At 43.3% G+C, this 51991-nt stretch overlaps 5 protein-coding genes across 5 annotated transcripts; 2 read left to right on the top strand and 3 right to left on the bottom strand.

Moving 5' to 3' along the window:
• Window positions 1-480: 480 nt before the first annotated feature.
• Window positions 481-3349, top strand: LOC311139355 (lymphocyte activation gene 3 protein-like; the record flags this gene model as incomplete). The annotated part of the gene is made up of 8 exons (XM_084174227.1): window positions 481-526; window positions 685-817; window positions 1100-1308; window positions 1529-1789; window positions 1935-2240; window positions 2429-2686; window positions 3015-3136; window positions 3239-3349. 8 exons carry the CDS (start codon window positions 481-483, stop codon window positions 3347-3349), a joined length of 1446 nt encoding a protein of 481 aa, XP_084030353.1.
• Window positions 3350-3596: 247 nt separating this feature from the next.
• On the bottom strand, window positions 3597-18877 carry LOC311139141 (uncharacterized protein). Its single transcript, XM_084174030.1, has 15 exons — window positions 18813-18877; window positions 14526-14739; window positions 14175-14309; window positions 11803-11940; window positions 11531-11626; window positions 11221-11271; window positions 10338-10487; window positions 10069-10179; window positions 8515-8664; window positions 8076-8213; window positions 7825-7944; window positions 7400-7532; window positions 7114-7229; window positions 5265-6886; window positions 3597-4766 (listed from the first exon to the last, which is right to left on the bottom strand). The coding sequence occupies exons 1-15, from the start codon at window positions 18830-18832 to the stop codon at window positions 4556-4558; spliced, it is 3405 nt and encodes a 1134-aa protein (XP_084030156.1). The 5' UTR covers window positions 18833-18877; the 3' UTR covers window positions 3597-4555.
• Window positions 18878-19784: 907 nt separating this feature from the next.
• Window positions 19785-29500, bottom strand: LOC311140409 (tumor necrosis factor receptor superfamily member 1A-like). The gene is made up of 10 exons (XM_084175450.1): window positions 29355-29500; window positions 28736-28850; window positions 28262-28409; window positions 25044-25172; window positions 24690-24839; window positions 24395-24473; window positions 23808-23872; window positions 23423-23604; window positions 23000-23123; window positions 19785-21503 (listed from the first exon to the last, which is right to left on the bottom strand). Exons 2-10 carry the CDS (start codon window positions 28799-28801, stop codon window positions 21214-21216), a joined length of 1233 nt encoding a protein of 410 aa, XP_084031576.1. The 5' UTR covers window positions 28802-28850; window positions 29355-29500; the 3' UTR covers window positions 19785-21213.
• A 6114-nt stretch (window positions 29501-35614) lies between these two features.
• Window positions 35615-38644, top strand: LOC311139140 (uncharacterized protein; the record flags this gene model as incomplete). Its single annotated transcript, XM_084174029.1, has 6 exons — window positions 35615-35685; window positions 36637-36781; window positions 36861-36992; window positions 37893-38138; window positions 38318-38434; window positions 38532-38644. The coding sequence occupies exons 2-6, from the start codon at window positions 36637-36639 to the stop codon at window positions 38642-38644; spliced, it is 753 nt and encodes a 250-aa protein (XP_084030155.1). The 5' UTR covers window positions 35615-35685.
• A 1106-nt stretch (window positions 38645-39750) lies between these two features.
• On the bottom strand, window positions 39751-47818 carry LOC311139353 (tumor necrosis factor receptor superfamily member 5-like; the record flags this gene model as incomplete). The annotated part of the gene is made up of 10 exons (XM_084174225.1): window positions 39751-40110; window positions 40368-40491; window positions 40635-40654; window positions 41166-41282; window positions 41389-41447; window positions 41779-41863; window positions 42023-42172; window positions 45085-45195; window positions 47569-47623; window positions 47750-47818. The coding sequence occupies 10 exons, from the start codon at window positions 47816-47818 to the stop codon at window positions 39842-39844; spliced, it is 1059 nt and encodes a 352-aa protein (XP_084030351.1). The 3' UTR covers window positions 39751-39841.
• Between the last annotated feature and the right edge of the window lie 4173 nt (window positions 47819-51991).

Here is a 51991-nt window from a genome sequence, read left to right as displayed (position 1 = left end):
GGAGAGAGAGAGAGAGAGGGGGAGGGAGAGAGAGAAGGGAGAGAGAGGGGGGAGAGAGAGAGAAAGAGAAAGAGAGAGAGAGAGGGGGGAGGGAGAGAGAGAAGGGAGAGAGAGAGGGGGGAGAGAGAGAGAGAGGGGGAGGGAGAGAGAGAATCCGTGGGAGGGAGCATGTAGGCTTCCCTGTTTGTGTGGCTGTCTGACAGTTTCCATGTTGCGTCAGTGAGATTGACACAAACCGCATCAAAGATCGCCTCGTTGCTCATGTCACATGACTAGGAGAGGGACTACCTGCTTAGACACCTCCCTCTTCCCACCACTCACACCTACATGCCTTTATATACCCAGCCCCAATTGACAGAAACACACACAACAACAGAGAGATCAAAGAGAGACAGAGGGAGAAAATACTAAGCTAGGTTTGCAACAAAAAGCTCTTAATCAAAACTTCAGCAGGAAGGAAACAAGAGGAAAGAAGAGACCATGTGGCAGTTTCTCCTCCTCTTGGGAACGTCACTGTTAGTGACAGGTAAGATCTTACAGATGATCTGTAGTCATAGTTTTTTTAATGAAAATGTGTTGCAATTTAAACCGATTTAAATCAATGTTATGACATGCTTTGATGTGTACTTATGGATGGAGGATTGGGTTTGTGTGTGTATTCATACAGTATGTGTGTTGGTTCAGGGGGTCGGTGTCAGTGTCTGTCTGAGTATACTGAGATGTTCGTAGAGGCAGGGTCCCAGGCAGTGTTACCCTGCGTGTGTCGCCCTCCCTCCCCCTCTGCAGCCATCGTCCTCTGGAGCCAGGACCTTCACGGGTACGACTGCCTTTCTCTCCGTCCATGTCTTTCACGCTCTCCTTCTCTCTGTCCATCTCTCTCATCCTCTCTTTCGCTGTCTACCTCTGTGACTCCAATATCCTCACAGGTTCCCTTTTCATCTTTCTCTGTTCTGGTTTTTCTTTCTCTTGATCTCTTAATGTCGTTTTCTGTATCGAACGTGTTCTACAGGAGAGCATAGCATGCATTGCCATTCATCTGTATGTCTGTACAATACAAGTGTCATGTTTCAAACTTAACATTTCTTCATCTTTCTCTCAGGACGGTATGGAGAAAGGGAAAGAATGGACTGGAGCACTGGGGAATAGGAGCTGCCCAGCGTGTTCGATGCCCCCATTCAGAGGTTGGAGCTGGAGACTACAGCCTGTACATAAAGGAAGTGAGGGAGAAGGACGGTGGAAAATACACCTGCACGGTGCAGGATGGCAAGGAAATCATCTCTAAGAGGATCCTCCTCAGGGTCATCAAAGGTAAGGAGCTAAAATAACAGTAACTTATATGAAATACTGTGTGGACAATTAAATTAACTTGAATTTTAGTGATATTTACTGTAATTTTAAAGTGATATTTACATGTTCTAATAACAAGGTATAACTATATTTATCTGCTATTTATGATAGTCACACATATCATAATGTGAATATGGTTAACATCTCACTGCTCTTACTTACCCATTTCTTTCTTTCACAGTATCCATCTCCCCACCTGCTCCAGTGGAGGGCAACAAAATGACGATAACTTGCAGTGTCACTCCATGGCCACAGGAGGCGACAGTGAGCTGGAAGCACAACGAGAAGCCAGTTTACCCTGAAAGTGCAGATTATGTCCTTTCAAAGACCCAGGCGGGTGTTTTGGAGAGCAAAGCATCTGCAAGCATGATGGGTAACTGGAGCTGTGTAATGCATAAAAGGAGGAAACAAGGGAAGGCCACCACAGCCCTGACAGTGAGAGGTGAGGGCTCAGACACAGTGATGTCATGTTTGGAAAGAATAAAACCTTCAAATGCAGCTGATATATTGAAGTTTAAGTTTCCTTTCTCCCTTCTCTCCTATCCATTGCCTTCCCCGTCTCTCCCCCCATCTCTTCTTTCGCTCAGGTATCGTTAACCCCTCCAGTGCCAGTGCCAAGGTGTATGCTGAGGTGGGGTCTGCTGTCACCCTCCCCTGTGTGTTCTCCACTGGACTCACCCCATCAGACCCAGCCTGGGAGAGACTGGACACCTCTGGCTCTGCTCTCCCACTCCCTCCCTCCTTCAACCTGTCCTCCCTGCCATCCATCCCTCCCTGGGACAGGTCTGTGGGTGTGGGGGAAGTGGGGCAGGGGGACGGGGGCAGGTACAGGTGCTCAGGGACAGTGGAGGGGCACCGGGTGACCAGGGAGATGCAGCTGGTGACTGCCCAAGGTGAGCCAGGCATAGAAAATAGATGATGATATTGTAGCAGTCTCCTCATTTGAATGCCTAATGTGAGTTGCACTGGTCTGCTAAATGGCTAAAATGTAAGGTAAATGTTTGAGATGAGATGGGCAAATGGTGCTTTAGAATTAGCACTCACAATGCTAATGATGCTCCTGTGTGTTCTCTCTACTCAGTGCTCAGCAACTCACCGTCTACCCAGAAGGCCCCAGTCACACTGACCTGTCACCTCAGCGACGCCAGCGAGGTCATTGAATACGAGTGGGTCCGGGTGACCTATGACCTCAATGGCACCCAATCAGAGAGCTCCGTCCAAAAAGGGAGGGTCCTGGGGATCAACAGAGTGACAGACAGGAACTCTGGCGAATGGGCTTGTCGATTCCACGGGAAACAAGGAGCTTTGGGGAGTGTGACATACCACGTACATTTGATGAGTAAGTCCTATCTGCTTACTTTGATTTCCTGTCTATTTGCATGGATCTAGGAGGATGTAGATACAATTAAAATGCAACAAATATCAGCAAGATGTTAAACATTTGTCATAATTAGACACAGGGGTGGCAAGTAGCCTAGCAGTTAAGAGCGTTGGGCCAGTAACCGAAAGGTCGCTCGTTCGAGCAGACTAGGTGAAAAATCTGTCGATGTGCCTTTGAGAAAGGCACTCAACTCTAATTGCTCCTGTAAGTTGCTCTGGATAAGAACGTCTGCTACATTACTCAAATATAAACTAAAATGTATCCTTGTTCTGTCTTGGTTGATCAGGTGGTCTGATGGGAGATAATGAGACAGGTTCTTCCAGTAATGTTGCCGTGGTAGCCGGCCTGGGTTTCTTCCTCTTGGTGCTGCTGTTGGTCTTGGTGCAGATGTACAGGAACTATCGGAGGGTACGTTCAACTAAAGCTGTGTGTGTTTTCCTTAAATCCACGTAGACATGGAAAATACATTTTTAAAGGGTTTATATAATACTTATTTAATCTCATCTACAGCGCAAACTGATCCTGCAGTACCCTGCCTTGGAGACCATTGTTCACACCATCGCTAACGAGAGAGAGGACAGAGAGAGGAACAGAGTGAAAGAAGACGAGATCTCCAAATAAAGGAGACTCTGCAATATGACATTTGAAAACATTTGACATGTCTAGTATCAGTTGGGAGATTATGTGGTATTTGTACATATTAATTCAGTGCAGACAATTGTAGCAGTTGCTTTCCTACTTTGACAAAAAAAGTGATATTTTATTTGAAATGTTATTGATTTTGTATATGTATGCCTTATTTTTCACTACCAGCACCATAACCACCTATTTGACTTTTGTAATATAATGAATCACTGAGAATAAAATTATCTAAACACTTTATTGGTTTAAATCTCTCTTTATTACAATATATCAGTCTGAATCTCCCAAATGGGTCACAATACCAAATATGCAGTTACTCTTATAAATTAACAACTCAAATTAAGTTCAAACGAACGTGTCATTCTATATATATACAGCATTTCAGTTAACTGACACACCATCAGAAAGTACACTTGTATAAGACAGTATAGGCGTCTACATATGTAGGATCTTAATAATGCTGCAGCAACAGGATTTGAACATTTAGTCCATAATGTTGCTTGAGCTGGCCAAAAGTAGGCTACATGAAAAGTGCAATACTGTTAATATAACCGTGTGTTACTGTGGGTTTTCAGTTAATTTATGTAAATCACGAAGATCATCTGTATTTCCTGCGATGCAGGAAAATTCTCAGCAACAAAAGTGATCAAATTAAGATCCTACATCTGTAGTGCTAACAACATTATGTAGGAATTATGCAGGTTGAAGACAATTATTCTGCTGTTCACTCAGACTCATAATCACAAACTCAAAATCACTCAAACATTCCATGCAACAAACTGAAATGTCTGCATCTCTATCAAACAGCATTTGGTGGCAATCAGCTCACTCAATCAACATCTTGCTCTGGATCACGTTGTTGTTATATGTCTACACCGACATCTGTAGTGCTAACAACATTATGTAGGAATTATGCAGGTTGAAGACAATTATTCTGCTGTTCACTCAGACTCATAATCACAAACTCAAAATCACTCAAACATTCCATGCAACAAACTGAAATGTCTGCATCTCTATCAAACAGCATTTGGTGGCAATCAGCTCACTCAATCAACATCTTGCTCTGGATCACGTTGTTGTTATATGTCTACACCGACATAATGAAAATCTCAAATGACATATAATTCCCCATAAAGTGCAGATAAAGGCTTGGAGAATGAAGGGCTCTCTGTAGCCTATGCAGAACTACACCTGACTAATAATCCCGTCCTCCTGCGTGTCGATTCGCTGAAAGTCTCTCAAGGTCAAAGTTTGGCTGAGCCCCACCTCAGTCGCTTCCCACCACTCCTCATCAACCCCAACGCCACTGTCCTCTGGGGTCAGCTGATCGAGGACCTCATCGGCGTCAAAGCACCAGCCTGGCCAATCAACGCTGGCGCCATCAGGGAAGGCGCATCTAGAAGAGAGAGGGGAAAAAAAGCTTTTACAATGAATATAAACTTGTTGGATTGCAAATAGCTTAGTCACCAGATTTGTTTCTGCTTCAGTCTACTTCCTTGTTGTTCACTGGAATGTTTGGCATAACATTAACAAAGTAGTTGGCTAAAGTGGAAACCAATCTGGTGATCAGGCTAGATTGGTTATGATGACATGGTTGTCATGACATGTAAGATGTTTATGGGTGACATGTCATGGTTATGACAGTAAATGCAACTTGCAAGAATAACGATTTGAACATAGAGTGATCCTACACTACTTGGTAATCAGCCCAGTAGGTAGAGTGATAAAATAACCCAGAATGAAACTGTTCCATAGTAACAGAACACACTGGCCATCAGCCACCCACACCTATCTGATTGAGTCATTTCAATAGATGAATCTTCAAACTGATCACGCATACTTTGAAAACGTTTTTTTTCTTTTATTTCCAACTGAGTTTTGACGTAAAACTCACCTGTTCTTCTCCTCCTCCTCATCTCCGTCCACCCTCTCCTCTATCCATCCCTGACTGACACTGGGGGCCCGGCGTCTGACCTGCTCCACCTCTTCCCACTCAGTCTCTCTATCCCCTTCACTGGGCGACTGGGACGGAGTGGTGGAGAAAGACGGAGAAGGAGGAAGATCCCATGTTCTGAAGGTTGGAGATTTCCCCTTTTCCTCTCTTTTCCCTCTGTCCTTCCTTCTCTCATTGGCCCGGTTTAAAATGCCCTCCAGAAGGGAGGGGTGTAAGTATGGATCCAACCCAGGAGGGGGAGAGGGAGCTATTCGCACGTTGGAGGGCTTGGTTGAGGTCAGAAGAGAACTATGCCCTCCTTGGAGGATGATATCTGGCATGGACGCGCTCCTCTGTGTCCTCAACTTGGGCCTTTTTGGGGTGTTTTCTTTTTCTTTAGGGATGTCTTTGGGCAGCTCTGGCTCAGAGAAAGCGTGGGGCTCTGGGGAGAACACGCTCTCTGCAGGCATGTCCCAGAACATCTCTCCGTTCATCTTCAAGGACCCCAGCTTGAGCACCAGGTGAGAGTCAGAGCTCTGTTCGGAGGAACCTGAGTTGTGTTGGTAGGAACCTCTGAGTTTCTGGTTGCAGTCTGAGTCAGAGTTGGAGGAAGAGTTTGTGTGTGGCGCAGACTGGGCCATCACGGAGCTGTCAAACCCACTTTGTGACATCTGAGGGGCAGCAGTCTGCTCAGTGTTTATTGGCCTTCTCCTGTGTAACCGTGGCGAATTCAACTTCCGAGAAAACCTCCATGATTCCGCTAAAGCCTGCTCCTCTCCTGATTGGGTGAGCCACGAGTTTCTACTGGCTCCCTGCTCCACTGACTGGGGGGCAGAATTCCTCTGTGTGGATGTGGCTCGTCCTCCCTGTGAGAGAAATCCATGGGATTCCATCTGACTAATGGTGATAGAAACTTTTGGATTGTTTCCCCTGCATGGAGAAAGTGGGAAAGTGCTGGATTGGTGTCGTGGGTAGTCTATGTCGTAGTCGATGTCAGGATATCCGCCTAGCAACAGGTTGTGTGGCCCCTTGGGTTTGGGTTGAGGTTGGAAGGTTTCTGTTGCCTCTCGGGGTAGAGAGTTAGACTGTCTGGAATGGGTCCAGGTCACCCTTCGTTCTTTAATCCCCCTGGACTCAATCCCCTCCTCCCATTGGTTGATGTCTCCAACCTCTCTCACCCCTGCCTCTGACATTATAACCCCATCCATGACCCTGCCACCTCCTTGTCCCTTTTTCATTAGCCCGCCTTCGAATGATTGGTTATGAATGTCACTGAGCTTGCGTGGTTGTCCCGGCAACATTGCATCTTTATAGTCCACTGGTTCCTGAGTTTGTTGTTGCGCCTCCATTGCTATGGACACCAATGTCCCATTCACTGATTGGATGAGGAGTTCCTCAACAGGTTTCACCTGCAAAGAGGAAGTGATCTCTGCTTCTGATTGGTCAGGAGGCTGATCTACTGATTCCTCATTGGTCATCTTGTGCTCTGTAGGGGGTGTGGCCTGTTCCTGTAGCTGTAGGTCTCTCTGTTTGGTCTGCAGTCGTCTGATGGCCTCTGTCTCTCTCAGGCCCTGCAGTGTTTCCTGTCAATGAATGGAAGAAAGAAAGAGGGATAAGAGGAGAGCATCGACAGCATCGATATCCCTGTATGTTAACCACAATGTACATTGTACATCTAATCATTAATTCAGTGATTATTTCAGTGCCTTGTTGAATACCAAAGAGACTAAAAGGTAACTACAATAAATCATGTCAATACCATTTCAGTCAATACCCTGCAAGTAGCAGAATGTATTTTCTGTCTGTTTACCTGTGCCTCGTGGATGGTGAAGACCCATGTAGAGCAGCTCTCTGGGCTGGACGTGGAGAAGGTGTAGACATTCGCCGCACAGCCCAGAACACTCACCTCTACCACCACAAACGAACCTGGGAGATGGAGAGAAGAGGGAGGAAGAGAGGGAGAGAGCAAGGGAGAGATAAAGAAAGAGAGAACCGTCATTTAAAACTCTACAACCGGTCTCTGTAGCAAGAGACAGAGCAACGTTTCATCTTTCCACTTATAGGATATGTACTGTATGGTCAATGACTGTACTCACAGCCATCTTTGAGTGCGACACAGCAAGTTCTGTCCAGGGCCAGTGGGGGGCGCACTACCTTCAGTCTCTCTGCCTTCTTCTGGACCTTGGTCACCAGCAGCACGTCAGAGAAGAGCAGGGCTATCACCTCCAACTTCACCACACAACAGTCGCAACAAGCCCACAGAAACATGACATCTATATTTTACATTTTAGCCATTTAGCAGATGCTCTTATCCAAAGCAACTTACAGTTAGTGCATTCATCTTAAGATAGCTAGGTGAGACAACCACATATCACAGTCTTAGTAAGCACATTTTTCCTCAATAAAGTAGTTATCATCAAAGTCTGTGCTAATGAGATGATAATATTGGGAAGAATCCTCTACATGGAAGTCAACTTTTCATGGGAACACAGTTAATAAGAGATTCTGTCACTCAACGTACCTTGTGATCCTTCCTTCCTCTGATCTTCAGGGTCTCCTCCAGTAGCAGCTTGCGTATGACCCCAGGACCCACCCCTCTGACGGGACACGTCAAATCAAAACTGCAGAACTCTCTGACATGCTGTGGATGACATCAACATTGAATACTCACTGTCTGCATCACACATTACAGTATCTATATCATTTTTTAAGGTTGGTATAGTTTCCTATCCTGTACTCTGTTCCTAGAAAGCTTTTTCTTCTCTCTTTCACCTTGTCGATTTCCTCGTTCATCCCCTCTATTATGTCGTATCCCTCTATCTTCTGGGCGGAGAGAGAGAGGGCCAGCTCCTCATCCTTAAGCCTCAAGTTGTCATTGATGCTGTCCAGAAACCCATTAACACAGGCCAACTGGAGGAGAGAAAGGGGAGAGGGATAGGGAGAGATAGAAAGAGAGATTGAGAAAGAAAAGAGAGAGTGAGTGAGTGAGAGAGAGAGAGAAACAGAGAGAGGGAGAGAGTATGTGTGTGTGAGACAGAGAGATTTCCTTAATTTGCCTTTTCGTCTATTACTAGTAGAGGCAATTAGCAATCAGTTAGCAAGAAAATGGCGCTGGAACACACAACTGTCCTTTTCTAATGAACATGAACAGCCTCAGGTCTGGCAAACTGAATTAAAAGGCATTGATTTAAAAGGCTAGCTCTTCACTTACCATGCCCCTGAGTGTGTGCTGTGTGTGGGGAGCCTGGGTGGTCTTGAGGACAGCCTTCAGCAGCAGGGGGTACTTGGTGATCCTCTGGATGGGTTTGGCCTGCATGTCTCCCAGACGCATCCGCTCACACTGGGGGTGTGTCTCCACCCACTATGGACACACGGAGAAAAACATTCATTTGTGTCTTCTACTAGAGTCTCTAGACATTATACCCAAAGTTATGGCATTGGTATAACTCATGTTAATACAGTATTGTGTATGAAAAAATATTGTTACATAGTACTGGACAAATTCAAAGGCTTGCAAAACTCATAATGGAGATTCTTTGAACAAGCCGTAAAAGTGCTTCGACAGCAAAAAACAGCCAAAGACATGTTCTAATCTTTAAATTGACAATGTGCAGGCTAGGCTCTCTGAGTCATTAGGACAGGGTGTTGATGTAACAAGTGTTTGGCCTTCAGGATATTACCAATAACAGAATGCCTGGATATGGTGATAGCCAAAACTACTAGAGCATGATCAATAACAGAAGAAGTTCTGCGGCTGCTATGACTCAGTACACTGATGTTCCAGACTGTGTTACCGTAATGAAGGGCAGTTTGGAGAACCGTGTGTGTGATGCTGAGTGACTTTAGGGGGAGAGTGATAGGGTGTGCATGCCATGTAAACAAGAAGTGGGCTTGTGTATGAAGCGGTGTGTGTGTGTGTTTCTGTCTCCCATTCCATGTACCATAATGCTGCTATTGGCAAGGACATTCTCACCTTTACTGTTAAGGCGAGTTCTACCCACAAAAATACAATCTAGCTCTCTGGTACCCTGCAAACCATGATCCCTTCTGTGTTTTACACCCTGAGGTAAATGTAAAGGAGTCTGTTGCACATGTTATTGGTTTCCGTTCATACTGAGACTTGTAAATTACTAGACATGACTGCCTTGTTGACCTGGTAGCTACGGAGGTGAGACAGGTGGACTCACCAACCGAACACATACACAAACATTCTCTTGTCAGAGAAGCCTGGTTTTATGTTGATGATAATGTGTTTTTCTTGTATGCCGAATAAGCCAGATATTGTTTTTGTGGGGGAGGTCAGAGGGAGGTGCTGATTTTGGAGGTGGGCTGCTCATTTGACTGCTACATGGAGCAGTCCTTTTCTGATAAGCTGCTTAAATAACAGCCCCTCGTGTCACGCCTGAACAGCCTCGTATCAGTGCATGCTTGCTGTGGTGATATTGGGAAGCTTCTGCCATGTTCACAGGCTGACATGACAGTACCTGGCCTTCAGATAGCAGGCCTACATAAGACAAAGCTGATAGCGAGGTACTGCTCTGTGTCAGCAGTCATGGGCAGCCTTGCTGTGTGGAGAAGAAGGTGCTATCTGTTTCCAAAGGTGAAGTCGCTCTGGATAAGAGCGTCTGCTAAATGACGTAAATGTAAAATGTAAATGTGTCCAGATATCCCTGTCCTGAAATGTATGAATTTTGATTTGTGGATTCAAATAAAGTATAAAAAATGTGTGTTTGTGTGTGTGTGTGCGTGTGTGTGTTTAACTCACCATTAAGTAGGTGTGGAAGTGCAGGTTGGTGTCTATCTGTGTGCTTGTAAACTCCACTGTGCGCTCCTCCTTCCAACAGTAATGCAGATAGGTGGAGAAACGCTCAGGGAACTACAGACAGAGGGTGGGGATGGGATTAGACAAGGATTGCTGTAAACAAACCCGTGTTTCTATTCCTTCCTTTCACCCCCGTCTGACCCTTATACTTTTCATCCCATACGTGACCCTGATACGAGCCTACTAGATCTGATTGACAGTCAGCACTGTACCTGTAGGCATCCCGCCTCTAACCCCAGGGGGTCAAAGGGCTTCCCTGTCCTGCGGACTTCCTGTAACATGGGATACATCACTTCCTGCCAGAAGAGCCGGTGGGCGCTGAGGATGGAGGGAAGGTTGGAGAAGAGCTGCTCAGGTGTCACCTGCGGAAGAGAGGGAAAGGAAAAAGAGGGTAATGATACTGCTTTCTTGATTTTGAACCTAGAATCTACCCCACACCTCTAGGATTTGTTGGAAGTGTCAGTGTCATTTTGTGTTGAAGTTTGTGTGTGTCTAAAGTCAATACAAATATATGATAGCTGTAGACATTTTTGTATTTAATAAAAAAAGATTAAGGGGGTAATTGTTTGATAAAGCTGCAGTGTCTAGCTGTAGAACTCTGCAGAACTCACACCCCCACATTCTCAGATACTTTCCACATTCTCAGCGGAATTACCTAACATTCTGTTATTGAGCTGAATGTTCCATCTGCACTGGTGTGTTCTGTGTCAGTTAGAGCAGATGTTCTCAGTGTGTTAGTATGTCAGCTCAGCAGTATGTACAGTATGTATGTACAATATGTACAGTATGTATGTACAGTATGTTGTACTACAGCAGTCGGTTTCAACTAGGCCCAAGGGCCTCTCCTTGAATGGTATACTGGTTTTCAATTCAACCAAAGGTCAAAGTCATTCATAAAAACACACACACCTGATCCCAGTCAGATCATGCAAGATCCAGCTCAAAAGCACATTCTTAGTTCATTGCAACACATCTATTTGAGTGGTCAGCCGGCATACACAGAAAGGCCCAAAGAGCAGCAAGAGAGGGAGTTCTAGAGAAAATGTTACCAACAGAAAACCCAGTGAATGAGAACCCAGCTCAATTTAGACTGACCTCTAAGAGGAATCCATGCTGGTGCAGGTTGGTTAGAGCTCCAACCACCAACTGAGAAACACAATGACAGAAACAAACACGGGCATTGAAAAATGAAATTGCAATAAAATATGCTATACAGATAACAGTTACTCTTATCATATTTCTATTATGAATAGCCACTGGTTGTTATGGACACATCACTGAAAGACATTGATAAGTTTGCAGTAATGAGAGTAATGAGAGCAGGGTGTCTGTCTGTCTGTCTGTCTGTCTGTCTGTCTGTCTGTCTGTCTGTCTGTCTGTCTGTCTGTCTGTCTGTCTGTCTTACGTCAGTGACAATAGTGAGCTTGTTGATGTAGGTGAGCTCAGTGTGGACCAACTCCCACAGCGCCTCCTGTTGGTGCCTCTGGGTCTTACACATAATCTGATCAGAGAAAGGTAGGGGGGGGGGGAGAGAGAGAGAGAGAGAGAGGAAGGAAGGAAGGAAGGGAGAGAGGGGGTGGGAGAAAGAGATATGTTGTAAAAGGTAGGGAGGGATCATTCATATTAACTAGATTATATGCCCATGACTTGCATTTATCAGTAGGTAAATCTGGTTACCGAGTGATTGTGTACTATGTCAGTCCAGTTGTTCTCCAGTGTGGCTCCTGTCCCCTCCTCCCCCCAGCTCCAGTTCAGACACACTGGTACTGGGAATGCCTCCAGAGCCTGCTTCAGAGCATCCAACTGCCCTGAGCCCTGACAGAGAGAAAGAGAGAGAGGGAGAGGGAGTGTGTGAGAGAGGGAGAGAGAGCAATAGAGATATATATATACACACACACACACACATACAGTCCCAGTCAAAGGTTTGGACACCTACTCATTCCAGGGTTTTTCTTTATTTTTACTATTTTCTACATTGTAGAATAATAGTGAAGACATCAAAACTATGAAATAACACATGGAATCATGTAGTAACCAAAAAAGTGTTAAAAACATCAAAATATATATGCTATTTGATATTCTTCAAAGTAGCCACCCTTTGCCTTGATGACAGCTTTGCACACTCTTGGCATTCTCTCAACCAGCTTCACGAGGAAGTCACCTGGAACGCATTTAAATTAACAGGTGGGCCTTGTTAAAAGTTAATTTGTGGAATTTCTTTCCTTCTTAATGCGTTTGAGCCAATCAGTTGTGTTGTGACAAGGTAGATAGCCCTATTTGGTAAAAGACCAAGTCCATATTATGGCAAGAACAGCTCAAATAACCAAAGAGAAACGACAGTCCATCATTACTTTCAGACATGAAGGTCAGTCAATACAGAACATTTCAAGAACTTTTAAAGTTTCTTCAAGTGCAATCGCAAAAACCATCAAGCGCTATGATGAAACTGGCTCTCACGAGGACCGCCACAGAAATGGAAGACCCAGAGCTACCTTTGCTGCAGAGGACAAGTTCATTAGAGTTACAAGCCTCAGAAATTGCAGCCCAAATAAATGCTTCACAGAGTTCAAGTCACAGACACATCTCAACATCAACTGTTCAGAGGGGACTGTGTGAATCAGGCCTTCATGGTCGAATTGCTGCAAAGAAACCACGACTAAAGGACACCAATAAGAAGAAGAGACCTGCTTGGGCCAAGAAACACGCGCAATGGAAATTTGTCCTTTGGTCTGGAGTCCAAATTGGAGATTTTTGGTTCCAACCGTCGTGTCTTTGTGAGACGCGGTGTGGGTGAATAGATGATCGCCACATGTCTAGTTCCCACCGTAAAGCATGGAGCAGGAGGTGTTATGTTGTGGGGGTGCTTTGCTGGTGACACTGTCTGTGATTTATTTAGAATTCAAGGCACACTTAACCAGCATGGCTACCACAGCATTCTGCAGCGATACTCCATCCCATCTGGTTTAGGCTTAGTGGGACTATCATTTGTTTTTCAACAGGACAATGACCCAACACACCTCCAGGCTGTGTAAGGGCTATTTTACCAAGAAGGAGAGTGATGGAGTGCTGCATCAGATGACCTGGCCTCCACAATCCCCCGACCTCAACCCAATTGACATGGTTTGGGATGAGTCGGATGGCAGAGTGAAGGAAAAGCAGCCAACAAGTGCTCAGCATATGTGGGAACTCCTTCAAGACTGTTGGAAAAGCATTCCAGTTGAAGCTGGTTGAGAGAATGCCAAGAGTGTGCAAAGCTGTCATCAAGGCACAAGTGTGCCATTTGAAGAATCTCAAATATAAAATATATTTTGATTTGTTTAACACTTTTTTGGTTACTACATGATTCCATATGTGTTATTTCATAGTTTTGATGTCTTCACTATTATTATACAATGTAGAGAATAGTCAAAATAAAGAAAAATCCTTGAATGAGTAGGTGTGTCCAAACTTTTGACTGGTACTGTATTTATAGTATTTACACACACACACATATATATATATATATATACACATACATACATACATATATATATATATATATATACACATACATACATACATATATATATATATATATATACATATATATATATATATATACACACATATATATATATATACATATATATATACACATACATATATACACATACATATATATATATATGTATGTGTGTATATATATATATATATATATATATATATATACACACACATACATATATATATATATATATACACACATACATATATATATATATATATATATATATATATATATACATATATATATATATATATATATATATATATATATATATATATATATATATATATATATATATATATATATTCCACCAGAGTTATCATCAAATTTCGTTAGAAATGGGCCCATAGCAGATATGCTTGAGTGAACAATTTGAGTGTGCATTTGCGGAATTCCTATTTTCAGTAAGTATGTGGGCAGTGGCAGTGCATGTCTGTGCATGTGCGTGTCAGGGTGTATTCATGTGTGTAGAGGACGAGTTAAGTGCGTGGGAGAAAAGTACCTCAGGCATGGGGCTCTTTTCTGTCGCTCCCTGGCTGAACAGGACCTGTCTCAGTGCTGCTCGGGGTTTGAAACTTCCAGACGCTCCCTTACTCACCGTGCTATAGTCTGCCACCACTTTCTGCTTCAGCTTCCTCTGAAAATGACAGAGAATAATGTCAATATACAGTATGTGTCTGCTGTGGTAGCCTGAATATTAGGAAGTCCACATAGCCTTCTGGTAGGCTGGGTGAAGTTTCTACCATTTGGCTTCAGGATGTAGATTAAGTGTCATGGGGGGCTCAAGTTTAGGGTTGATTTCGAACTGGTCCTCCTGCATCTACAAATAGAAGCTGAAGTTCATAGCCCTCACCTGGTATCCCACAGTATTTAATCTGTGTTTGTCTGCTGACACCCTGTGGTTGGTAGCTGTCTCTGCAGCCAGAGTTTCTCCATCTGTCACCACCTCTCTCTCCATCTCCCTCTCCCCCTCTCCTCCATTCCTCTGCTGCTCCACTGTTTCCTCTGGCTGAGTCACATCACTTCCCCCTCCTTCGTTGAAAGGGGTTGCTGCTTTTGAGGAAAGGCTGAAGAGATAAATCAGCATAAACACAGTGTTGGCCTAATGCTTGGGGCTTACAGAGAGAGAGAGAGAGAGTTTTGAGTTTGTATAAAACCTTTATTTTATACTCAAGTGTTAACATAAATAATGGCACACTGCCTTTTCAGAAATGAAACAACAAATGTCATTCCTAAATAAAAAATGAAAATAAAAATGAAAATAAATTAAATAAAAATACAAGAAAACACATACATTCAACTCATTTCATCAACAAAAAATAGTTTCCCCTCCTCCACAAAACAAACCGCTCCTTCGTAGGCCCACTTCTCCTCAAACAATGGGAGATCTTTTACAGCCGAGAATAACTCAAAATCCACTTTTATTCTCGCTTTCACTAATCCTTTAAAAACACATCTTACATCCTGCCCATATCCCATTTCTATCTTATGTTTCCTACTCAGGAAACAGTTGACATTTTCTTTTCTGTTGCTTACTATATTGAAACCCCAAAATATGAAAATCTCCCCTACAGCTATAAACAGACTCCAGCATTTCCAAGAGAGGTTTTATCCTCTCACACTCCATAAAACAACATTTTTTCTCTTATATTACAAAAAGGACATCCATCTCCAACATCCGAGTTAATAACAGATACAAAAGCATTAACTGCAATGATACCATGCAAAACCCTCCATTGCATATCCCCAGTACCCTTTTGTAACGGTGGCTTGTTCAGTGCTCTCCATGCTGGCTTTACCTTGTCATCAATGCCCAATTTTACCCTCCATGGAGTGTCTTTTCTATTTTTCAATGTATCTTTATTCAACACCTTGACACACCCCTTATATAAGTCTTTCCCATTCACCTCATCCAAACCCACCTCTTCCAACCCTCTCAAATCCAGTAATAACGCCTTTCTTTCTGACTCTGGGATATTGGGTATAATCCCTAGTCTTGGAAATGAGACGTTTTCATCTTGTGACTATTCAGCATACCCCACTCTTCTGCTGACAGAGCCTTCCTGCAGCTTCCCAGCAGTTGTCCGACAATCCTTTCCAACCTCACCCCCAAATGTTCAGCCACCCATCTTCCATCCATTAAAGCGGGCCCAGCCATGGCCATTAACTGTTTTAAGGTGATGATTTTGCCCTTCACCAGAATCTCAGAGAAATGTGGAACAGCTGCAGTTGTACAATCCAGTCTTGCCCCATACACCAGAGGTTCCTCCAACAGCCAATGCACTGACTCCGCTGAAGTTCGTCTGGACACCTTCATTATGCTCCACACCCTAAGAAGGACTCTATAAAACGGAGGTACTCCCTCCCTAGAAATCTGGCTACTATCAACCAAAAATAAAGCCTTCTTTAAACCTAATCCCCCAACCTGCTGTAAAACAAGACCTGCCAACCCTCTCCAAACCACATTTTCCGGTCCATAAAGCAACCTTTGAATAAACTGAAACCGGAAAGCAGCAGCCCTATTAGCAAGAGCTGAACCCAAACGCCTCAAAAGTGTGCCATAAGTATTGATGTTCAACTCGGTCAAATGCCTTTTCCTGATCAATTGAAATTAGACCAGCATCCAACCCAATAGCCCTAGAGACGTCCAAAAAACACGAATCAGAGAAATGTTATCCCCCATCTGCCTGCCAGGAACACAGTAGGAATGGTCTGTATGTATGATTTGCCCCATCACCTCCCTCAGCCTGTTGGACAAAGCTTTTGACAGGATCTTATAATCAGTGCACAATAAAGTCACCGGCCTCCAGTTCTTCACCTCCCTAGGGTCACCCTTTTTGGGCAGTAGGGTGAGGACAGCCCTTCTGCAGCTTATTGGTAGTAACCCTCCGGTTAAACTATCATTAACTACTGCTAGCCAATCCTCTCCCAACATAGCCCAAAAAGACTTTAAAAAGTCCACGGGAAGCCCATCAATGCCTGGTGCCCTTCCATTTTCCATGCCTTTTAATGCAGTGTATATGGTTGCTCTAGCTCCACCTGAGCTTCTGCAGCCACCTGTGGGAGCCCATCAAGGAACTGCTGTGTCACTGTTTTATCCTCTTTGTACTCACACTTGTAGAGCTCAGCATAGAACTCTACTGCCATCTTTCTAATTTCACTAGGGTTAGTGAGCTCCTGTCCATTCTTTTTCTCTAAACCAAAGAAAATGTTTGAGGAGGCATCCATTTCAGAGATTCCCTGAAACTTACTTCTCACCAATGCCCCCTGTGCTCTGATACCTAGCAGGTCTGCCAATGCAGCTTTTTTCCTCTTGAGGGCCTGAGTATGGCCTCGATCTCCTGTGGTCTCAACCAACGTCATGAGTTCCACTATTTCAGTCTCTAGGGCTTTCATTGATCTGGTGATATCCTTGGTGACATTCCTCGTGTATTGATTACAGAATTGTTGAAATGAATATTCCCTATATCCCACCACTGTTGAAGGGATACAAAACTGGCCTTTTGAGACCTCCACCTCTCCCAGATAAAACTAAAACATTTCCTGAAGTGAGCATCACTCAATAAAGTTATATTAAAATGCCAGTATGCGCTTTTGGGTTTTACATCATTAATGAACACCACCTCTGTTATTAAACAATGATCAGAAAATCCCACTGGGATTATCACACTTGATTTACAGACCTGAGCTTGATGCTCAAAACAATAAAACCTATCTAACCTGGCCATAGAGATGATGTTCTCTCTCACATGCGCCCAGGTGTACTGTCTCGTGCCTCCATGTTGACTCCGCCAAATATCACACGGTACATGTGTTACAATGAGGTGTTTTTAAAAAGTCCTTGAGGCTATATGAGGTTCTTTGTGATTTATATCTAAATCACTGACTGTGCAGTTAAAATCCCCAGCAATAAATAAATCATCTTCATTATTACATTTCTCAATGGTATTTGATAATGTCTCTAAAAAACATACCCTCTTAACTGCCACCACTGGGGTATATACATTTATCAGACACATAGTGATGTTTTCATACCTTGCTCTAACTTTTAATAACCTCCCCTCAACTACCTCTTCAACCTCTCAACCCCCCCCCACCCCCCCTTTCTGCCTCAGTCAACCTGGGCTCCCGAGTGGCGCAGTGGTCTAAGGCACTGCATCTCAGTGCTTGAGGCGTCACTACAGACCCCCTGGTTCGATTCCAGCCTGTATCACAACCGGCCGTGATAACAGAGATAACAGGAATAACATAAGTGAGACAATGTGAAGAACACTAGACAATCTGACACGGGTAGAGTCACACAGGGCTCTCAGCTTTAGTTACAGTGTGATGAAGGTGAAACCTCAAAAACAACTTCACCTTACACAAATTCACACATATCTGACCCTCACTCAAATACACCAACTACAGTATGTCCTCCAAGGGCTTTGGGTTACACAGCAAAAATGCACATTTTGTTCCCAGCCATACATCCATCACACCAAAGAAATCAACATACAGTAACCTGGAGCAGGGCTTCCCAAACTCAGTCCTGGGGCCCCTCCCTGGGTGCACGTTTTGGTTTTTGCCCTAGCACAATACAGCTGATTCAAATAACCAACTCATCATCAGTTTTGTAGTACTAGGGCAAAAACCAAAACGTGCATCCAGGGGGGGCCCAGGACCGACTTTGGGAAACCCCGATCTTAAAAGCAGTGAATAATGCACACACTGCATACTTTCAGAGAGCATAAATAGTCTCTCTCTCACACACACACACAATCCACGCCACTGTGCCGAACATCAAAACACCTGCTCCATGACATCAGTGATTTACGTTAACCACCTGTTTACATTCACTACATCTCACTAGTAAAAATCCATTAATACTGGTGACTTCAAGTATCATTGAAACACAAATCGTCTATTTGGGTTGACACCAGGCCAACACACATCAGCCATGTTGGTCTGTGTTGGTTCTGAGGGGAACCTCAAATCAACACACAGCATAAACTAACACATTACAACACAGTAGAAGTATACTGATTATTATACAAAGAAGAAACTTTAGATTGTCAAGGCATTGATTGAGGGTAATAGTCAAAGATAGTGTCTTCACAAGTCTACTCATATGGTAATAAATTAAAGTAAAATTAGCTACCTGGGTTTGGTTGGATCCATCTTGATTCAGACAGTCATCTTACGTTTCTGTTGGCTTTCTCACTCTTTCTCTCTTTGATTCGGTCCCTCCCTATCCTGCCTCCTGCCCACTCTAACTGGCCTGACAAGAACAACTGGATTCCTAAGATAACTAGTCTGTGCTAGGGCCTGGTTAATGTGTAGCAGTGGTGTTTGGTATGAGGGTGGCGCTGATTGATTTCTGACTAGATGGTCTGTGTTGTTTCATGTCAATTCCTGATATCGATCATTCTGTGGTAATAGCTCTACAGGAAGTGATCATGTCCTCTAAAACCCTGTCTGAGGAGTCTACCTAGAGCGAGGTGAAGAGCTCCGCCTATAAAGGTTATAAAACAGAGTTACAGAATGGCAGTTGACTGAGGAACGAGGTGATTGAAAAAGAGGATAAATGTAAAATGACAGACAGATCAACAGACATGTAGAGAGGACGTGTGAAGGGAAGTGGAAAAGGTTAGAGGGGATGTGGCCACAGGTGAACAAAGAGAGGGAGTGAGAGAGAGAGGACAGGGAAACGATAAAAAGACTGAAAGACAGAGGGAGTGTGGGAAGCATAATTTAATAAGTTAATGCAATGTAGAGGAATGCAGAGAACCTACCATAGGTTATACACACCATTACACACACACAGACCACACAGCCAGACACGCAATTAATGAGCAAGAAAACAAAGCTATACATAATGTATGCTCCAGTCATACATTGAACAGAATAGTAGCTAACACTGCCATAATGTGGTCCTCTGTAGCTCAACTGGTAGAGCACGGCGCTTGTAACGCCAAGGTAGTGGGTTCGATCCCCGGGACCACCCATACACAAAAATGTATGCACGCATGACTGTAAGTCGCTTTGGATAAAAGCGTCTGCTAAATGGCATATTATATTATTATTATTATATTATATTATATATTATATATAATAACAACTGCATAGCCGGTCATTTTTACAAGGGAATTTTTTATTTAAAAATATATACAATTGATCAACTTTGCTCATACCTTAAATCAAACCAATCAATGCCCGCATATACTGTATGTGATTTGAGAATAAAAATAGTTTGTCTTTAGTAAAATCACCAGTAACAATTAAATGTAAAAAAGTGCTGTAACATATCATACAATCCAATACATTGCGTTTCACTGTTACTTCTGCACCTGACATTAAACACTAGAAACGTAAGTGCTATCTATCTATCCATCTATACCTAGTTTCCATGTTTAATCTCCCAGAGAACAGTCAGCCCTGCAGAGTGAGACCTCTGACTAAATTATCCTGAATAATGGCAGCATGATGATGGGGCTTTAAGGAATGTCAATAACTCAGGGATAACACCTGCAGAAGACCTGTCTATGCCCTAACAGTACTGACAGATAACTATTACTGTACGGATATAAGAATCAATCACTTTTGGTGATCAAAAACCATGGCACAGAGACAACCTGGATGGATGTGATTGAATAGTACAGTGAATATGGTATAGTCAGAAGAAATAGGACAGATTGATACATCCCTAACCTATTATGTAAAACATGTGTAAAAATGTGTATATCAAGACAGTAGTAAAAGACAGCAAAACTACAGTAGTTTGATTTTCACGCCCAAGCAGCAACTTATCAAATATACAGCACCCTCCTATGCAGATTGAATTACCATATACAAACCACTACAAAATACTTTAAATATGACATATGCTAATATCTTCTTGATATGTTTGTGTTCGATTAATGCAAGATAGAGACAGGGAAGCTAAAAGCTATACGGATTCCGTAATTGCTCCTGTAATACATACAGGAGCAATTATGGTTAAGTGCCTTGCTCAAGGGCACATCAACCATTTTTTCACCTTATCAGCTCAGGGATTCGAACCAGCAACCTTTCAGTTACTGGCTACCTGCCACCACTTAATACTCAGTAATATAGTACTGTAATACTATAGATGGGCGTTACATGTGTATTACCCTAATTACAACGTTTAACTCAATTGTTAGTGTGGTTCTCATACCTGTGTGTGACACATTACCAGTTTGCCTGTTTACAAACAGCACTGTCTAAAACTGCTTTTTATATTATACTTAGGAAATATTGTGAAAGCATGGAAACATGGTCAGATCTGGACCAGGTGGAACAACTACCATATTGCTTAAACTGTACCAAATCTATTCTCTCAGGTCTACACAAGTAAGGACAAGGGGATGCGTCTGACCTTCTCTACCCCCATTAGCACTTCCCCCATCTCTCGCTCTCCTAGTTATCCAATACATATGATGAATAGACTTGGTCCCGCTCTGTTTCTCTTTTGATAAGACATAGAGAAGTGAAACCTGGGTCCCCTACTTGGTCTATACAGTCTGCATCTCTCTCTCTCTCTACTGATCCCCATACTTGGTCTCCAGCTCCTCTGCAGTCCCTCCCAGGTCCATGTCTCTCAGCTTATCCAGCAGGTCGTGCAGTAGAGGGCGTGCTAGCACCCCTCCCCCTCCCTGCGCCCTTCCCTTAGCCCAGACACTCAGCATCTGGTACTGGGCTTCCTTAGTGTCACGGAGGTGGTCATTCTCAGCCCGCTCTATCACTATGTCACTCACACCCAGCGAACGCACCAGCTCCTTCACACGACGCGGGGAGACTTGGTCCAACACCGAGTAGATCAACTCAGAGACTGGAGGGAGAAAGGAACAGAGAGAGGTGATAGGAGGGGAGAGAGATTAAAATAGAGTTCAATATACACTACATGTATGTGGACACCCCTTCAAATTAGTGGATTTGTCTATTTCAGCCACACCGGTTGCTGACGGTGTATAAAAAAAAAAAAATTCGGCCACACAGCCATGTAATCTCCATAGACAAACATTGGCAGTAGAATGGCCCGTACTGAAGAGCTCAGTGACCACCTGGCACCGTCATAGGATGCCACCTTTCCAACAAGTCAGTTCGTCAAATTTCTGCCCTGCTAGAGCTGCCCAGGTCAACTGTAAGTGCTGTTATTGTGAAGTGGAAACGTCTAGGAGCAACAATGGCTCAGCCGCGAAGTGATAGGCCACACAAGCTCACAGAACGGGACCGCCGAGTGCTGAAGCGCGTAAAAACAGTCTGTCGTCAGCTGCAACACTCACTACCGAGTTCCAAACTGCCTCTGGAAGCAACGTCAGCACAAGAACTGTTCGTCGGGAGCTTCATGAAATGGGTTTCCATGGCCGAGCAGCCGCACACAAGCCTAAGATCACCATGTGCAATGCCAAGCGTCGGCTGGAGTGGTGTAAAGCTCTCCGCCATTGGACTCTGGAGCAGTGGAAACGCGTTCTCTGGAGTGATGAATCACGCTTCACTATCTGGCAGTCCGACGGACGAATCTGGGTTTGTTGGACGCTACTTGCCCGAAGGAATAGTGCCAACTGTAAGGTATGGTGGAGGAATAATGGTCTGGGGCTGTTTTTCATGGGTCGGTCTTGGCCCCTTAGTTCCAGTGAAGGGAAATCTTAAAGCTACAACATACAATGACATTCTACACGATTCTGTGTTTCCAACTTTGTGGCAACGGTTTGGGGAAGGCCCTTTCCTGTTTCAGCATGACAATGACCCCGTGCACAAAGCGAGGTCCATACAGAAATGGTTTGTCTAGATCAGTGTGGAAGAACTTGACTGGCCTGCACAGAACCCTGATCTCAACCCCATTGAACACCTTTGGGAGGAATTGGAACGCCGACTGCAAGCCAGGCCTAATTGCCCAACATCAGTGCCCAACGTCACTAATGCTTGTGGCTGAATGGAAGCAAGTCCCCGCAGCAATGTCCCAACATCTAGTGGAAAACCTTTCCAGAAGATTGGAGGCTGTTATAGCAGCAAAGGAGGGACCAACTCTAGTGGAATGAGATGTTCGATGAGCAGCTGTCCACATACTTTTGGCCATGTAGTGTATATAAAAAGAATGTTCACGTTTCAACACACACATACATACACCTTTGTTTTCATGAATTGTCAGGACTTTTTGGGGAGCAAAAATGTATTTCCATTCAAAATCCTAACCCTTAACCAAACCTAAACCCAACCCTTAAAAAAATCCTCACTTTTCTTGTTTTCCTACCTTGTCAGGACATTCTAGTCCTGATAAGTTAGGGAAACATGTGCACCCACACGTTCATATGCACATGCACTTACTCTTGATCTCCTTGGGGACACAGTCTGGTAGCTTGCTGAGGGGCTCCTGTTCACACTCACACACTGGGCTACATGAAGGGATACTCTGGTTGAGAATGTTCTCTGGGTCCTCTTGGATCAGCATCTACAATCACAGAAAATGGAAAACATCAGAATTCTACTATATAGAACTGCATCCGCTACCAGTACATCCTAAACCAGGGGGCACAGCACAATCAATATAGGAAATCCTATTGGTTTGCTCCCTGGCACTATGGTGCAAACAGTCTATAAATGCTCTTGGGTGTTCAAAACAGTAGTTGAAATGGTATCTATTTTTTCTCCATAAAACCCTTTAAAGGTTTTTATCAGATTGGGTTTGTCCAGTCAGGTGAAATGTGAGATGTCAGGGGTCAAAGGTGAGAGGTCAGAGATGTGTCTCACCCGAGTAGACTTCTCAGAGCCCTGAGAGGTGATCTCAGCAGAGGGGAAGGAGCTCGACCCCTTCAGTTTCCATCGGACCACTAGTACGCCCATGATAACCACCACCACCAGTAGCACCACACAAACACAGCCAAACACAGCCAACAGGTAGGTAGACCAAACACCCCATCCAGTGTCTTGGGCTGGATAGGGGGAAGACATGCAGAGTGAGAGGATGAATACATGCTGCAGCCCTTATGGCAAATGTGAAAAGGCCACTAAAGAAATAGTCTAGTTCCAATATATTTAAGCATAACAAAAAAAAGTTTCAAAGTATATTGTGACCCACTAAATAAACAAACTATGTTTCTAGCCTGAACCCAGCCACAAAGTATAAGAAACTCACGTTTTGCATTGGGATTGGGATGTGTGCTTGAAGCACACTCCTGCTGGCAGTCAGCTGATATACAACTGGAGAGAAGATACACACAGGAAATGGTATGTTATTGAAGAGGAAGTGGCCTGTTTGTGAAGAGGAAATGATTAGTGTTGAATCATGTGAAGAACCAGTCAGGCCTTCCTGTTGCAGCATACCCCCCTCTGGAAAGACAGAACACTGAAAGAGACAGTTACCAGCGCTTTATCAGTGGTCACCTGCCTAAGGTCTTGATAAGCAGTAGATTAGGGTGAATCAGGTGTGCTGGGCTGGAACTAAAGCCTGGAGATGCAGACCTTCTCCAATCAATCTTACATAGTAACAGACTGTATGTCTCCAGGACCAGGGTTGGTGTGACCACAAAACAGCTGACATGTCAAAATACTGGCAAAATACTTCTGCCTTTTTAACTCACCAATGGAAAGAAGTTTGTTGCACAATGTTGCAGACAGTTTCTATGAAACTTCCCATTTACAAGCAGAATGTTTATAAAGCCGACAAACCCAAGAGTTTTAACAGACAAAAGAGTGTCAGCTTGTTCACAAGCCAGTACTCACTCTTTGCATTGAAGACAGATCCTGTTGTTTCGGAAGTAGAAGTCCTTACATTCACACACTGTGTCACTCTCTGGAGTACCTGTCAACAACAGTATGCACACTCAGTACAAGCACACACAAACTTTGTCATACACACACAAACACACACACACAAATACTACTAGTACTACAAAACAAAAAAAGGGTTGTCATTATTATGTAATAACCATTTTACTGTGTAATCCATAAGTAAATATCAGGTTGGGTGCAAAAATGTTGTGAAACATTATGAACTACACTAGCAAGACAAACTCACATTGCTGTGTTTTTCTCTCTCCAGGTCCACATTGCTTGCAACGGAGGCACTCCCGTGTTACTGAGTCTATTCTCTTTTTGTAGAAGCCTTCGTTGCAGCGACACTCTTTGTTCTTACTCTTCTTGCATGGTGATACCTCTGTCTCATTGTCTACAGGCATATGGAACAGCACAGCCAAGGAGAACAGAACAGAGAGAAAGAGAGGGGCAGAGAGAGAAGACAGGAGACATTTATTATCATATATCATACCATATTGAGACCATCTATAGTGATGACATTTTTTAAAATGTATTTTGTAAATAATTGCACGTTATTGTAAATAATTGAACATGTTTCTAAATAATTGTACTTTACCAACACAGCGTGTACAACTGCGGCAGTTGTTGACGTAGTTACTCCTGTCTAGATACGTCTTGCCCTCTTCACAGGGGACACATTGGCTATTCTCGCCCTCTTTAGTGCAGTGCTCCTTCAGCTTAAACCCTGGAGAACACAAGGCATACATACTCTAAGGGGGGCCAACACAATCCAGCATATTTATTTACTGTAAAACCTGGTAATACATTAGAGCTATAACTAGGCTAGAGATACAAATATAGTATACAGTATGTAGGGCATATCGTGTGACAGAGGACTGAACGGTCGACAGATATACACAATAAGAGTAGAATCTTGAAATAAGATTTTTGCTTAAAGCTGGAATCCTTCATTGGTGAAACTGCCAAGTTAGTGCAAACATAGTTTTTCCCTCTCTGACATCATTGCACAGGCACACAAATCTCCCCTCGCTGCACCGAGCGAGCCAATTGAAGAGCACGTAGCCTACTCTTTTGCCTTGTGCAAAATTTGGTGATCCAGAAACAAGACCATTTGTGCGGCTGTTTTATGAAAATCTGGGAATATTTGGCCAAAGAAACATTTCTGATTCCTCTCAGGGGAAAAACAGTTAAGAAGGGAGACTTTTAAAACGGGATTGAGTGAAGTAGCATCAAATACAGTGCCTTCGGAAAGTATTCAGACCCCTTGACTTTTTCCACATTTTGTTACGTTACAGCCTTATTCTAAAATGGATTAAATATAATACATTCCTCATCAATCTACATACAATATCCCATAATAATGAAGCAAAAACAGTTTTAGATATTTTTGCAAATGTATTACAAATACAAAACAGAAATACCTTACTTACATAAGTATTCAGACCCTTTGCTATGAGACTCGAAATTGAGCTCAGGTGCATCCCGTTTCCATTGATCATCCTTGAGATGTTTCTACAACTTGATTGGAGTCCACCTGTAGTACATTCAATTGATTGGACATAATTTGGAAAGGCGCACACCTGTCTATATAAGGTCCCACAGTTGACAGTGCATGTCAGAGCAAAAACCAAGCCATGAGGTCGCAGGAATTGTCCGTAGAGCTCCAAGACAGGATTGTGTCGAGGCACAGATCTGGGGAAGGGTACCAAAAAATGTCTGCAGCATTGAAGGTCCCCAAGAACACAGTGGCCTCCATCACTCTTAAATGGAAGAAGCTTGGAACCACATAGACTCTTCCTAGAGCTGGCCACCTGGCCAAACTGAGCAATCGGGGGAGAAGGGGCTTGGTCAGGGAGGTGACCAAGAACCCTATGGTCACTCTGACAGAGCTATAGAGTTCCTCTATGGAGATGGGAGAACCTTCCAGCAGGACAACCATCTCTGCAGCACTCCACCAATCAGGCCTTTATGGCAGAGTGGCCAGATGGAAGCCGCTCCTCAGTAAAAGGCACATGACAGCCCGCTTGGAGTTTGCCAAAAGGCACCTAAAGACTCTCAGACCATGACAAACAAGATTCTCTGGTCTGATGAAACCAAGATTGTACTCTTCGGCCTGAATGCCAAGCGTCACGTCCGGAGGAAACCTGGCACCATCACTACGGTGAAGCATTGTGGTGGCAGCATCACGCTGTGGGGATGTTTTTCAGTGGCAGGGACTGGGAGACTAGTCAGTATTGAGGGAAAGATGAACGGAGCAAAGTACAGAGCGATTCTTTATGAAAATCTGCTCCAGAGCACTCAGGACCTCAGACTACGGCGAAGGTTCACCTTCCAACAGGTCAACAACCCTAAGCACACAGCCAAGACAACACAGGAGTGGCTTCGGGACAAGTCTCTGAATGTCCTTGAGTGGCCCAGCCAGAGCCCGGACTTGAACCCGATCGAACATCTCTAGAGAGACCTGAAAATAGCTGTTCAGTAACGCTCCCCATCCAACCTGACAGAGCTTGAAAGGATCTGCAGTGAAGAATGGGAGATACTCCCAAAATTCAGGTGTGCCAAGCTTGTAGCATCATACCCAAGAAGACTCGAGGCTGTAATCGCTGCCAAAGGTGTTTCTACAAAGTACTAAGTACTTAAGTAAATGTGATATTCCAGTCTTTGTTTCCCCAACAATTTCAAAAAACTGTTTTTGCTTTGCTATTATGGTGTATTGCGTGTAGATTGATGAGGAAATAAACAATTTAATCAATTTTAGAATAAGGCTGTAACCTAACAAAATGTGGAAAAAGTCTGAATACTTTCCGGCACTATGTTGAATGAGCAACTAATGAGCACTGAGAGTTTGACAAAACTACCTTATATTTTTTTGTCTAATACGGCTATTTACTAACTTTTGTAGCTCTTCGTTAGACACACGCTTTTTTAAAGTACCGGTAGGTAACTGTCCTCTCCAAGTTTAGCTGGAATTTAGCCCGGGAAATATTTGCCAAATGTGATTGGTTGAATATATGACATTGGCCTACGTCTCTTCTTGCGCTGCTCCAAATATCAGATCTCAACAACATTGAAGAAGTGTTAAAAGCATCAATCAGCAGCGGGAAAAAGTTGAGGGATAGGGCTGGAGAAATTTAACCACTCTCAAATTCATAGACAGCTATGCAAAGACTGACCATCCATGATATCAAAATTATAGTTTGAACCATGTTTTGAGGCTATACATTTACTTTGTTTACAAACATTGGAGTAAAACAAGCTTATATTTGAGGTTCTGATGGGGTACTACAGTTCACCTAAGCTCATGGGGGATTTCGAAGTTATATTCTTTAAAAAATCAATGGGTACATATCATTAATTAAGTCCAAGAATTGATGTAGCTACTGCAGATTTCCCCTTTAACATCACCAGCACCACATCCTTATGATATAATATATTGCCATAAGGGCAACGTGACTGCAAAAGAGACAGGTTGGAATGTCAATTCTCATCAAATTAATAGTTAGTCAATGAAATACGTGACAAATCGACCTTTTTTTCTAAATTAGTAGTGTTTTAATTTGTTGATTAAATGAGGGACATGATTGTTTGGTTGCTGGACGTGGGACAAAGGGCAAAAATGAGGGACTGTCCCGCACAATCCGGGACATGTAGTTACCCTTGTGCTGGGGCGAACAGCGGCACTGTACCCTTAATGCGGATTTGATCTTTAACTCAATGCATGGAAAAGTATAAGTTCCACCTACGTTACACTCAGCAATGGAAAGGCCCAGTTGTATAAGTGCAGTGTAATATAGTACAGTACAGAAGGCCTACCTTCATGGCACTTTCCACAGCATATCCCGTTAATGCGGTAATGACTCCCCTCATGGCATAGCGACTCCTGGTTTCCATGGTTACTCTCAACCTGGGTCCTATCAGGAGGTGGTGGTGGTGCCGAGAGGGAGGGGTCTACTGACCAGCACTGCAACATTATATTACATTACCTTGTTGTTATAGAACAGAACCAATCAAATACCAGTCATATGTAATTAAAGAAAATATTGTATAACTGATTGATAGGCTACTGTATAGGCCTATTCCTGAAATGAGATTGACTAATTTATTTACTGATTGAATAATTTATTAACACTCAATTGATTGGTGTGAATAATTGATAAATTTGATGGATTTGTGGAGGTTGATTGATTTGACTGATGTATTGCTGAGAGATAAGTAAGACTAGATGGGGCATTATGTTTTTGGTATAGGACTCGGCATTACGCATCTGTTCATGTTAAAGTTTCTCACCAATACGAGCAGAGTGCAAACGTTCAGAATGCATTTTTCCTTCCATTTCCCTCTCAAGATGTCCATTCTTTCACACGACTCTTCTCACTAACGCCATCTTTAAAAAGAACAACACCTGCAGAAAGAAGAGGTGGGCTACCAGGTGTGACAAAACTCTCTTCATAATGCGTTCACTCATTAGGCCTACTTGATCATTTAACTGACCTTTTTTCTAGTGCAAAGAAAATGTTGTCAATATCAATCAGTAGTTCGCTGTGCAAAAATAACTTGTTTACTGCCATGTCTAGGCTATAAAGATATGAACTTTGTATGATTTAAAATGCATAGCCTAGCTATAACGTAAGTCCCGGAAAATAATTTCCCTAGCCTATCGGGCCTCGGCTATACATTTGTCGAGGTAAATTATTTTCCAGACCTTAAGTTATAGCTAGGCTATACATTGTAAATCATACAAAGTTCATATCTAGTTCAAGAATAAACTTTGCTAAAGCTACAATAAAAACCGAGAAAACGTATTTAGTTTCGATTTCACTGTAGCCTACGCCCACTGTTTTAGCCGCAGAAGTCCGATATCAATCTCTTTTCCGAAAACGACAGGCGGAGAGTTACCGCCACTTACCTTGATCAAAACCGCTCCTACATGACAAATGCCAATGCAGTAGACTCTCCTAAATTAAAATCAAATCTGTAGTAAGAGTTCAAGAAATACTTTAAAGTCTAAAAAAAGACGCCGATGTATTAAGTCGCCAGTTCTAGAGAGAGGGCGGACTCAAACGGGAAACTGGACACGTCATGCTCCGTAAGTCATTGCCCCGCTGCACCCAGGCTTCAAGGAAGTCTGAATTGCAGGGCATGATACAGGTTACACAATAGGTATGATGATAAAGGCTTATTTTACTCGATTGAGCTATAGCAGGCTGTGTGCCTAGGGGTCACGAGACATTTCCCAAGTGTATACAAAAACAACTATTGAAGCATCTGCAGGGTGCTAGGGGGGTTGTTTCTGAATCGTGATGTAGTATAATGCTAAAAACAAATTCCCCCTCTGCCTATTGGAGCAACAGGTGAGAGGGGGGGTATGCATCACTACGGCAAGGGAAATATAGTATTCTTTCTAACAAATATATCTACGTACAGTACAAGTCAAAAGTTTGGACACACCTACTCATTCAAGGGTTTTTCTTAATTTTTACTATTTTCTACATTGTAGAATAATAGTGAAGATATCAAACTATGAAATAACACATGGAATCATGTAATAACCAAAAAAGTTTTAAACAAATCAAAATATATTTTAGATTCTTCAAAGTAGCCACCCTTTACCTTGATGACAGCTTTGCACACTCTTGGCATTCTCTCAACCAGCTTCACCTGGAATGCTTCTCCAACAGTCTTGAAAGAGTTCCCACATATGCTGAGCACTTGTTGGCTGCTTTTCCTTCACTCTGCGGTCCAACTCATCCCAAACCATCTCAAGTGGGTTGAGGTCGGGTGATTGTGGAGGCCAGGTCATCTGCTGCAGCACTCCATCACTCTCCATCTTGGTCAAATAGCCCTTACACAGCCTGGAGGTGTGTTGGGTCATTGTCCTGTTGAAAAACAAAAGATAGTCCCACTAAGCACAAGCCAGATGGCATGGTGTATTGCTGCAGAATGCTGTGGTAGCGATGCTGGTTAAGTGTGCATTGAATTCTAAATAAATCACAGAAGACTGTGTCACCAGCAAAGCACCATCACACCTCCTCCTCCATGCTTCACGGTGGGAACCACACATGCGGAGATAATCCGTTCACCTACTCTGCGTCTCACAAAGACATGGCGGTTGGAACCAAAAATCTCAAATTTGGACTCATCAGACCAAAGGACAGATTTCCACCGGTCTAATGTCCATTGCTCGTGTTTCTTGGCCCAAGCAAGTCTCTTCTTCTTATTGGTGTCCTTTAGTAGTGGTTTCTTTGCGGCAATTCAACAATGAAGGCCTGATTCACACAGTCTCCTCTGAACAGTTGATGTTGAGAAGTGACTATTATTTGAACTTTGTGAAGCATTTATTTGGGCTGCAATCTGAGGCTGGTAACTCTAATGAACATATCCTCTGTAGCAGAGGTAACTCTGGGTCTTCCTTTCCTGTGGCAGTCCTCATGAGAGTCAGTTTCATCATAGCACTTGATGGTTTTTGCGATTGCACTTGAAGAAACTTTAAAGGTTCTTGAAATTCTCCGGATTGACTGACCTTCATGTCTTAAAGTAATGATGAACTGTCATTTCTCTTTGCTTATTTGAGCTGTTCTTGCCATAATATGGTCTTTTACCAAATAGGGTTATCTTCTGTATACCACCCCTACCTTGTCACAACACAACTGATTGGCTCAAATGCATTAAAAAGGAAAGAAATTCCACAAATTAACTTTTAACAAGGCACACCTGTTAATTGAAATGCATTCCAGGTGACTACCTCATGAAGCTGGTTGAGAGAATGCCAAGAGTGTGCAAAGCTGTCATCAAGGCAAAGGGTGGCTAATATATTTTGATTTGTTTAACATTTTATCTGGTTACCACATGATTCCATATGTGCTATTTCATAGTTTTTATGTCTTCACTGTTATTCTACAATGTAGAAAATAGTTTTAAAAAATAAGAAAAACCCTGGAATGAGTAGGAGTGTCCAAACTTTTGACTGGTACTGTATATTTCAGGAAGTTGTGTATCCCTGGAAATAATCAGAATTCATGTAAACATAACACTTTTTCAAACATAGCTTGTCTCTTGGCACAATTTACCTGGGTATGGGGTAAATTGAGCATAGGGACAGGGTAGCCTAAGCATTTCTAACTGTACTTTTTAAAACATTTACATTTAACATAGGCTCAGGCCCTGGTGTAACCTCATATCCCAGCAATAAGGCCTTGTATTACACCTGGGAAGAAAACACCAATTGTGGCCAAGAGGGGCGCGAACTCAACTGAGAAAGACATTGTTCATCTTTTAAACTTGACTAATCCCTCAAATGCGAGGTGTCTTCAAAATACTATTCATATTATGCATAAAACGTACAAAATGTAATCATCATTTTTATGGGGTGTATTGATTAGCCATTGGCTCAACTTGCCCCTCGCCAAATCAGAATTACCTTTATTCGCCAAGTACATTTACACATACTCAGAATTTTACTTGGTGATATGGTGCTGCTAGTGATAGACAACATTTAGAAACAGAATACAGACCGCAGAGTTTTAACAAAGTTTACATACATTACATATACACAATAATAATGGTGCAATTTACCCCAAAGAAACCATTTTGACTATATTAGCCCACACAGCTACAAGGGTGCACTTTCATGCTAGGTTCAGGACCTCATATTGTATCTTATAGAGACCCCAACAGATGTATAAAACCAGTGGAGGCTGCTGAGGGGAGGACGGCTCATAATAATGTCTGGAACGGAGCGAATGGAATAAAAACATTTGAAACCATGTGTTTGATGTAGATGATACCATTCCACTAATTCCAGTCCAGCTGTTACCACGAGCCCGTCTTCCCCAATTAAGGTGCCACCAACCTCCTGTGTATAAAACAGTTTTTAAATGATCTACGTTGGTTTATGAAACCTACAACTAGCATCATGAAACCTATAACACAAATGTATTTGACTTTATGAAAATCTGTTTTTTGGACATAACTTGCTTGCCGCTTTTTCCATGTGGTTTCTTCCTTCACAGACTCTATGAAATGATGACCACTTCCTAAATATTTGGTCAAATTATCCATTTTTTGTATGGTTTCCAAGAAACAACTAACCCTTTGGCTCAACTTACCCCTATAGATATCTAGATTATAAATATGCCTTATCTTTCTGTTACCTGTGTTTATCTGATTGTTCAGCAGTGCAGTGAGAGGTACTTCCTTTTTTCAGAACCCACTTCCTTCTCAAAGCTTCACAGCTCTCACCAGCCTTATCAATTTCTCTATCTCTCTCTATCGATCTCTCCCAATCTCTCTCTCTCTCTCACACGCACACGCACACACACACACAAGCCCATCAAGGGTCAGTGCCAATTAGGACTGACAGTTTCACTGTTGCAACCTTATTTCACCTGATAGTGTCATACTCCCAACAGTGTGTGTGAACTCCTCTACTGGCTGTTCTACACTGAACAAAAATATAAACGCAACATGCAACAATTCAATTCATTACAGTTCATATAAGGAAATCAATCAATTAAAATATTAATTAGGCCCTGATCTATGGATTTCACATGACTGGGAATACAGATATGCATCTGTTGGTCACAGATAACTTTTTAAAAAGGTAGGGGCGTGGATCAGAAAACGTGTCAGTATCTGGTGTGACCACCATTTGCCTCATACAGCGCAACACATCTCCTTCGCATAGAGTTGATCAGGCTGCTGATTGTGGCCTGTGGAATATTGTCCCACTCCTCTTCAATGGCTGTGCAAAGTTTCTGGATATTGGCTGGAACTGGAACACACTGTTGTACACGTCGATCCAGAGCATCCCAAACATGCTCAATGGGTGACATGTCTGGTGAGTTTGCAGGCCATGGAAGAACTGGGACATTTTCAGCTTCCAGGAATTGTGTACAGATCCTTGTGACATAGGGCCTTGCATTATCATGCTGAAACATGAGGTGATGGCGGCGGATAAATGGTAAGACAATGGGCCTCAGGATCTCGTCACGTTATCACTGTGTATTCAAATTGCCATCGATAAAATGCAGTTGTGTTCGTTGTCCGTAGCTTATGCCTTCCCATACCATAACCCCACCACAGCAATGGGGCACTCTGTTCACAACGTTGACATCTGCAAACTGCTCGCCTACACGACACCATACACGCTGTCTGCCATCTGCCCAGTACATTTGAAACCGGGATTAATCCGTGAAGAGCACACTTTTCCAGCGTGCCAGTGGCCATCGAAGGTGATTATTTGCCCACTGAAGTCGGTTACGACGCCGAACTGCAGTCAGGTCAAGACCCTGGTGAAGACAACGAGCATGCAGATGAGCTTCCCTGAGACAGTTTCTGACAGTTTGTGCAGAAATTCTTCAGTTGTGCAAACCCACAGTTTCATCAGCTGTCCGAATGGCTGGTCTCAGACGATCCCGCAGGTGAAGAAGCCGGATGTGGAGGTCCTGGGCTGGCGTGGTTACATGTGGTCTGCGGTTGTGAGGTCGGTTGGACGTACTGCCAAATTCTTTAAAACAACGTTGGAAGCAGTTTATGGTAGAGAAATTAACATTACATTCTCTGGCAACAGCTCTGGTGGACATTCCTGCAGTCAGCATGCCAATTGCACGCTCCCTCAAAACATGAGACATCTGTGGCATTATGCTGTGTGACAAAACTGCACATTTTAGAGTGGCCTTTTATTGTCCCAAGCACAAGGTGCACCTGTGTAATTATCATGCTGTTTAATCAGCTTCTTGATATGCCACACCTGTCAGGTGGATGGATTATTTTGGCAAAGAAGAAATGCTCACTAATAGGGATGTAAAAAAATTTGTGCAGAAAATCTGAGCGAAATACGCTTTTTGTGCGGATGAAACATTTCGGGGATATTTTATTTCAGCTCATGGAACATGGGACCAACACTTTATATTTTGCGTTTATATTTTTGTTCAGTCTAGTTACAACACAATTACTTAGTTTTAATTTAATTAATTAGTATTGAGAGATGCACCAACCAACAGTAAAGACTGCTGGAGTGTAGTCGCAGCATGTGCATGCCCTCTAGAGCCTCTTCTGTGTACTAGATGTCATCCAACTACAGTACATCATCAAGAAAATAAATGTAACCTTCAGCCAATGGTAAACATATAATAAGAAAACGCTGGCGGGAACATTAATGGGAATGTGTCATTTGTTTTTTTGGTTAGCAACTCTTTATTGTTTCTGCAGACTCTGTGGCTCAGCCCAGTCATTTCTGTTTGTTACAGTAATCTGTGTATGCTGTATGAGTAGTGCCTGCTCAGAGGCCTGAGGTGAAGGTGGAGCGAGATGTGTAGAGGGTCCTCCCTGCTGCTGTTCCCTGGGCTGTGACAGTTCACCCAAGGTCGTGTGATGTGGCCTGGCTTCTGTGAAAATCAAGGTTGAGCTGAGAAGGAGCAGACCACAGAGTCAATGAAACCAAGTGACCTCTGACTGAGAGAGACACGGCTGCATATGGTTGAACCACACACACACACACACACACACACACACACACACACACACACGAGACACGCGCACGCACACACACACACCACACGCAAACACACACACACACACACACACACGACACATGTGCACGCACACACACACACACACACCACACACAAACACACACACACACACACACACACTAAACATGATAGGCTAAATATAACATTCAGTTAACCCACAGGAGTCAATGTAGCTCAAAAGATCTGTTGTGTACATGTCAGTAAAGAATGTCATAATGTAATTTCTCTCAGTCTGATCTGAGTATGGTTGACTGGACGGTTTATTTAAATAAGAACGGCTGCTGCTTACAGTGAAGAAAATGACTGGTCCTAAGATGAGTGTAATGTAGTCATATTCACTCTGAAATTACCTTGTCATGAAAGCAACAGAGCGAGGGTGAGAGAGACAGACGGACATAAGAGTGTCTTAAAGATTGTTTTGGAACCTAATATCACCGTTTTTGATGAAACAAGAGAGACAGACAAACGGCAGTGGAAAGAAAGGGGGAGGAAGAGGGTAAATGTAGGGTTTTAAGCGGCACGGTGGTTCAGAGTGAACTAGGGGGGTCGTCAGAGAGATAGAGATAGGAGTTTTTTGAAATGGCAGTTTCCCTTATGACTCATCTTTTGAATAATACTCTGACACACTCTGATCCCCAGTTCAGTCACACAGTCAGAGGGTCCAGGGTCACATCTATCTCATTCTCTCATCCTCTCTGAGACACGGTAAGTCAGGCTCTACACTTCCCTACCGAAACAAGTTTTGTTCAGGTCTGTCGTTAGAGTCCTGGGCTTGTTTGTTGTATCTATAATGGCATACAGTTGGACGTGTTTGTGTCGTTGGTTTTGGTACCGCTTAGTTTTGAACTGTCAGCATGTAGATGTTTTGTCTGGAGTCTGTATCATGTATTCTACTTTAGGTGGTCTCCTGTTTGTCATGTCCTTGAAAAACTGTCTCTTATAGCTAGTGTTAGGGGCCTACGATAATGTCCTGCCATTGCAATGCTTTATCTCTTGATAATATATTGTTGGATGATATCTTTATGAATGCGGTATACACTGAGTGTACAAAACATTAGGAACACCTGCTCTTGACATAGACTGACCAGGTAAGTCCAGGTGAAAGCTATGATCCCTTATTGATGTCACCTGTTATATCCACTTCAATCAGTATAGATGAAGGGGAGGAGACCGGTTACAGAAGGATTTTGAAGCCTTGAGACAATTGAGACATGGATTGTGTATGTGTGCCATTTATAGGGTGAATGGGCCAGACAAAATATTTAAGTGCCTTTGAAGGGTGTATGGTAGTAGGTGCCAGGCACACCGATTTGAGTGTGTCAAGAACTACAATGCTGCTGGGTTTTTCAAACTCAACAGTTTCCGGTGTGTATCAAGAATGGTCCACCACCCAAAGAACATCCAGCGAACTTGGCACAACTGTGGGAAGCATTGGAGTCAACATCGGCCAGCATCCCTGTGGAATGCTTTCGACACCTTGTAGAGTTCATGCCCTGATGAATTAAGACTATTCTGAGGGCAAAAGTGGGTGCAACTCAATATTAGGGAGGTGTTCCTAATGTTTTGTACACTCAGTGTATGTCAATGTTCTGAAGGTCTTGTAAAATGTCTGTTAAATATTGACTGTCTTCCTCTCTCTCTCTTCATCCCTCTCAGATGTATCTCTTCTGGTGGATCACCCACATCTTTCTATCCCTCCCTTCTCTCCTCTCTCTTGTCCAATCCCTCACATGCGACAAGGAGAAACAGTATGCTTGGCCACAGTCAGTAAGCCAATGGTGCTGCAACAAGTGTCCACCAGGTAAGCCATTCGAAAAATACTTTTATCAGGTGTGTGTGTGTGTGTGTGTGTGTGTAAATTACTGTGTTGCTCTTTGCAGGTCAGTATATGGTGAGACGCTGCACTGGTCAGAACAGCCCAACCCAGTGTGATGACTGCAGCAACGGCTACTACTCAGACAGCTACAACATCGACAGCAGCTGCAAATCCTGCAATGGCTGCAGCATGAGTGGTGAGTGTGTGTGTGTGTGTGTGTGTGTGTGTCTACACATTTCCACCAACCTATGATTGGCACTGATGCTGGTCTTGTCTGGCTGTCTAAAACTGTTACTCACCTGTTTTTCTAAGTCATAGTTATGAAGGACTTTGCACATGAAAACACATAGCCTGCTAGGGATTTCCCCCTTCACTGTACCATGGTGGGACACAGTCAAAGAGAGAGAGGGGCAATGGGAGGGGCCACTGAGAAACACTGACTCACCCACCCAGGAGGAGAGGAGGGTTGGGGGGCCTGGACGGCAGAAGGGAGGCATGTCTACCAAGTCATGTCAAGGATATCAGTGGTGATGGGGGGGATAGTGGGAGGGGTTAGTGGTAGACAGATAGATACCATCTCACCGGTGGAAATAACCTTTTTACTTTAGAGATAAACATCGGAAAGTGCAGCAGACAGAAATTCATATTTTCATCATATGTTGTCATTGAGTGTGGCGGGGGACCAAAAACAGAGACTATCTAACTATTTTAAAATGTCAACCTGCAAACAGAGGGAAAGCACAGAGGTGGGAGAGGTTTGAGAGTAGCCACAAACTCACAGTGAACACGTTTTAACTGTCAATCTAGTGAAATGGCTGCTGTGTGTGTGTGTGTGTGTGTGTGTGTGTGTGTGTGAGAGTGAGAGAGAAGGGTGGGGTCAGACGGTAATATACACTTCAGTTCATTGTGAGTCAAAACCTGATTCAACAAGGTCCTATGAGTCATTTTGAAGATGAGCTATTTTCTCATATTCAGGCATGATTTTAGATTGTGTGTTTGACTACGTGAATAAAACAGTATGTCAATGTCAGTATACATGAAGGGACACAAACGAATAGACCACTTATGACTTGTGTTCCTGTGTGTTATGTTACAGAGCTGGAGTATGTATCTCGCTGTTCGAACAAGAGAAATGATGTGTGCAGCTGTAAACTAGGCTACCGCTGCAGAGGCAGTGGCACGTGTCTGGACTGTGAGGAGAACCCCAGCCCGACCACACCCAAACTGACACCTCCCATCATGCCAGCTACAGTGTCAAACCACTCGGTGCCTGGCATCCCTAACCATAGAGCTGAACCTGTCACCGAACCTGGTACTGGGCCCAGCACAAAACCAAACCAAGGTAAACTACAATAAAATACAATGGATACAAATTATGAAAATGTTCAAAGTGACATGTAAAAATGCCATGAGAGCCAAACAGAAATTAGTCCTCTCTCTCAGAAAGGTGTTCATGTGTACGGCCCTGACCCCTCTCTCTCTCTCTCTCTCCACTCCCATCTCTCATACACGCACAAACAGATGATAGCAAGTGGCTCCCGGTGTGTGTGACTGCAGTGTGTGTGTGTGTACTGCTCACCTGCCTTGTTGCCATCTCAAAGCTCAAACCTGTTCTGCGATGGATTGGTTCAACAAACAGTAAGTCCACGTCACTGTTCATCTGTCCTGTAGTTCTATTGAACACAATACATATGCACGCACATTTGACCTAACCCTCATCTTATTGGTCCATCAGGCTTCTGGTCTTCCAAAAAGATGACTCCAGCCAATCAGAGCACAGCGGAAGAGAAAGTGCCCATGCCGGTCCAGGAAGTGTGTGGAAAGCCAGAGCTGCTACTGGACGTATGATGGAGGAAGTGGGTGTCGAAGGAGAGGATGAGACCTCACAATGGGACAGCGAGCTGGGAGACCCGAGAGACAAACAGACTACCTCACATTCCCATTGATGTGAAGCCAACCTTAAGGCTAGACAGGCTGCTGTATTGTTGTTATGCAGTGGCTTCTGTATCTAGGGCTTTCAGAGAGGACAAGAAAATAGGACAAAAGACACTTTGAAGTATGAAGACACAGGCTAAAGATGAGAGGGGGGGGGGTGTATGTGAACGAGAGAGACAGAGAGAGACAGACACGTACACATGCGCACGCACGAATGCACACACACACACAATCATTTGTGTGCTGAATACATGTACAGTACATGTTTATGTTGAAGATGTTTTACACCTTCGTTACAATTATGCTTTTTGCTGTATCTATGCTTTATGCTAGTGTATACTCTTACATAGTAGTGGTTGTTTAAAACATACAGTGCTGTATTTTCAATAAAGAACAGAATCACAAATGTTACCAGGCTACTATAATTTCATGCAATCACCCCATCACCTGTATTAATAGAAACATTTGCTTTTAATTTGTGCAAAAACAGTTCAACGTGCCTCATGAACACAGAGAAAAACAGGTAGCAACAGTTGAGACTGAAAGATTATTATACAGTACAATAACAGGAGAGCAAGTGCATGTGAGCATGACCACCATGGTGAGATGTCTAACTCTATCTAGGTCTAGGTCAGAAATGACCACCATGGTGAGATGTCTAACTCTATCTAGGTCTAGGTCAGAAATGACCACCATGGTGAGATGTCTAACTCTATCTAGGTCTAGGACATAAAATAAAGTACATTCTAGAGTTTTGGGATTCACCTGTGTTCTTCTGAGAGTAAGGGCTCTATTCAATCCGTATCGCAGAAGTTCAGCGTTACAGCTTGATAGAAATGTAAAGGCAATGTTCCCGAGTTAGGGGAGACTGCATTCACGGTAAACGCTGTATATGTCGGCTCAATCAGAAATGACCTTACCTTTACATTTCTATAGCTCAATCTGTAACGCTTAAGTGATACAGATTGAATAGAGCCCCAGGTAGATGTTGTCCCTTACCACTGATCGAGGGTCAGACCAGTCTTAATCCTCCTTATGATTAACATTAGGATGTAGGGTTGGCTAAACTGATCCTAGAAGGGAAGCTTTCACATGGAGTGTCCTCTGATCTCAATCCCCCTCCCCTAATAGCACCTCCTCTTTGGAAATGTGACTGTCCTTCCCTTGTTCCTGTGAAGGGAAGAATACACAGTCCATCTCTCCATTCCTCTCCTCCTGGGATAGATGGATGTTAGGGGAGGGTGTGGGGTGGGCTGGACATCCTTCTCCTTCCTCATCCCTCTCTTTCTGCCCTCTCTCTTCCGTCCCTCCACCCATACCAGTGAACTGGTTGAGTAAACTGAAGATGACTGTTCCAGCATTGTGGACATGGACCGGGCCTGAGAGAGACACAGACAGAGAGAAAGTGATATTAGATTCTATATTCATCATCAGCCTTATTCACTATGGATCTTGAAACTAATCAACTTCCCATGCTAATCCCCCATGGACATCAAAGCATCATATTTGCAAAACTTCAAGTTAAACGACTGACGTGCATCTATAGCAAAACCACAAGAGTAACTCAACCATATTTAGATTCCTTTTTTTTCACGATCTTGGGGTGAAAATAATGATTTGTATGTATCCATAGTACCCATATTTGCTGCTGTAAGAGGTGGTGGGTCCACTGTCTGGTGCTTAACACTGGGCTGTGGTTGTCTAGTATGGTGTTGATAAGTTGGCTCTTTGGTCTTGTTAGGCGACGCTTCTCTTACTCCCTTCATAAGAGCACAGAAATCCATAGTTACTGGAATACACAATTGTCAACAATGCCTATATAGGGTTGAGGTCAGGCACACACAAATGACAATGTAAACATTACACACATAATGTAGTTAGTTACCGTAGGTATTACACATACCTTGTTACAGAACTTGAGAGCTGGAAAAAACAGACAAAAATATATTAGTCAACCCAGCAAACTGATGGTGAGCCATTCATGGGTATTTCATTGATGAATCATCTATGATTGAAAGGGCAATGTTTTATTTACATTTTACATTTTAGTCATTTAGCAGACGCTCTTATCCAGAGCGACTTACAGTTAGTGAGTGCATACATTTTATCATCTAACTCCGCATTTTAATGCTTTCTAGGTACATGTAGACACTAGAAACAGGTAAGTAGGTCTACACAGAGAGAGTGTTGCAATTCTTTCATTAAATTACATTCACGAGAAGCTACAGTTGGCTCCCAGTGCAGACCTACTTCTTGAAAAATCCTGAGATCTGACATCACTGTCTAATCCTTCTTCATCTCATTCTAGTGTCCAGAGAGAGCGAGAGAGAGAGAGAGAGAGAGAGAGAGAGAGAGAGAGAGAGAGAGAGAGTTGGTCTGCTCTAACACAATGATCTAACTACAGTTGAGACTGAACTGAGGAACACTGCCTTACCTTGTTTGAAACAGGCTTCATCTCCTGGGCGACGGATACATAACAGAATGATAACGGCTAGGATTCCAATGACCACCATAGGACACAAAATGGCTGCCAAGTGTTTGCTGGTGTCAGCTGGTGGGGAAAGGAGATGGAGAAACTACTGTATCTGTACCTTACCACAGTTTCAATATATGCTGACTGTAATGAAAATAACTGATGGACACACACACACACTCACCTGTTGTGTGATGTGTGGCGTTGCCTGCTTGTGAGACTGGTGATCCTGGAGTGTCACAGCTGGGTGAGACAGAGGTAAAGGACTCATCATGTAACACATCCATACACATTCACAGCCTGTCAACACTGAAGTGGGGCCATGCCACTGAGCTGAGAAATGTATTTAATATCCCAAATATCCATTACCACTTTGATATATGACAATTCTTTGATACCGGATCTTCTGGTATGAAGGTTATATACAATAAAATAACAACCTTGCCAGAACTAGCCCTCCTGACAGGAGAAGGCTTTAACCAGAGCCTCTTTATCTGTCTGGTTACAGTATGTGACAGTCTGTGACAGTCTGTGACAGTATGTGTAGGGAATATAAAAAAGGATAAAGGCTCACTGGGGAGGTTGACAGCGTCCAGCGGAAGAGGAAGTCCTGCTGTGTTCAGAGGAAGTTCCTGTCTGGTTGTTTCTGATGCCCACTACTGTAATCAGACAAAGTGCACACAGGCAGGAAAACATCAACATCTATCCACAACCAAACACACTGATTCAATATCCAGAACCTGGCAAAAATACAACACAGTGAAGGAAGACAGGCATAAGAGAAGGCCAATGGGCAACACACACACACAGTACAGTACCATTGCTAGGTGGCAGCAGCTGAGGGATCATCTCACAGTCTCTACAATTTCCTGTCTGGTCATCTTGGTCGGTGCAGGTAAAACCAGGCTCACAGCGACATCTAGCGTTCGATACAGAAGTGCACGGCTCAACCTCCACCAGGTGCAAATCTGACACACAGACCCAAACAAACACAGCCAAAACAAAAGGTTTAGTTAGTACAGCTATTACATGGTAATAAATAGTGTCCATACTGTAGACATACATTCTATGACTTTTGGTAAGAAATTACATATATGGCATATGGAAATCATAAGAGGGCGGTTTATGGAGATAGGGGGGACGGACTGAGAGTAGCTGAGGGGTGGGTTTAAAAGCTCATGTTCTATAATAGTTATGACTGAAAACACGATGTATAATGTATAAGCACTATCTACAGTGGGGAAAAAAAAGTATTTAGTCAGCCACCAATTGTGCAAGTTCTCCCACTTAAAAAGATGAGAGAGGCCTGTAATTTTCATCATAGGTACACGTCAACTATGACCAGACAAAATGAGAAAAGAAATTCCAGAAAATCACATTGTACGATTTTTTATGAATTTATTTGCAAATTATGGTGGAAAATAAGTATTTGGTCACCTACAAACAAGCAAGATTTCTGGCTCTCACAGACCTGTAACTTCTTCGTTAAGAGGCTCCTCTGTCCTCCACTCGTTACCTGTATTAATGGCACCTGTTTGAACTTGTTATCAGTATAAAAGACACCTGTCCACAACTTCAAACAGTCACACTCCAAACTCCACTATGGCCAAGACCAAAGAGCTGTCAAAGGACACCAGAAACAAAATTGTAGACCTGCACCAGGCTGGGAAGACTGAATCTGCAATAGGTAAGCAGCTTGGTTTGAAGAAATCAACTGTGGGAGAAATTATTAGGAAATGGAAGACATACAAGACCACTGATAATCTCCCTCAATCTGGGGCTCCACGCAAGATCTCACCCCGTGGGGTCAAAATGATCACAAGAACGGTGAGCAAAAATCCCAGAACCACACGGGGGGACCTAGTGAATGACCTGCAGAGAGCTGGGACCAAAGTAACAAAGCCAGCCATCAGTAACACACTACGCCGCCAGGGACTCAAATCCTGCAGTGCCAGACGTGTCCCCCTGCTTAAGCCAGTACATGTCCAGGCCCATCTGAAGTTTGCTAGAGTGCATTTGGATGATCCAGAAGAGGATTGGGAGAATGTCATATGGTCAGATGAAAACAAAATAGAACTTTTTGGTAAAAACTCAACTCGTCGTGTTTGGAGGACAAATAATGCTGAGTTGCATCCAAAGAACACCATACCTACTGTGAAGCATGGGGGTGGAAACATCATGCTTTGGGGATGTTTTTCTGCAAAGGGACCAGGACGACTAATCCGTGTAAAGGAAAGAATGAATGGGGCCATGTATCGTGAGATGTTGAGTGAAAACCTCCTTCCATCAGCAAGGGCATTGAAGATGAAACGTGGCTGGGTCTTTCAGCATGACAATGATCCCAAACACACCGCCCGGGCAACGAAGGAGTGGCTTCGTAAGAAGCATTTCAAGGTCCTGGAGTGGCCTAGCCAGTCTCCAGATCTCAACCCCATAGAAAATCTTTGGAGGGAGTTGAAAGTCCATGTTGCCCAGCGACAGCCCTAAAACATCACTGCTCTAGAGGAGATCTGCATGGAGGAATGGGCCAAAATACCAGCAACAGTGTGTGAAAACCTTGTGAAGACTTACAGAAAACGTTTGACCTGTGTCATTGCCAACAAAGGGTATATAACAAAGTATTGAGAAACTTTTGTTATTGACCAAATACTTATTTTCCACCATAATTTGCAAATAAATTCATTAAAAATCCTACAATGTGATTTTCTGGATTTTCTTTTCTCATTTTGTCTGTCATAGTTGACGTGTACCTATGATGAAAATTACAGGCCTCTCTCATCTTTTTAAGTGGGAGAACTTGCACAATTGGTGGCTGACCAAATACTTTTTTTCCCCACTGTATCTAGATGTAATGTGTATGGGGCTCCTGAGTGGCGCAGTGGTCTAAGGCACTGCATCGCAGTGCTAACTGTGCCACTAGAGATCCTGGTTCGAATCCAGGCTCTGTCGCAGCCGGCCGCGACCGGGAGACTCATGGGCAACGCACAATTTGTCCAGGGTAGGGGAGGGAATGGCCGGCAGGGATGTAGCTCAGTTGATAGAGCATGGCGTTTGCAACGCCAGGGTTGTGGGTTCGATTCCCACGGGGGGCCAGTATAAAAAAAATATGTATTCACTAACTGTAAGTCGCTCTGGATAAGAGCGTCTGCTAAATGACTAAAATGTAAATGTAAAATATCAAATTACTTTATTCTTGCTAAGTAACTACTGTAAAAAAATGTTTTATGTAAGATGGGTGTAGAATGTACATGTAACAACAAAATAAAAAGCTGTAGGACCTCCCAAGTGGCGCAGTGGTCTAAGGCAATGCATCGCGGTCTAAGGCATCACTACAGACCCGGGTTCGATCCCGGGCTGTATCACAACCGGTGTGCTCGGGCGGCGCACAATTGACCCAGCTTCGTCCGGGTTAGGGGAGGGCTTTGCGGGGGGGGGGGGGTTTACTTGGCTCATCACGCTCTAGCGACTCATTGTGGCGGGCCGGGCGCCTGCAAGCTGACTCTGGTAGTCAGTTGAACGGTGTTCCCTCCGACACATTGGTGCGGCTGGATTCCGGGTTAAGCGGGCAGGTCATGTTTCGGAGGACGCATGACTGGACCTTCGCCTCCCGAGCCTGTTGAGGAGTTGCAGCGATGAGACAAGATCGAAATTGGTGAGAAAAAAGGGGGTGAAATAAAAAATGACCTGTTAAAAAAAAGTGTATTTTCTTCCTCCGAAGATGGGCCAAAAATATATAAAATAAGAATGATAAAAAGTTAACAAAAAAATAACAAATAAATGACATAATGATTTACAAACAGTATACAGTTGAAGTGTTTCTCACTAAATAAAGTGTTACTCAGATGTTACATTGCTCTGTGAATGAGTTGTGTTTATGTACCACGTTTGCAGTCTTTGAAGCAGGAATGACAACTGGACTCAGCGTTCAATTGTGTTGTGTAGGAACCATCACGACAGGGAGAGCACTCTGAACAGGACCTCTGATAATGACCTGAGATAGAGAGAGAGGGGAGGTGAAAGATATGGAAAGATATCAAATCAAGTTTATTGGTTGCATACACAGTTTAGCAGATGTTATAGCGGGTGCAGCGAAATGCGTATGTTACTAGCTCCTAACAGTGCAGTAAAATGTCACAAATAAGTACACAAATAATTTAAGTGTGTTTTTTTAATAAGAAATCAAGAACGTCGGGTTGAATCCAATTAACAACCCAAATGCAATCTATGCGTATGTACACTGGAAGATTTACTAAGAATTATATGTACAGCAGTAGATACAGTTGAAGTCGGAAATTTACATACACTTAGGTTGGAGTCATTAAAACTTGTTTTTCAACCACTCCACCACTTTCTTGTTAACAAACTATAGTTTTGGCAAGTCGGTTAGGACATCTACTTTGTGCATGACACAAGTAATTTTTCCAACAATTGTTTACAGACAGATTATTTCACTTATAATTCACTGTATCACAATTCCAGTGGGTCAGAAGTTTACATACACTAAGTTGACTGTACCTTTAAACAGCTTGGAAAATTCCAGAAAATGATGTCATGGCTTTAGAAGCTTCTGATAGGCTAATTGACATAATTTGAGTCAATTGGAGGTGTACCTGTGGATGTATTTCAAGGCCTACCTTCAAACTCAGTGCCTCTTTGCTTGACATCATCGGAAAATCAAAAGAAATCAGCCAAGACCTCAGAAAAAATATTGTAGACCAGCACAAGTCTTGTTCATCCTTGGGAGAAATTTCCAAACACCTGAAGGTACCACGTTCATCTGTACAAACAATAAACACCATGGGACCACGCAGCCTTCATACCGCTCAGGAAGGAGACGCGTTCTGTCTCCTAGAGATTAACGTACTTTGGTGCGAAAAGTGCAAATCAATCCCAGAACAACAGCAAAGGACCTTGTGAAGATGCTGGAGGAAACAGGTACAAAAGTATCTATATCCACAGTAAAACGAGTCCTATATCGACATAACCTGAAAGGTCGCTCAGCAAGGAAGAAGACACTGCTCCAAAACCGCCATAAAAAAGCCTGAAAGCCAGGAAGTTAAAGCTTGGTCGCAAATGGGTCTTCCAAATGGACAATGACCCAAGCATACTTCCAAAGTTGTGGCAAAATGGCTTAAGGACAACAAAGTCAAGGTATTGGAGTGGCCATCACAAAGCCCTGACCTCAATCCTATAGAAAATTTGTGGGCAGAACTGAAAAAGCGTGTGCGAGCAAGGAGGCCTACAAACCTGACTCAGTTACACCAGGTCTGTCAGGAGGAATGGGCCAAAATTCACCCAACTTATTGTGGGGAGCTTGTGGAAGGCTACCCGAAACGTTTGATCCAAGTTAAACAATTTAAAGGCAACGCTACCAAATACTAATTGAGTGTATGTAAACTTCTGACCCACTGGGAATGTGATGAAATAAATAAAAGCTGAAATAAATCATTCTCTCTACTATTATTCTGACATTTCACATTCTTAAAATAAAGTGGTGATCCTAACTGACCTAAGACAGTGAATTTTTACTAGGATTAAATGTCAGGAATTGTGAAAAACTGAGTTTAAATGTATTCGGCTAAGGTGTATGTAAACTTCCGACTTCAACTGTATATTAGAATGAGCTATGTTGGGAATACAGTATTTAAATACTCAGTGTGAAACGGGAAGTGTCCAGTGGTTCAATGTCTCTAAGACATGGGACAGCAGATATGGAGTAAAGGAAATGAAGTTTGGGAAAAATATAGGGAAATAGAGCGATAGAGAGAACGAGCTAGAAAGAGAGGAGCGAGGAGAGAGTGAAGAGACAAGGGAAGTTAAGGCATAAGTAAGCACTACAATAACAATACGAACTGATAGACGCTGCAGTTTTATAAATGTCCTGTAGTAGACCACATGAGTATTGGATGTCAGAACATAATGCTAACTCTTTTTGACACATAGGCACACACACATTCAGGTACCGTTTTAGTACACAGTCTGTTGCTGACTGAGAAGAGAGGGAGTATAGTGACAGAGAGCAGAGAATAACAGGAAGAGATGGAGAGCTCAGAGCGAGAGCCTTTTGGCCTAGTCTGCATACTAATGAAGGATGTGGTCATAGCACAGCGCTCCAGTTCTCATCATGAGAGAGAGAGAGAAACCATCTCATAGTTTCCTCATGATTCCTAAGAACCTATGCACATTCAGACACTCACATGCGCACACTCACACACATTCTGAAAAAAACTATTAATGTAGAAAATGGTAATATGTTGTGATTGTAGGACGAAGTGATAAAATGTGGAGATGAGGGCAGAAAAATAAGGGAAATATAAATCAAATAAAAAGTAAGGGGCTATCATGAAGGGCATTTCTTTCTCACCTGGCGGACACAGTCTGCACTGTCTCCCTGCATCCATGTAGTATGTCTCTGTAGTCTGACAACACACAACACAAACACACAGTCTCATGAGATCTATGATACTGTCAAACGGTTATAACAGATTTCATAAGCAGTCATAACAAATAATAAGAACGGACATAAAAAGGGACAAAATGGTTACCAGAGGATATGAGAATGCTAGGTGTGCAGACAACATCAGCGCAGCCACAAAGAACTGTTCCACCGCCATTCTATAAACAATGATAAATCATTAACTATCTGTCATTTGAGTTCATTCAGTAACATTTCTAAATAGGTATTAAAAAGTACACGCAACAAATAATGCCAAAAGACATTATAAGGTTACTACATGTTGAAAATCTGTACATTTATCATAATTTGATGGTGACTGCACTAACTTCTAGCTTTGAGCCTCAATTCAGTTCAAAATATATCAATGTAAAAATCTGTGGTGAAAACAACCAACACATAAGATAATCTAGTCTTACCTTTAGCACTGCCAAGTATTTGTTGTCTATAACTTCGACTCTTCCCCCCCCCAAACTATTATTCTCTAAGGTGTGTCTCTCTCTCTCTTCTCTACCCATCCTTTGCGTCATTATTTCCTTCACCTGTGACATCTTCCTCTCTTCCTGTCTATCCCGCCCACTGTGTACTGACAGTGATGTGGTGGTGTATTTACAAGCTAGAGACAGACAGGCAGACAAGACATGCAGACAAGACAGGCATGTCAACAGGGTGACTAATGCTTCTGAACCAAAGTCTCATCATTTTCGACACATATTAAGATGTGAAAGACAGATTGTCACAAAAAAATTCTCTCGCTGTCCTCGTAAAGATAGCATATCAGGCAGGTGCAGTTCAGGAAGTACAGACACATATAGTAGCCAATGCAAGTGGGTTTCTAGCCTCCAGTGATGCTATCTCTTTCATCTTTACCCAACGCTTAGGTTTACCTCCACTGTACTCATATCCTTCCATATCCTTGTCTGTACATAATGCCCTGAATCTATTCAACAACGCCTGGAAATCGGCCCCTTTTTTCCTCTGTACCCAACGCACTAGAAGACCAGTTCTTAAAGCCTTTAGCCGGATCCTTATTCTACTCCTCCTCTGTTCCTCTGGTGATGTAGAGGTTAACCCAGGCCCTGTAGCCCCCAGTATCACTCCTACTCCCCAGACGCTATCATTTGTTGACTTCTGTAATCGCAAAAGCCTTGGTTTCTTGCATGTTAACATCAGAAGCCTCCTCCCTAAGTTTGAGTTATTCACTGCGTTAGCACACTCAGCCAACCCTGATGTTCTAGCAGTGTCTGAATCCTGGCTTAGGAAGGCCACCAAAGATTCTGAAATGTCCATTCCCAACTATAACATTTTCCGTCTAGATAGAACTGCCAAAGGGGGCGGAGTTGCAATCTACTGTAGAGATAGCCTGCAGAGCTCTATCATACTATCCAGGTCTGTGCCCAAACAGTTTGAGCTTCTACTTCTAAAAATCCACCTTTCCAGAAATAAGTCTCTCACTGTTGCCACTTGCTACAGACCCCCATCAGCCCCCAGCTGTGCCCTGAACACCATATGTAAATTGATTGCCCCCCCATCTATCCTCAGAGTTCGTATTGCTTGGTGACCTAAACTGGGATATGCTTAACACCCCGGCCGTCCTACAATCTAAACTAGATGCCCTCAATCTCACACAAATTATCAAGGAACCTACCAGGTACAACCCTAAATCCGTTAACATGGGCACCCTCATAGATATCATCCTGACTAATTTACCCTCTAAATACACCTCCGCTCTCTTCAACCAGGATCTCAGCGATCACTGCCTCATTGCCTGCGTCTGTAATGGGTCCGTGGTCAAACGACCACCCCTCATCACTGTCAAACGCTCCCTAAAACACTTCAGCGAGCAGGCCTTTCTAATTGACCTGGCCCGGGTATCCTGGATGGATATTGACCTCATTCCGTCAGTAGAGGATGCCTGGTTGTTCTTTAAAAGTGCTTTCCTCTCCATCTTAAATAAGCATGCCCCATTCAAAAAATTCAGAACTAAGAACAGATGTAGCCCCTGGTTCACCCCAGACTTGACTGCCCTTGACCAGCACAAAAACATCCTGTGGCGTACGGCATTAGCATCGAACAGCCCCTGCGATATGCAACTTTTCAGGGAAGTTAGGAACCAATATACACAATCAGTTAGGAAAGCAAAGGCTAACTTTTTCAAACAGAAATTTGCATCCTGTAGCACTAACTCCAAAAAGTTTTGGGACACTGTAGTCCATGGAGAATAAGAGCACCTCCTCCCAGCTGCCCACTGCACTGAGGCTAGGAAACACTGTCACTACCGATAAATCTACGATAATCGAAAATTTCAACAAGCATTTTGCTACGGCTGGCCATGCTTTCCACCTGGCTACCCCTACCCCGGCCACCAGTTCTGCACCCTCCGCTGCAACTTGTCCATGCCCCCCCCCACTTCTCCTTCACCATAATTCAGATAGCTGATGTTCTGAAAGAGCTAGACAATCTGGACCCTTTCTTTCTAAAATTAGCAGCCGAAATTGTCACCCCTATCACCAGCCTGTTCAACCTCTCTTTTGTATCGTCTGAGATCCCCAGAGATTGGAAAGCTGCCGCGGTCATCCCCCTCTTCAAAGGGGGTGACACTCTAGATCCAAACTGTTACAGACCTATATCCATCCTGCCCTGCCTTTCGAAAGTATTTGAAAGCCAAGTTAACAAACAGATCACCGACCATTTAGAATCCCACCGTACCTTCTCCGCTATGCAATCTGGTTTCCGAGCTGGTCATGGGTGTACCTCAGCCACGCTCAAGGTCCTAAACGATATAATAACCACGATCGATAAAAGACAGTACTGTGCAGCCGTCTTCATTGACCTGGCCAAGGCTTTTGACTCTGTCAATCACCGCATTCTTATTGGCAGACTAAATAGCCTTGGTGTGTCAAATGACTGCCTCGCCTGGTTCACCAACTACTTCTCAGATAGAGTTCAATGTGTCAAATTGGAGGGCCTGTTGTCTGGACCTCTGGCAGTCGCTATGGGGGTGCCACAGGGTTCAATCTCGGGCCGACTCTATTCTCTGTGTATATCAATGATGTCGCTCTTGCTGCTGGTGACTCTCAGATCCACCTCTACGCAGACAACACCATTTTGTATACATCTGGCCCTTCATTGGACACTGTGTTAACAAACCTCCAAACGAGCTTCAATGCCATACAACACTCCTTCCGTAGCCTCCAACTGCTCTTAAACGCTAGTAAAACTAAATGCATGCTCTTCAATCGAACGCTGCTTGCACCCGCCTGCCCGACTAGAATCACTACTCTCGGCGACTCTGACTTAGAATATGTGGACAACTACAAATACCTAGATGTCTGGTTAGACTGTAAACTCGGCCAGGCTCTGCTGTAGCCGGCCGCAACCGGGAGACCAATGGGGCGGCGCACAATTGGCCCAGCGTCGTCCAGGGTAGGGGAGGGAATGGCAGGCAGGGAGGTAGCTCAGTTGATAGAGCATGGCGTTTGCAACGCCAGGGTTGTGGGTTCGTTTTCCCACGGGGGCCAGTATGAAAATAATAATGTATGCACTAACTGTAAGTCGCTCTGGATAAGAGCGTCTGCTAAATGACGTAAATGTAAACTCTCCTTCCTAAAGCCTCCTTCACTCATGCTGCCAAACATGCCCTCGTAAAATGGACTATCCTACCAATTATTGACTTTGGCGATGTCATTTACAAAATAGCTTCCAACACTACTCAGCAAATTGGATGTAGTCTATCACAGTGCCATCCGTTTTGTCACCAAAGCCCCATATACTACCCACCATTGTGACCTGTACGCTCTCGTTGGCTGGCCCTCACTACATATTCGTCGCCAAACCCACTGGCTCCAGGTCATCTATAAATCCCTTCTAGGCAAATCCCCGCCTTATCTTAGCTCATTGGTCACCATAGCAACACCCACCCGTAGTATGCGTTCCAGCAGGTATATCTCACTGGTCATCCCCAAAGCCAACACCTCCTTTGGTCGCCATTCCTTCCAGTTCTCTGCTGCAAATGACTGGAACGAACTGCAAAAATCTCTGAAGCTGGAGACACTTATCTCCCTCACTATCTTTAAGCATCAGTTGTCAGAGCAGCTTACCGATCACTGCACCTGTACACAGCCCATCTGTAATTAGCCCACCCAACTACCTCATCCCCATATTGTTATTTACATTGTTATTTATTTTGCTCATTTGCACCCCAGTATCTCTATTTGCACATAATCTTCTGCACATCTATCACTCCAGTGTTAATACTAAATTATAATTGTAATTATTTTGCACTATGGCCTATTTATTACTTGCACACACTGTATATAGATTTTCTATTGTG

This window comes from Coregonus lavaretus (assembly GCF_964263955.1).
Source record: "Coregonus lavaretus genome assembly, chromosome: 13".
NCBI lineage: Eukaryota > Metazoa > Chordata > Actinopteri > Salmoniformes > Salmonidae > Coregonus > Coregonus lavaretus.
The sequence above is the reverse complement of the archived record's forward strand: the minus strand, read 5'-3'. Positions and strand labels throughout refer to the sequence as shown.

Coding starts and splice junctions, on each gene's coding strand:
- LOC311139141 (XM_084174030.1), bottom strand. CDS start 18,832: ATGGATCCAACCAAACCCAG. Junction 11,272..11,530: donor AGCTCACTATTGTCACTGAC/GTAAGACAGACA, acceptor TGTGTTTCTCAG/TTGGTGGTTGGAGCTCTAAC. Junction 10,180..10,337: donor TAGAGGCGGGATGCCTACAG/GTACAGTGCTGA, acceptor CTCTGTCTGTAG/TTCCCTGAGCGTTTCTCCAC.
- LOC311140409 (XM_084175450.1), bottom strand. CDS start 28,801: ATGGACATCTTGAGAGGGAAATGGAAGGAAAAATGCATTCTGAACGTT. Junction 28,410..28,735: donor TTTGCACTCTGCTCGTATTG/GTGAGAAACTTT, acceptor ATAATGTTGCAG/TGCTGGTCAGTAGACCCCTC. Junction 24,840..25,043: donor CAGTTGTACACGCTGTGTTG/GTAAAGTACAAT, acceptor ATATGCCTGTAG/ACAATGAGACAGAGGTATCA.